At 39.6% G+C, this 72089-nt stretch overlaps 3 protein-coding genes and 2 long non-coding RNA genes across 5 annotated transcripts in view; 2 read left to right on the top strand and 3 right to left on the bottom strand.

Annotated features, from left to right (window-relative positions):
• The window catches only part of LOC124262335, a 19402-nt gene extending 17994 nt beyond the window's left edge, over positions 1–1408 (bottom strand). The window contains exons 1-2 of the long non-coding RNA XR_006894557.1: positions 1390–1408; positions 940–944 (exon numbers count right to left, since the gene is read on the bottom strand). This is a non-coding gene — a long non-coding RNA (uncharacterized LOC124262335). The remainder of the gene's footprint in view (positions 1–939; positions 945–1389) is intronic.
• Positions 1409–1638: 230 nt separating this feature from the next.
• Positions 1639–9715, top strand: LOC124262347 (zinc metalloproteinase nas-1-like). The gene is made up of 10 exons (XM_046696836.1): positions 1639–1717; positions 2166–2268; positions 2789–2892; positions 3756–3876; positions 4245–4311; positions 6110–6313; positions 6870–6999; positions 7524–7805; positions 8310–8345; positions 9604–9715. Exons 1-9 carry the CDS (start codon positions 1639–1641, stop codon positions 8333–8335), a joined length of 1116 nt encoding a protein of 371 aa, XP_046552792.1. The 3' UTR covers positions 8336–8345; positions 9604–9715.
• A 22146-nt stretch (positions 9716–31861) lies between these two features.
• Positions 31862–42574, top strand: LOC124262343. Its single transcript, XM_046696834.1, has 5 exons — positions 31862–31984; positions 32160–32278; positions 38958–39161; positions 40802–41035; positions 41634–42574. The coding sequence occupies exons 2-5, from the start codon at positions 32230–32232 to the stop codon at positions 41891–41893; spliced, it is 747 nt and encodes a 248-aa protein (XP_046552790.1). The 5' UTR covers positions 31862–31984; positions 32160–32229; the 3' UTR covers positions 41894–42574.
• Positions 41218–47136, bottom strand: LOC124262345. Its single transcript, XR_006894560.1, has 3 exons — positions 45770–47136; positions 44237–44243; positions 41218–41227 (listed from the first exon to the last, which is right to left on the bottom strand). It is a non-coding gene; the product is annotated as an uncharacterized LOC124262345 (long non-coding RNA).
• A 1163-nt stretch (positions 47137–48299) lies between these two features.
• Positions 48300–65315, bottom strand: LOC124262340. Its single transcript, XM_046696830.1, has 4 exons — positions 65231–65315; positions 53423–53635; positions 52909–53142; positions 48300–48797 (listed from the first exon to the last, which is right to left on the bottom strand). The coding sequence occupies exons 1-4, from the start codon at positions 65283–65285 to the stop codon at positions 48538–48540; spliced, it is 762 nt and encodes a 253-aa protein (XP_046552786.1). The 5' UTR covers positions 65286–65315; the 3' UTR covers positions 48300–48537.
• Positions 65316–72089: the final 6774 nt, after the last annotated feature.

The following is a 72089-nucleotide window of genomic DNA, read 5'->3' as shown; positions in this document are numbered from 1 at the left end:
TACAGTGTCTTTGTTGTCAACGCCGTGCTCGTGGGTTTCAAAAGCCTCTTTTACACGCACACATTTACTCCTGTAAGTATATTTACTTATGGAGTAAATTAACTTACAGGAGTAAAAGTATATTTACTTTCTGTTCACATGGATATTTAACCAACAGGAGTATATCTGATTTGCATACCACCAAGACTTCTGGTTTTGAAGAATTTTGGTCATTTAATCTTAAGACACAAAATGAGTAGTAGGCTGTTGATTTTAAAACGCACAGGAGATCTGCAGTATTCGTTAACTACAGGACTTGTCCTGGGTCTAACAAAGGACAAGAATGATTGGAAAAAGACCCGTTCAAAAACCTAGTGGACAGACATTGTGCAAGGCACCTTAGATGATGACCAGTGGGTAGAGAATTTTCGAATGACTAAAGAAACGTTTGCTGAACTGGGACCCTCATTAGTAAGGACTTGCAGCAGCGACCTGAATCAGTTCAATATCGGAACGTGTAAACCCCCTTGTCCTAACGATTTGAAGTAGCTTACGATGTGTCGAGACGATTTGAAACTCTTTACAACAGATCGTAGCATTTGAATCTGAGGTTGAGATAACGTTTGATGTGTCAATATGAAAATTAGAATTTCATACCCTATACAGATTGTGTCAAGCAAAGACTGAGGAGCGCATATGCTGCTTTACTTACTGCTTAACCACTTCAATTATGTTGTTTCCTTTGTCAATTACAGATCGTTGTTTACCATACACAGTATAAGGCACCCTTTATCATTGTATCAGTACAGGANTGGTAGATAACTTGTTTGAGTGGCATTTTAGAAGTTGAGACAGTGGTACTTGTTATGTTATGGCTATCATTGTCCTAGTAACATCTTCAACGCAATGGTGTAGTGGACACGGCATCTGTCTTGCACATCAAAGACCCGGGATTGACACCCCGGCTGGAACATCTGAGCGGTATCCATGAACAAGGTACCCCCGTCCACAATGTCCCAGTCCACCCAGCTGTAAATGGATACCCAAGAGACTGACAATGTGAGCCATTAGTTCTCTAAGCACCTAATACGCAGCGAGGCTGTATGGACCCTAAGGAGTTGATAAAGTATCGGAAGGTAAAAGGGTGTCCAATGACAGGGAAAGTAATGTACGTACCACCTTGTTCATGCATAAAGCAAGGATATGAAATATAAGCGACTACACGTACTGATGTGCGTAATTTTATGCATGACACTTGATAGATATGAATCATACTGGCTGACTGAGTTTAGTTTTACGCCGCTTTTAGCAATATTCCAGCAATATCACGGCGGGGGACACCAGAAATAGGCTTAACACATTGTGCCCATGTGGGGAATCGAACCCGGGTCTTCGGCGTGACGAGCCAACGCTTTAACCACTAGGCTACCCCACCGCCCCTATGAATCATAACCTCTTACGGCCCTTTTGAATTGTTTATAAACAACAGACTGTACAATCCGCATGGCTGTTACAAACTACATGTAGAAGAAATTACTAATCGCTCTATTTACAGGAAAGGAAAAGACAATTTGAACAATTGAGATAAAATGTCAAATCGTTAACTGAACTCCTGAAACTGACACTGCTGTCAAACTGACTTAATGCTAGGGTTACACCATGTTCCTGGTCGCCACGGCAGCCCCGTTTTGCCGAAACGTAGTGAAACGGGGACAAAACGGGATTGACGTGAGACAACGTAGGGAGACGTGCCAGGTTTTTCAAAAAAATGCCACGGCACTCACGGTACTAATGAGAAACCTAGTAGGCTGTAGTTAAACGGAGGGAACGCAACAAAACATGACAGCAAGTATGTATACTGTGTCTGAGCGGGGTATTCATGCTTAACTGTGGCATGGTATCTCAGTGAGCTAGCACTATAAAACCAGTTTAAGGCTGGGTTAGTACAAACGGCCACGCGTGCAAGTCGTCATATGAGCGAAATATTCTTATGTACAGTGATAAACGCCATTTCACCTCACCTGGGGCTTTCCTCACACATAAAGTTGCCAGATATACCAGAACTGCTCATCAACATCATGTCCCCTTACGTTTTAATATACCCGTTTTAATCAACCGTCACCAAGGCATGCCGTTTATTGAGTGCAGGTTGCTATGGTAACTGATCACTGCCTTCTCCTCCTCAGATCCACATCAACTCCATTACGACTCCAACAGCAGTGAGATACTCATGGAACTAGATATGAGAGTGACGTACGCCCAATACATGCACTACTACGAGAACCGAAGGTATGAGTTGTCTCCCTTCCCATACTGACATTTATGGGCATTGCCTGTGTGATAAAAATAACCCTGATCTCAGAGGACAGACGATCAGATATTATTTGAGACTGTAAATATTTCGAAAAAATATGTATATGTATATATATAGAGAGATTTATAGTTAAATAGATTTAGATAAAGTAAGGAAAAACTTTACTTTGCCTTAGAGTTTAGGACATATTTAAGAGTATTGTGAGTTGGGAAAACGACACCAGCTCCACAACGTATGTGTGTGTGCGTGTGTAACTGTGTGTGTGCAGCGCGGCCGTGTGTGTGAGAAAGAGAGGGAGACAACTGGCTGAGGAACTATTAAAGAACACTAGTTATTTCACCCGTATCCTCTTTTTATCCTTGAGAAACTGTCTATTGTTTACTTTACACGATCACCGCTTACACCATAATTGATTTTGTTCGTAAAATAAGAGTCAGCCGTCCTCAAACAGGTAATTAAGACACAGTCGCTTTATTTACCATCTCTTACCCGCAGGCTGGTTCCTAGACGTGGTAGACGAGTGAAGAGGAAAGCACTGAGATCCGAGTTTACCTACTGGCCAAACGGAATCATCCCCTTTACCATCGACGAAACATTCAGTACGTCAATATTTAAACCAACATTTAGACGTTACAGTTGAGATCTAATAGAAAAGAAGATACCCAAGTAGATATCAATAAGCTACACGCATTAAACCAACTGTAGGTTGCATCTACTTGGGCTGACAGTCCAGGCCATTATGCGATGATGTCATTCACACGTCAGTCTCTTTTGTTGTTAGAATGGATAAATTATTAAATGTATTGCATATTAGTAGAATGATTGAATAACTATTATTATTAGTGGCTGTACCTTCAAAGGGTGTTGAAGTAACGGAAAATAATTGACCTCCTGAGAGGGTACGTAAGTCCCATTTCACTGAAAGTATTTTTCATTCTCTGAATTGTAATAGTATTATATTTGTTCTTTTTAATGTATGGCTAGTTTGCTAAACAATCACTAAGGAGGGTATGATGCAAATCCAAGTAGAGTTCATGCAGATAGCAAAGGCACAGTAAGTACCCATGGTCCCTAGTATGGTGATCTACCTTCAGTTGTTTGCGATCTATAGCCCAATTTTATACTATATTGTCCTAATTTGAAATCCAATTTTAGAGAGAGATGCTGGTTTTATTTCTTGATGCTGTCATATATGTAGTTGGTTTTACTGCCCTTCGTTGACATTTTTTTATATATAAGTTACATGTATCTATGATGCACTTGAAACCTTTTTTAGTCACGACATGACTGAAATATTACCGATGTCACTGTAAATTTAACTCACTCACTCCCTTTTACTGCAAACAAGAAAGATGCATGCATGCATGCATGCATGCATACATACATACATACATACAGACACACACACACACTCAGCTCAAGCATTTCTATAACACAACGTTACTTGTCTTCACTTTCACAGCTGTAGAAGAGAAGCGCCTATTATATGCCTCACTGAAGGCGTGGATGGAAAATACATGTATCCAGTTTATACGTGCCCGCCCTTCTGATAAAGACGTTCTCAGCATCCAGAACGGCCAGGGGTAAGTCAAATCATCATAATCATCATCATTTTCATCGTCGTCGACGTCGTCATCGTCATCTTCATCATCATCATCAGCAGCGCCATCATGATCGTCATTGTTTAATCCATTTCATAATCATAATCACCGTCATCATTATAATTATCATATTCGTATGTTTTATTACATGAGACGTCATGGTCATTGCTGTTGTTGTTTGTTGCTATGGATATGGACTGGTATTTCTTATTTGCCTTATCTACAAAATATTGCATTCATTAAAATTGTTTCAAACACTCCTTGTGTACATAAATTATAATGACTGTTTCGTTATGGCTCCGGCTCCAACACTGCCCCATATTGTACCAAATATGGTGTCTCACCTGCAGATGCAACTCTTTCGTTGGTCGCGTTGGAGGAAAACAGAATCTGAACCTGGAGAAAGGTTGTCGTGTGGTGAGTGACTGCGGGAAGTGGGACATAGATATAGCGTACTCTTTCAACTTACTTTTCTCATAGCATTGTACATTTGAAATGAAGGGGAGTCAACTCTGTATGAGACAATTTGCAGAGTTGCCTCCCCCAGTCACATAGATCTCAGTGGCGAGACGAAAGAGCGCAAACATGAACGTGTATTGTACTTAAGGGAAAGAAGATGTTATGCTGTATGTAAGGTTGCCTGTATTTAACTGAATCTAGACACAAGAGATTCCTCGTTGTCTAATGGAAAGAAAGTCTGCATATGAGCGGGGTTGAGGTGAAATGGGGTTTAACGCCGTGCTTGAGAATATTTCGCTCATATGACGACGTGCATGCGTGTGTATGTGTATGTGCGGCTGCTTGTACTAGCCCAGACTTAAGCTGGTTTTATAGTGCTAGCCCACTGAGATACCATGCCGCAGTTAAGCAAGAGTACCCCACTCAGACACATTATACTGACTCCGAGCCGACCAGTCCTTGTTGTACCCATTAATGCCGAGCGCCAGGCAGGGACCAACAAGTACCATATTTTAACGTCTTTTGGTATGACGCGGTCGGGGATCGAACCCGCGACCTTCCGCAATTGAGCGGAATATAGGCGCTTATCGTGTCAAAAGATTATCGTAATATTGAAAGAGACGTCCAAGTTGGACTGACATATTTCATGGTGTACCAGTTAGTCCTGGGACATTCAAGCCATTATGTAATGTTACAGTGTTTACAAAACATTGCTTGTGTGGGACGGATTTGCGTGTTTGTCTCAACTTGGCCTCACTATTGCCAACACGTCAACCGAACGTGCAAACTCAGAAAAAAATACGTGCTATACACTTTGGTCAGTGAACATGCCTTTTTCACTTTTTGTTACTATTCTAAATATTCCTGTATTTACGCTGTCAAACATAAATTGATCGCAAAGTAGGTGTGAATCCAAGTGTGAATATATTTCTATGCCGCCTTTAGAAAGATATAGTTTGGCATGGAATGCATGTGGACCCGTTTTTTTAGTAAATATCTCTTCATCCAATGACCCAATCGATCTCAAACTGTGCAAGTGGATTTTTGTCAGACAACCTAATCACATTGTAAATCACCGCCGCTGTTACAGGTCATTGGCTCCCTCCCTCTGCAGGCATTCTGCGTTCTGCTGTTGATTTTGTTGACAGTTACATAGACAGATTCTTTAATACAAATGCATAAAATCATTGATTTACAATGTGATTAGGTTGTCTGAGAAAACATCCACTTGCACAGTTTGAGATCGATTGGGTCATAGGATGAAGAGATATTTACAAAAACCCGGGTCCACATGCATTTCATGCCAAACTATACCAGCAATGTCAAGATTGGGGACACCAGAAACGGTGTTCGCAATCAAACTCGGTTGGTTAGTTAGTTGGTTGGTTGTTTAACGCATCACTCAGCAATATTCCAGCTATGTGGCGGCGGTCTGTAAGTAATACAGCCTTGACCAGACAATTCAGTGATCAACAACATGAGCATCGATCTACGCAATTGAGATACGATGACATGTCAAGTCAGAAATCCTGACCACTCGAACTCGTTTGTCGCCTCTAACATCGACAAGCATGGGTTGCTGAAGACCAATTCTAACTCGGATAAATCACGTGTGAATCAAACTCGGAAATTCGGAGTGACACGCGAACGCATTAACCACCAGACTACCCAGGCTCCCCGAGACGATAGGTCTGTGTGATTTGAATGACTCGGACAGCCGATAGAAGTGACATTGGTGCTTCCTTCTCTTTTCCAGAAACACGTGATGACCCACGAGCTGGGTCACGTGATCGGACTCATCCATGAGCATCAGCGCCCAGACAGGGATGGCTACATTATTGTGGCCACGGAAAACGTAGGTGTGGGGCGCATGAAGAACTACCGGAAGTTCGACACCAGCCGGATCAGCCTGTTTGGGGTCGACTATGACTACACATCCATCATGCACTACGGGAAAACTGTGAGTGACCTTGACCTTGACTGAAAACGCTAGAAAACTGGATTTAAAGGTTACAGACGTTGTCAAAACCATACTTAGGCTGAAAACAAAATATGATACTCACGTGAAATGCCTCATCATCGACTAACCACTTCGTGTTTTTTTAAATCTCAGCAAGCAGAGACATGGGTATGCGTTTTTTCACCTGGCAGTTAAGTTCCCGTGTACGCTAATTTCGAGGTATTGCTTTGATGTGTGGTTATTGTGCCAAGTTGTAAAGCCATATTGTATTGGACCCAAACCTATACATGTAGCTATTCATCGGTTTGTTCTGTGTTCTACTGCATCTTTAGATGGAACTGTTCCCTAATGCATCTTCAGATGGCACTGTGGAATACTGCATCATCAGATGAGACTGTGTCCTACTGCATCATCAGATGATACAGTGTCCTACTTTATTATCAGATGGGATTGTACCCTACAGTATCATTAGATGGTACGCTATTTCACTACATCATCAGATGCTATCATTCCTTGCGTTATACCTAATGTGACACACTGTGTATATTATGGTCAGGCATTTTCGAAAGATGACGTCTCCACCACAATGGTAACAAGAAACCCGACGTTCCAGGAAATCATTGGGACGACCTCGAAGGTGTCATTCAAAGATGCAAAGATTGTCAATTCAATGTACAAGTGTGATAGTAAGTATTGCAGGATTTGTTGTTATCATTTGGCTGACCTTCATTTATGCATTACGTGTGATCTCTAGTAATGAGCGGGTCGTAAAAATACCCGTGAAGATCCGGGTAAGAATTGATCTCAGTAACCCATGCTTGCCGTAAGAGGCGACTAACGAGATCGGGTGGTCAGGCTCGCTGACTTGGTTAACAAATGTCATCGTAACCCAACTGCGTAGATCGATGCTCATGCTGTTGATCACAGTATTGTCTGGTCCAGACTCGATTATTAACAGACAGCCGCCATATAGCAGGAATATTGCTGAGTGCGTCATAAAACTAAACTCACTCACTCACTTACTTAAGAGGCGACTAATGGGGTCGGGTGGTCAGGCTCGCTGACTTGTTTGACACATGTCATCGAAACCCAATTGCGTAGATCGATGCTGATGCTTTCGATCATAGGATTGTCTGGTCCAGACTCGATTATTGCAGGAATATTGCTGAGTGCAGCGTAAATGTGAGATGGACATCAATTTCTTTTCAAGGCAAATGCCAGCGCAAGCCAAACTGCGGAGAGGGTTATGTGGACAAGCAGTGTCGTTGTGTGTGTCCCGGGGGCACACAAAGATGCGCCCAAAGACGCTGGCGGACGGTTCAATCAGTACCTAGAAGCACTCGATATCCTCCCACGATGCGGTTGCCTGGTTTCAGCAACACAGGGTGGGGACGCAGATACAGGCCACAGTATGAACCGCGGGCATTCCCGTCTAGGAATGTAGGATTTGGCCAATATTATCCTAGTTTCCCATATTACAGTTCCCACCATGGTAAGTTGGATAACCAAATGTCTGCTAGACAGGAATCATCACATCATATAATATAATAATAATGAGAATATTTATAACGCGCCTTTTCCAGGCTAGATATCCGGCTCAAGGCGCACTGATAATAGTCTCACGAATTATTTCACCGGGTACCCATTTTCTGCTGGATGAACAGAAGCAATGACAAAACCTTTTAATGTCTAGTTATCGTGTGTTTATTATTTGCTCAGATGAGTGTAATGTGTGTGCAGGACATTGGGGTAATATTGTGACGCAGTAAATGAATGATATCACGTCATATATTTTTCAATAATGTCCTCACTTTGATGCCAATTGAGCAAGGGGCATTTGGAATAGCAAACATGCAAATATGACGTGGTCATTCTATCCGTATGGGTACTATTGAATTGTAAGCGTGTTCCTGATTATCCGTGATATTCTGACTCGTATGCCAGTTGTTGATTTTACATGGTCAGTTAAATAATGCGTTAATATGTTATATTTCAGATGCCTACTATCCTCAATTCAAATGAAACCAAACATGTAAGTATTTACATGCAAAGGACAGTTAAGGCACAAACACAAACACACCACACCAAACACGGACCCCATACCACCCACCCACCCACACGCACGCACGCACCACGCACACACCTTAATACATATATACATATCCAGTTTACCAGAGCATAGATGTTATAATATACCCTGATCACGTCATAGGCATTGCTAATCATAATAACATGACGTCATAGGCATTGCTAAAATCATAATAACATGACGTCATAGGCATTGCTATCTGCAATCACTCATGGCCTGCAAAGATGCGTGACACCAAATAACACGAGGTGTTTGGATCAATATGATAATATGTCAAAACGTCCATGCGTTCCTTAGATACAGAATAGTGTGACTAATTCTTTGACACTGTATAGTACTAGTATAAGGCAAATAATCAGTCTGTCATTAACTTCGTGAACTGATTGTCATTGAAGGGCATTTCTTGTACATAACGAAAAATGATTTATTTCTAAAAATATTCTAATTTCCGTTTCTAAAGTTGTCGATACATTTCTTTAGCACCGTAAATTAAGTGAGTGAGTGAGTATGGTTTTACGCCGTTTTTAGCAATATTGCGGCTGGGGACACCAAAAATTGGCTTCACACATTGTACCTATGTGGGAAATCGAACCCGGGTCACTTTGACCACTAGGCTACCCTTAAAACACACACACACACACACACATTCACACACACACACACACACGTTAAGATCTCTCATCAGAAGCCCAGTTGTTCCTGAAACATTTTGAAGGCGGAAGTGAAACAGATACTTTCTGGTGTAGGTTATGAGAAATCAAAACTAGTGATTACAGTGTGTCAAGGACCTTTCTGCTTTCCCCCGCGATGTTATTTATGGAATGTTACAAAAGACGGCGTAAAACCATATTCGCTCTATATAATTAGTATAAACTGAAAAACAGTGATGAAAGTGACAATGTTCGTGCTAACTGCACATGGAAACAAACACGGAAAGAAAACTATATGTTATACAAACAAATGCCTCGTAATCAACTTCGTTTACACGTGAGTGATTACTGAGTAAGTTAGTTAGTCTCACGCCGCTTTTAGCAATATTCCAGCATCATCACAACGGGTGAGTGATAGCTTTGAATGCGTCATCCATAATCTATCACTGATAGTATCAGAACACAAAACTACAACTCCCGACATTCATATCGTTTCATTGTGTAATGAATTCAGTTTGGAAACAGTTATTCAAAACATTTCTGTGTTCCAGTGGATGTCCTTTTATCACACGACCGTGGGCATCTGGAATTCGGCGTTACTTGTTTGATTGTTGGTTTTACGGTGCAGTGTATCGATTTATGAGCAAAACCTCAAAACAGGAATATGAATAAAAAGGTTATTTATGGTTTTATTTGATTTCAAAGTTGTCTGTCGTGCTACTTGACGTACATCCTCCAGTGAAATTACTTGAACGTAATGCCCGTGAATATCCGGGTTAGAATTGGTCTTTCAACGCTTGCCGTAAGAGGTAACTAACGGGATCGGGTGGTCAGGCTCGCTGACTTGGTTGATACACGTGCTGTATCCCAATCTCGTAGATCGATGCTGATGCTGTTGATCACTGGCACATTGTTGAGTTCGGAGTTAAACAACCAGCCAATCACCTCAAAAGAAAACGTAAGTGTCATGTTAGTGCAGACGCGGATACCGGATTTTCGTTTGGGGGTGGGGGGGGATTGGGTGGGGTGCATCCCAATTCTCGGAACCCTGGGCATAAAACATGTAGTACATTTGGAACACTCTTTGGGGTGGGGGTGTGGGGTGGGGTGAGCACCTCTGGATCGGATCCACGCATGTAGTGAGTGGGCAGAGTGGGAGAGGTGAATGAGATTCGTTGAGTGAATGGAAGGGGGTAAGCAGCGTTCGAAATAATCGCCGGCCCGGAGGCCCAGCGCCAGTTGTTATTGTATCGGGCCGGCAGTTTCAAATATGTGTAGGCGATTGTGGCCTTCAGTAATTATGTCAGTTTGTTTTTCAACTGGAATCTTTCCCATAATTGTTCTCTTTATTAACGTTCGTGAATCCTCCATAATCCACCATGTTACGGTAACTTACAATTTCACTTCCTGGTGTTTCACCCTTTGCGCATAGGAATATCAACACCAGTCTTAAACAAATAATAACCTCTCTATGCGCCATAGGCCTGTCGTAACGGGATTTGGGTGTTAGTAAACCCTACTACCAGTTACCTATTAAAATGGCCGTTCCGCATTGTCAGGGGTGATGTAAGCTCAGGTTACATACTCGCTTGGTCCATGTGGAATGTTAAGTCTAGGGGCTTCTACGTCTAGGAGTTAGAGGTCTGACGACCGTGACTCCTGACTACAACATTACATTCATGTACTGGCACTCTGGGATTACAAGGAATAACTCAACTCTAGGTTCTATACTCACATAGGTTTACTCGATCCCTGTCTTCATTACAAGGTGACGTGGTCAGGACAGGATAGGGCAAGCTCTTCACCAGATATGGAACTGATCGATCGCGATGCGAACGTTCTGCTGACTTTTTAACCCGCAACACTTTCTAGTGCTAACCCATCTTTTAAGGTGTTCGAGCCTGCTCCACCCTTGTCACATGACCAGATACAATCCCTCTGATTCGTTTAAAGTTACATCATTCCATGGTCTCATGTCGTACCTCGTGATCAGAGAATTACTGTAAACTCATCGGTGACTCACCGTTAATTGCTTCTTTTAAGAGTCTTTTCTGTTCTGTTACTGACAGTTACCCTGTTCTTTATTCCTTAGTTTATTACCAAGCAGTAACAGCATTGATTCTATGACTAAATAATCGTAATTCTCAATAATGGATTTGTGATACGTTTCTTGAATAACGGATGCATTTTCGCCCTATAACAGGCCTCGCTAATTGATTTTGTAGAAACAGTGTGAAACTGTGTACAGTGTACGTAGTCTATTTTCATTTTATTGATTTGACTTTAACTAAATCGGCCTGCAGATTACACTCTGGGCCTGTAGATTTTATAGCCTGCAGGCGTCTGCAGGCCCTGATGGCCACCTGGAAAATTTAAGTATCGCAAACACTGGGGGTGAGTGGATGAAAAAGGGGAAGGAGGGAAATGAGTGTGTGGGGGAGGGTGGTGGTGTATGAGATGGAAGGGAGGTGACTGACGTGGATGTGTGGATGTATGAGTGGCGTGTTGGATAATCGAGTGAGAACCAAAACAATCTCACTACACACACATTTTGTACTATTTATTCACTTCTGTAGACGAAACCCAACTTAAGATTTATATCAACAATTTATAAATATCGTCGGATACTATTCTTTAAAATATCCAGTTTTAGAGAAAAAATGATTTCATTTGCTGATAATGATAAACAAGCTCAATGAAAAACATTAGAAATCTTAGAACTATTTTATAACCATCGCAGTTCAAAATAGAGTGGCAGTACAAATTCAACGGCAATATAATGCAAGAGCGGTGTTTTATAGGCCTATAAGGCCTTGCTTTCTCTCCCCGGGATATTCCTTGGGGACAACAACTCCATCGAAAGAGCATTGAGGTGTATAATTCAATAAAGGCGATGATTATGATATTCACTTCGAGGAACAGTAATCCAACTTGCAATTAGGCAGAATATCCAGAGTATAATGACCACACCATGGTCTTCTTGTAACCAGAGATGGAATGTGGGAAGAGAGGCAAGAATTAGCTCCCCTTATTCGCCTAACATAATACTCTCTGCGACAGATGGTTCTGGAATTGGCTCCATGCAGGACTTTTCAGATCTTTCAGTCTATGTCAAGTAGAAGTATATAGAGAACATCACTGTCCCCTTCTGAATGTCAACAATGCATTGTAATAGTAGCATTGTAACATTGTAACTATATGAATAACACTGTCGCATAACAATAGCAATAACAACAGCGATCTAACATTCACTTTGCTGGAACAGTGGTCCAGCTTCGTAATTAGGCCAAGGTTGAGTATCAAAGGGATGATCTTCCACAATTGCTGGTCTTTATTTTGTGTTCACATGTGTTGACAAAGAGCTCAGGTTTCAAATCAGTAGAAATCTAGCAACGTCCGTCGCGGAAAGTCCTTGCATGAGTGAGCATGTTTGGCAAGTTGAGCCCCGAGAGTTTTTATCGCTTCAGTCTTACCAAAAGGACATTTAGCACATGCTGTCTGACCTCAAGCACGAGACTCTGTCCAATCAGCAGTGGATGGGTACCTGGTGGGATGATTGGGTTATAATGCACTGTATCTATATATATACCTTGTGTATGAACGTTAGCGCAATACAAGTACACACATTCTTCTTCTTTGATATTATTCTTGTAGAGGTAATGGCTTCTGCAAGAACACGACCCTTTTACATCATACGTTGTTCACTTGTCACGAGGGTGACATGGGTTGATTTATCCTCTACGTTTAATTTGTTTATGTTTGTTAGGGGAACATAAACAAACATAGAAGGTACATCAACAGAACACCTCAATGTTAATTTTGAACTGTTTGAAGCACTGGTATTGGATCATAATAAGGAGTACCGGAGTTAGGCAACAGCCCATACACTACTAACACGAAGTACCAAACGAATTCCCACAGTTCGGCATTTCCACCGGGTTACACAGAGAATTTTTCTTGCTTGTAAGCGCTGTACATTGATTGGCTCAGCCAATCAGAATGCGACATTTATGTGTGAGATAAGATAAATTCATATATTCATGAATGTTCTCCAACTGTCAGACTCGGATTACACTGAAGTTCCCGAAGGCCCAGAAACATTGACATCAGTCTTGTCTCTCAGTCAGAATATAGTAACACATATACCATGACTCTGTACTGAATACTGAATACTGAATACTGAATACTGAATACTGAACACTGAACATACAGCTGCTACGTATAGTTAATAGTAATAGACATAATACACTATTTGTATAGGATGATACACAATGTTTATGATGATGCACCAGCGATAATGCTACTTGTAATATAGGTGATGACTAAATAGAATTCCTGCAAAGTGCATAAGCATTGGTATTTGCCCTCTACTTTATGACGGAATGTGAGTGGACTGTGATCAATCAGAACGAAAATAGCAAACAAATAGAACACAAAGTAGTTACTAAAATGTAACACGTTATATTTGGGATAACACATTCTAAATAAAGAACAGATTTTTAGTATGGTTACACAGTGCCATTTAGAAAGAGGTTAAATGCAACATATGTTATATTTGGCATTATAGTTTCTTAGGAAAGTATAAATTCTAGTACTTTTTTAGTTGAGCCCCATCCGGGATTCGAACTAACACAGAGTCAGGCGCCTAATCGTCAGCACGCAAAGCCAGCTGCTAATCCGCTCAGCCACTTCCACTAAATGGAAGTGGGGTCTCGACTCAACAAGTACTAGAATTTGTACTTTACTAAGAAAGTGTAATCCCAAATATAAGTTACATTTGAACACTTCGGCCGTGGGAGCCGTGCCAATTAACACTTATCAGAGGGGTACATGAAGTCCGCAGTCTAGACTACCAGTTGTCCGACTTCCATTTTGTGGAAGTCGGCGGCTGACTTTGTGTGCTGGCGATTAGGTGCCTGACTCTGAGCGTGTGAGATCGAATCACGGATGGGGCTCAACTCAAAAGTACAAGAATTTGTACTTTACTAAGAAAGTGTAATCCCAAATATAACATATGTTAGATTGTTAGTAATTTTGTTGAGTTGAGTCCCATCCGGGATTCGAACCCACACCCTCAGAGTCTGGCACCTAGCCGCCACCAGACAAAGTCATCCGTCTAACCCGTTCAGCCACTGCAGGTTCTACAAAATAGAAGTCGGACAACTGGTGGTCTTGATCACGGACTTTGTCTACACCTCTGATAAATGTAAATTGCCACTTTTTTGTTACATGTGACCATTTTCTACATGGCAATATGTTTCAAGTCAACTGACTCTTGGCAGAAACAATGTAACAAGAAACCAACGCTGTAATGTGTACAGACACTGCCAGCTAATACATCACTCAAAGTGATAAATATTGCATGTGATCCTCAAAAGCTGAAGGTCTCGTATTTGTCTTATACTCAAGAGACACTACAGAATATATTATTCTTTTAATGGAAGGTTTTGGTTACCAGAACTGTGGGGAAACGACATAAGAACATAGCTTTGCATGGTTGATCATTGGCGTCTTTAATCATCCTTAATTTATTGAAACGTTTTGATTCCAGCTGGAACACAGCTGGGTCTCTGATATTGGATCCTAATTTCTGTGTGGGATTCTGTTGTTCATAGCAAGCTGTTTTATTGAAGAGGGAGACAGTAGATAAGCCATCAAATTTCCAATTTTGTTGACCAATATTCCCTTAGCACCAGCCTTTGTTGCTACATTTCTTCTGTTTTGCGGTATAATAAATCCTACTACAATGATTTCAAAGAGCATCATCTTTTGATGTTTCATCATGTTTGTAAAATTCATAAAGTCCTTGCATGAGTGAGCATGTTTGGCAAGTTGAGCCCCGAGAGTTTTTATCGCTTCAGTCTTACCAAAAGGACATTTAGCACATGCTGTCTGACCTCAAGCACGAGACTCTGTCCAATCAGCAGTGGATGGGTACCTGGTGGGATGATTGGGTTATAATGCACTGTATCTATATATATACCTTGTGTATGAACGTTAGCGCAATACAAGTACACACATTCTTCTTCTTTGATATTATTCTTGTAGAGGTAATGGCTTCTGCAAGAACACGACCCTTTTACATCATACGTTGTTCACTTGTCACGAGGGTGACATGGGTTGATTTATCCTCTACGTTTAATTTGTTTATGTTTGTTAGGGAACATAAACAAACATAGAAGGTACATCAACAGAACACCTCAATGTTAATTTTGAACTGTTTGAAGCACTGGTATTGGATCATAATAAGGAGTACCGGAGTTAGGCAACAGCCCATACACTACTAACACGAAGTACCAAACGAATTCCCACAGTTCGGCATTTCCACCGGGTTACACAGAGAATTTTTCTTGCTTGTAAGCGCTGTACATTGATTGGCTCAGCCAATCAGAATGCGACATTTATGTGTGAGATAAGATAAATTCATATTTTCATGAATGTTCTCCAACTGTCAGACTCGGATTACACTGAAGTTCCCGAAGGCCCAGAAACACTGACATCAGTCTTGTCTCTCAGTCAGAATATAGTAACACATATACCATGACTCTGTATTGGCGCTAACACCAACCATATCTGAATACTGAATACATGAATTTACTTTGTAATACTGAACATAGTACAGCTGCTACGTATAGTTAATAGTAATAGACATAATACACTATTTGTATAGGATGATACACAATGTTTATGATGATGCACCAGCGATAATGCTACTTGTAATATAGGTGATGACTAAATACAATTCCTGCAAAGTGCATAAGCATTGGTATTTGCCCTCTACTGTATGACGGAATGTGAGTGGACTGTGATCAATCAGAACGTAAATAGCAAACAAATAGGACACAAAGTAGTAACTAAAATGTAACACGTTATATTTGGGATAACACATTCTAAGTAAAGAACAGATTTTTTGTATGTTTACACAGTGCCATTTAGAAAGAGGTCAAATGCAACATATGTTATATTTGGGATTACAGTTTCTTAGTAAAGTACAAATTCTAGTACTTTTTGAGTTGAGCCCCATCCGGGATTCGAACTAACATCCTCAGAGTCAGGCGCCAAATCGTCAGCACGCAAAGCCAGCTGCTAATCCGCTCAGCCACTTCCACTAAATTAAATTTGTACTACTAAGAAAGTGTAATCCCAAATATAACATAAGTTACATTTGAACACTTGGGCCGTGGGAGCCGTGCCAATTAACATTTATCAGAGGGGTACACGAAGTCCGCAGTCTAGACTACCAGTTGTCCGACTTCCATTTTGTGGAAGTCGGCGGCTGACTTTGTGTGCTGGCGATTAGGTGCCTGACTCTGAGCGTGTGAGTTCGAATCCCGGATGGGGCTCAACTCAAAAGTACAAGAATTTGTACTTTACTAAGAAAGTGTAATCCCAAATATAACATATGTTAGATTGTTAGTAACTTTGTTGAGTTGAGTCCCATCCGGGATTCGAACCCACACCCTCAGAGTCTGGCACCTAGCCACCAGCAGACAAAGACATCCGTCTAACCCGTTCAGCCACTGCAGGTTCTACAAAATAGAAGTCGGACAACTGGTGGTCTTGATCACGGACTTTGTCTACACCTCTGATAAATGTAAATTGGCACTTTTTTGTTACATGTGACCATTTTCTACATGGCAATATGTTTCAAGTCTACTGACTCTTGGCAGAAACAATGTAACAAGAAACCAACGCTGTAATGTGTACAGACAATGCCAACTAATACATCACTCAAAGTGATAAATATTGCATGTGATCCTCAAAAGCTGAAGGCCTCGTATTTGTCTTATACTCAAGAGACACTACAGAATATATTATTCTTTTAATGAAAGGTTTTGGTGACCAGAACTGTGGGGAAACGACATAAGAATATAGCTTTGCATGGTTGATCATTGGCGTCTTTAATCATCTTTAATTTATTGAAACGTCTTGATTCCAGCTGGAACACAGCTGGGTCTCTGATATTGGATCCTAATAATTTCTGTGTGGGATTCTGTTGTTTATAGCAAGCTGTTTTATTGAAGAGGGAGACAGTAGATAAGCCATCAAATTTCCAATTTTGTTGACCAATATTCCCTCAGTACCAGCCTTTGTTGCTACATTTCTTCAGTTTTGCAGTATAATAAATCATACTACAATGATTTCAAAGAGCATCATCTTTAGATGTTTCATCATGTTTGTAAAATTCATAAGCACAACAACAATGAAGCATAATTGATTATGATACCCGGGGGAGTGAATAGAAACTGCATAACGACGCCTCAGCAATTTTGCTGCTATTCACTGCGAACAATAACTCCCGAAGCAAAATCTAATATTGCAACTACTGAACAGTGATTCAAAAGGCGAATTTAAGTGATAGTCCCAATCGTGCCAAAGCAGATATATTTGATGAGAATGGAAACGTTCTTTTGTCGCTTTTCTAGATTTGTATGTCTCAGGCAAGGCAGCAAATTCATATTTTCTCAACTACATGGTGTAAACAGGTACGCTGGTGGATTCACCTGGTGAAGGAGCAAGAATTAGCTCTGAAACATCATATTAAGAAAAACAGTTGACATCCCTAACAACCTGTTATGTATTCACGTTCGGCCAACCTTTAAATGCCTTTCAAGAGCAGCTGAACAAATTGTTTGTTAACTCATCTTTAGAATGTTTGACAAAGATTGTTTGTTAACTCTTGTCGTAAGAGGCGACTAACGGGATCATTGGTCAGTTTCGCTGACTTTCGGTTCCCAGAATGTTTCACTGGATTGTATAGCTGGAAACAGATATATAACTGCAATATAGATTCCATCAATAGTTCATCAAGTTGCCTTCAATAGTTCATCAAGTTGCCTCTCCGGTACATATTACTTCCAAGCTTGGTATGCCATACTGCCTTTACTCTTCTGGTCTGTTGTTGTCAATTTTGGATGGTATCTTTGGTGAGGGAATACCAATATTTATGACTGATTCCAAGTGATCTTTTGATGTTGTCATATTCTGTCAATCCACAAAGGTTCAGGAGGATTCATATCAGGGGAATTTCCGGGCTAAACAAGCAGTTGTCAAATTTCTCTCATCACTGCTTGATACTTTGCACCCAAACACACAATATACTGAAAACCAAACAAAAACAGTGGTAAAGATCCAATTATATCATTCATAATAATGGTCTGTCGGATATGCAAAAACTTCACTTCACGCTTCTGTTCAGTACAATCAGCCTACCTACCAACCTACCCCCTCCCTGTATATATTCCATGTCACAATAGCAGTTCTAATTGTGTTGGATGGGTGTATTAAAGTGCAAGCGCATTTTAAAACAAAGTATGTATTCCATGAATTCCTTGTGTTGGAACGTATGCAACATACAATATTGGCATCCTGAAAACATAGAAACTTCATTAAAATGTACATTGAACTTTGTTGCATGAGTTGTATGAGTTGTAGGTTTCATGAATATGAATAATGTACATTTATATGGCGCTAAACTGTGACGTGCTCTTAGCGCATACAAGAGTCTAACAAAACTAAAAACTTGGTGGCAGTACAAGGTCATCTAAAAGTAGAAACGGAACAGATGAGTCTTTAAGAAAAAGAAAGCTGAACGTAAGATTCTTTACACATATTGTTCACTTCCTATTAGGACGCCTAGACAGGGAACATATCGATGCTTGTCAGGCTAATGAGCAGTTTGGCATTGAGACAACTTGGAAAGCATGGTCATAGGCCCAATAATTGGTGCTTACGTCCTCTCCCCATTTAGCTGAAGCATATTCAGAGCATTCCATTCTTTAACATCAGAGATGGAATGTTCCATTTTTGCCCATGTCTTGAGCCATACACCTGGGTGTCGTCAGCGTACAAGTGATTGTTCATTTTCTCTTCTGCAAGGTGCTGACCCAACTGCTTCGTGTAGAGGGTGAACAAGATGGGCACCAGGACAGACCCCTGGGGTACGCCACAGGAGAGGGGAACTCTTTGTGAGTGGACGGTCTTTACAACAACTGAGTGGCTGCTGTCTGACAGATATGAGGCAAGCCATGCCAGAGCTGTGTCATGCACTCCAAAATCAGTCTGCATTCTGCAAAAGAACCAACTAGCAATATTCTACAAATATCTGGTGGAAACATTTAATAGAGATAAAAAGTGAAATATGGATAGACCCAAAAGCGAATATCAATGATCTATTTTTTGAGAATCTGAATATCACAACAAGCAATTACAACTAACAGGAATTCTGTTTAACAAGGTCCTTGCTCAATTTGTTCATATATTCTCGTCCCCATCGAGTGGACATGATCACTCTGATTTACCAGACTCTGACTTACAATTTTAAATGACACACTGAAAAGACAAATACAAATGACCACTGTGATCAGGAAACATAAGAATAATGGATTGCGCGTGACAACCGTTAAGTCCTTTTCTGACGCACCAACAATATGTTTAAGAACGTAAGATTCTTTATGGTTAAGAACTTCTTTATTATATATACTGTCACGAAATAGAGACACGGACGAAATACTTCAAAATTTCAATACATATTTCTGCATACAATTATCACACAAAGAGGGCAGTATCAAAAATGAATTCTACAGTACGTATAGGTAATACTGTCAATGAGAAAGTATGTCTTTTGGGAATGATATCAAATTGTTCCCATGACCTTGAATACTGGCTTGATGATTTTATTCGGTTCTCAGGTCTAAATACACTTTATGTTTGATTATGATTGTGTATTTCGAGCTTGTTAATTTTGAAATACTTGCTCTTCTGAATCAATGTTAGTAGATCTTAACTATGCAAACACATGTTGGTTGTTTGGTCTCTTGTTCAGTTAAGGTTCCAGCGTCATAAGTCAAATGTCTGAATTTCAAAGTTCCTGTATCAGTTGGATGTGAAAAATAACTTACATACTTTCCAATGAAGGTGGGACATGTACTTTATTCTTTGCAATCAAAATAGTTGAATAAATTGTGATTCCACCTTTGTAACAATCATTACCTGTTTTGGCCATTACGTCTTATTATGTTTTTGACTTTCATCTCAAAGCTGATACGTTAGCCTTTAAGGCTGCGTCAATGATACGGCAACGGTTGCCGAATGTCACTGACAATGCGTATCAACAGATGTATATTAATTATCTCTTGAGGAATTATATGTTCCAATCATAATATATAATCAGTCCTACACCGCAATCCCAAAAGCATTGCTTTGAACTGAAATTTCTTTTTAGTAATGAAACACCACCCTAGTTTACCAACGGACACAAATGTGCAGTCATTCAATGCACATCTTATCAATTGTTAATTGGTGAACAAAAGCAGTAGCAACCGCCGTTGATTTGAAACGTGAATGTGGAAAGAAGATAATATTTTCATAGGACTAAAGGCTTGAAATCATGAATTATTGAAACTATATCTTGTATTCCCCCATGGGCTAGTTCCAAATGTTTACAACACTAGTCAAGTGAATGGATTTGTTTCTGTGATATCATGTCACAACGAGCAGGATGTGAGACGACGTTTGAGGCCCAAGAACTGAACAATACACCTCCCTGTCTGCAGACTCTATACTTCATATCAATCTTTTATAAGGCTGATATTCGGTTCCACACTGCAACACAAAGTGATATGGGTTATGTTTTGCTGTTTGAGCTTCAAAGAATAATTTCTTGAAACAGGTTTACCAGAAGAAGCCTAAGTGTGCAAACGTTGTCTCGTAAGGTTGTCCGTAACAAATACTCTACCAAGGAATACTAAACTATTTACACGTAAATTATATCTTATATATTATGAGCATAATATCCATAATTTTAGAAAAGATATTGTTAACATCGAACATTTACTTTTTGTCCGATCTAGCATTGGCAGAATATGGCGATCGAAAGTTATTATGTATCTATATAAGTTAGCTTATATTTGGCAAAAGACAAGCATACTAGGTTACTGAAGACCAGTTCTAACCTGGATCACAGGTCCATTTCTCCTGTGTCTAAAAGTGCTAATCTGTCGCAATAGATATGTCTTGCTCAGTTGTGCAACACTAAACTGTCTGAAGTGATCAACAGCATGAACATCAACCTACGCATTCGGATACGATGATACGTGTCAACCAAGTCAGCGAGCCTGACCACCCGATCCCGTTAGTATTTGGACAGAGTGTGCTACAAGTTTCGGTGCAAAAATTGTCAGCATCAAAATTTAACATATTTGAACAACTTTGAAAAAAATACTTTTCATGATCTGTTGATTTTGTGTTTTGTTTGCTTTGACTGAAGTCAATACTGGTGTATTACATTCCAGATGACTGAAAGACATTGCTCCTCTTGCCATTATTTCGTAGATAACAAAACTATTCTAGCAAAATTAATGATGTAGCTTATTGGATGGGAAAGTTGTCTGTGTTGTAAGGTTCATTATCAATAGTAGTTCATGTACTTATATGATGCGTCAGTCGGCATGTTTTACAAGCTCATGTAAGACCAATGAACGGCTGTACGGGCATCCTGAAAACCACGACTATGGGTTTTATGCTCACAAATTATGAATCATAAATAGGACGAGTGTAGACACAAACCCATCTGAAGGTCAGGGTACAAGGTCCCAGTCCAAACTCTACCGACCTATGTACCGGATATGGAAGCCATTTAATGGTTCTAAAGGAAACAGAGTCAACACAAACCAACATTCATTTCAATCAATAGGGAAAATATTTTGGAAGAAATATACATCAATATAGCTTCTATTGATCACCTTCCAGTGTCGTTATGAAAACAACCTTCCACGTTGGTGTTTGCCTTTTACCGCGGATATGAATATCTGCTATCCCGATGAAAATCAACAAGAATTAGCCTTACTTGGTATGATCATATATGAACTCTTTAGATGTTGAAAAGATACGATGTCAAGTTTGTTTCATAAATAGACCCATTAGTGACTGTATGTTGTTGGTCCTCTTAACAATGTTGTCCTCACACGTCGGTACAATTTGGGTATTTTCGGCTGAACAAAAAAGTCAAAGAGAACCAAACTGCCTCATACTGAAGTGGGGGCGGTGGGGTAGCGTAGTGGTTAAAGCGTTCGTTCGTCACGCCGAAGACCCGGGTTCGATTCCCCACATGGGTACAATATGTGAAGCCCATTTCTGGTGTCCCCCGCCGTGATATATCTGGAATATTGCTAAACAAGCGGCGTAAAACTAACCTCACTCACTCATACTGAAGTGTAAAATGGGAAATGGTCTCGATGCGCAGATCATCAGTCTGTTAGGGAACACAGACACAGATAGTTCTGTTTCCGTTTAATTTCATTCATTGTTTTACCGTAATAGCAAACACTGATTGATTGGTTTGTTGTTTCAATAGATCTAGTAATATATAACATATAGATCTCAACTAGTTTGGGATTAGCAGTCAAGCTTTGGATTACGCTAAGCAGATTCTTATCGATACAAAAATTGGATTATGTTTACAATCTGTACACGCCACAAAGGTATATCCGATCAGGACCATGTTTCAGTATTACCACTGCCTGAATGAGCAGCATTTATTTCAGTGAATATTCAACCATATTGACCATATTGGGATTCCCATGTGGTGTATGTAATGCAGTAGGTACGAGTAGCCTTGGTAGAACAAAGCCTGAAAGAAGAGTGTTTCTCTTTTGTCCTGATAAACAACCCTGATGATCTCTGTATTTGTTTTAGGGCACAGCAACGTACTCGAGTTCCACGAATAGCCGTATAGCCGTCCAAATAGTGAATACCTCGGGCAAAAGCTGTTTCCCTTTCCACTGAACGTCTTGCTCAGCCGTCTGTGCAAGTCAATAAATAACAGTATGAGTGGTTTGACAAGATTATGTTGATAAGCTTGTACTCAAAGTGACACTTTTGGCAAATATCATTTCGATCAGCAGCTTGTTTTGTACATGTAGGATTCCATTGATTTGTAATTTTACAATGAATCACTGCACTAGAAACCTTCCAGTAAAACGTCAGTGTAACAGACGCTAGTGTAACAGACGCTCCAAAATCACTCAGAGACAATCACGATGACATTAAGAAACTTGAATCTACTGGTCTTGCTATGTTATATATGTCTACAAGGTATGTAACCTATTGTGATCATATTTATTTCTGTGTGTTGATTAACTTCACAAACGCATCGTAACATACAGTGTCAGAGTACGGTTTATAGGATATCCTAGAGTTACGATTGTAGAAATGTAATGACAGTCCTTGGATGGGCGACCGTGTTTGGCAGCTTGACTCCTGAGAGTTTCTAAGACTTCAGACCTGCCCCACAACGAGGCACATGTGATACATGTCGTCTCACCTCAGGCAAGTGAGTTTGTTCAAAATTGCCTCTCTTCACCCAGCAGAAAATGGGTACCCGGTTGGATAAAGTCATGTGACTATAACCTTTCAGCGCCTAACAGACAGCTCGGGTTATCCGGGGTAATAAGAATCGGATTCTGATTCAGCACCGTGAGCAATCACTTGGTGTTTGGAGACTGTGCGCCATAGAAGATGACTTATTATTATTATATTAATGCGGATGTGTTTTACTAATTATAAGGGATGCTTGTCATATTAGAACTCTCACAAGGACGAGTCGATTGTTATTTTAAAAGACGACAGTTAGTCGGCTTGCTTTTTCTCAACTTTTATATATTTTTACTTAAAATTAGAAGACTTTTAATTGTTATTTGAAAATGTGCCCCACGATGAATTATACTCTTAAAAACGTAGGAGAACCTAAACTTTCAATTTGATTGTAAGAGGCGACTAGCAGGATCGTTTGGGTCAGGCTCGCTGACACATGTCATCGTATCCCAATTGCGTAGATTTATGCTCAGGATGTTGATCCCTGGGTTGTTTGATCCTGACTCAGTTATTTACAGACTGTCGCCAAAGAGCTGGAATATTGCTGCGTATGGCGTTAAACAATCCAGTGATTGCCACCAAGGGATACGAGGAGAGAGCATGTGTTTACGAATCACTCTTAAATAGTGATGATGTTAGTGGTACCAAATTCATTTCAATTTAATCATGCATAACTCCGTTTTATATATTCAAATTACGTAGAAAGGGCCGTATTTGTATAAAACGTAAAGAATCTGGATTTACACTCTAACCCACCCCACCCCCACCCCACCCAAAACACACAAAAAACCGCCATTCTTTTAAAGAATTTATTTCGTTAGTTTAACAGCAATTTTTTCATGTAAAGTCAATGATAAAGAAGTGAAAATTCACATGTCTATAGTCAAAGAGTTCTCAAACACAACAGCTGCCGTTATTGTTGTATTTCTGTTTACTTGAGTGCGCGAGATGGCAACAAAGTCAGTACTTTGCATGACCCCCCATTTGCAGCAATTACTGTTCGGCACCGTCTCCGCAATTAGAATGCAAGTAGAGGCAAACGTTAATTTCCCCGGCGGTAAACACGCTCCCTTCAATCTCGCCGGTGAAGAATAAGTCGTGATTCATCGCCTCCAGTTTCTGAGTTCCCAGTTCCGGTATCTACGACACCACCGAAAGCGATGGCGCCGAAGGAAGTCTCTCAAAACAGGGGCGACAACTGGCTTCCATGGTCGAATCCTTGTTTTATGCAATCGATTCCTGACAGTTTGGTCGGAAACTCTCTTTAAAACAGAGATTCTTTGTGGAGTCTGGACGTCCGTGGCAAGGCGATGACGCAAATGAACAACCCGGATGTAGCGGCCCTGGGCTTGGGACTCTTGGACGGCCGCTTCTCTGGCGATCTTGGGCGGAATTGAACGATAAACAATGCGCTTAGTGATTCTCAATACTGTCCATCATACAGGTGATATATTCAGCTGTCACGACGAAACAAATTTTCAGTTTTTCCTTAACGACTTTTACATGATGGATCATTATGGGATTCATCTATTTTCAGGTATCTCTGTAAATATTGCAGAGAACATTATGCAAGCAAAGCCTAGTAAATGGAGTGAAATGTCCGATGCTGACATGGAAGGTCACCAGGCGAATGATGGGTATATCAACCACTTGACTTCTGTTATCTACTCCGATAAGAACCCCTACTGGCAGGGAGATCTACGGGGGTTCTATACCGTTCATAATATCTCAGTTACAAGTGACCTCAGCAATAATTTTGGTGAGTCCCTTCGTTTCTGAGCTGAAATCGTGGAAATGTAAATACTATCAACGTATACACTTTACACTATTATTAAATCATGTGTACTTAAAGGGAGAGGCGGTGGGGTAGCCTAGTGGTTAAAGCGTTCGCTCGTCACGCCGAAAACCCGGGTTCAATTCCCCACATGGGCACAATGTGTGAAGCCCATTTGTGGTGTCCCCCGCCGTGATATTGCTGGAATATTGCTAAAATCGGCGTAAAACCAAAACTCACTCACTCCACTCACTTAAATGGTGACGTATTGATATTATTCGTAACGGATATACTGTTGTCTTTGTTTGACACCGCACGGAGCAATGTTCCAGCTATATGGCGGCAGTCTGTAAATAATTGAGTCTAGACCAGACCATCCAGTGATCAACCCCATAAGCACCGATCTACGCAATGGGACATGTGTCATGTCATGTGTCATGCCATGTGTCATGAGAGCATGACCAACCAATCCCGTTAGTCTTCTGTTAGTCGCAAGCATGGGTTGCTGAAAATCAATTCTAGCCCGGATGTTCGCGGTTAACGGACATACTTGACGATTTCGAGTCGAGTTGTAACATGATCAATCCTATAGTAAATCGTGTTTTACTCAGGACAATATCTTGGGAGCGCGTACGTGGGTGTGTCAACGGATGACAGCATCGACTGCCCAGGTGTGGAAATCTTTGTCTGCGGCCAGTGTCCAGAAATAGTTGGTCAAGGAGAAACCTTCACGTTTACCTGTTCGTATCCACGACCAGTGAGATTCGTGAAGGTCTGGCGAAACATCATTGGTGATTACATGGATATTTCAGAGGTTGAAGTTGAAGGCACGCCAATAAAACAAAATGGTAATGTATCCTTTCCTCCGACAACGTATGACAGGCATCTGTTTATAGGTACAGAAACACCATAAGTATATAGACTAATGTGAATGTAGCCACTTACTTCAGTCAACTGTTCTAAACTTGATTTTGGAAAATATTCCATTCAGTTTATAGGTACTGTTTACACACGAACTAATATATTGTAAAACTAATTCGTAGCGTTTGAAAGATTATTTTCATGAGTTCAGTAAATGATGAAAATCAGTAAAAATTGGCGAATTCTTAACAAAACATTACAGCAAAACGCAGCTGCTCACATGATTTGCACATGCTTTTTAGCAAGTTGATGCATGATCCTCGTACAATTCATCTGCATAAAGTTTGCCCTTGGTTCTCCCAACTTAGTGGCGAAATTCATTTTCGATGTAACCATATATATATACATAACATATAGTGAGTGCTTAAGGTGAGTCTAAATTTTTGATGGGTAGCGGTCATAAAATTTCCGAGTCCCGTGCTGGGATTCGAACCACGAACAGTCTATTGCGAAGTTGGACGCCTTGTCCACATGACCAAAGAGGTTAACCCCGTCAGCAAGCTGACAAGGTAAGGATGTCATCTGTTGGATGACTCCACGCCCTGCTACATACTCCCCTGTCAACAGAAGGCACGTCCTGAGTATATGGGTACGAAATTTCATATAGAATTCACAAACCACACAAACTATTCCGAAGTCAACCTTGTCTGACCAAAGTTGTAGTAAGCTGTTAGCGAAGAGTATGCTAATTCACAAACAGTACAACTGTCTGGTTGTAAAGCCTACCATATATCCCTAAAGCCACCTGTCCAATATTTTAGTAGAATAATGTCCGAATTTTATGTCTTGAAGTTGTAACCCGATTCGTTCAGAAATGAAAACTCCTTTCTGTAGATTATTTTGCACTTATAGCATGTTGATGGTCAGAGGTATTTAATTCTTTACCCACTGACATTTTGTTCTGATGTTAGGAATTAAGTACAATAAAGCGTTCAACTCTGTGGTTTCAACACCGAAGACGTCTCTCACGGCGCACTAAGCAATATTCCAGCTACATGGAGGCGGTCTGTAAAACATTTAGGAAGTAACAGGAAGGTTACAACACCGGTATCATTCATTATCATAGAGATGTTTCCCATACTGTATTGTTTACTAATAAGTGGCTATTGCTGATTCTTTGTTTCTAGGAGCAAAGTACCAGAAACTTCACAGCTATAAAGTGGCATCGCCGATGACGTCTCTCACGACTGCTTCCGCCAGCGACTGTGGTCTCCAGTGTCACTTGTCCCAGCCTTGCCTGAGTTTCAGTTACCACCCAACAGCTGCTCCCAACTGTCTCCTGACAACAAACCCAGAGGATGCAGCAACAACAGTGGGATGGACCAAGTACACCATCGAGAAGTGCTCGAGCAAGATCACCTGTGATCTTACTGATCATTTCAACTAGTACCAGATCCAATCTTATATTCTTGACACTGAAGAGTTTCAATTTTCTTTGACGTCTTCAATTAACAAATATAACCAGTGTTTTGTTCTGAGGGTTCAGGGGGAATAAGCCAACTTACAATCAATCCATGTAATTGTTTTGATATCAAATTGAATACTTGGGACACAATGCTATTTAAGCGTTTGTGTGGTTTGTGCTGTACTGTTCATGTGTACGCTTGGTCGGAGATAAATATTAGCCACATTATATGAATGAAGGTGTCAAATCACATAAGAATTTAGCATAATCATGATATTGGTATTTAAAACCTACATATTGTACTTGAGTGAGTGAGTGAGTGAGTTCAGTTTTACGCCGCTTTTAACAATATTCCAGCTATATCACGACGGGGGACACCAGAAATGGTGTACATTGTACCCATGTGGGGAATTGAACCCGGGTCTTCGGCGTGACCAGCGAACGCTTTAACCACTAGGCTACCCCACCGCCCTATTGTACTTGAAACCGTGGACTTAAACTCAATAAATAATCGCTATTAATTGTAGTTTTTCAAACGTGAAATATGGTTCTCTGTCGCTGTTACACCACAAGGCCAACCACAGTATCTGCTTTCTTGATAACATACCGGAAATGGGTTTATAGCACTAGTTCTTACAAGTGATGTATACCCGTGAAGATCCGGGTACGAATTGGTCTTCAACAAACCATGCTTGTCGTAAGAATTGACTTACTGATCCGGGTGGTCAGACTAGCTGACTTGATTGAGACAGGTCAGCGTATCCCCATTGTCTTGATCATCCTACTGATCACCGGCTTGTGTGGCCCAGACATGTTTATTTACAGACCGACATGTAGATGGAGTGCAAATGGTGTCTTGACTAATGTGATCGGTTGGCTTCATCTCGTATCTCGTATCGAGTCTTGACTGACATGCTTTCAGGAAGTAAGTATAATACAGTGTTCAACTATGTGGTTTCAAAACCGGCTGCCTCCGCCAATGACTGCCGTCTCCAGTGTCACTTGTCCCAGCCTTGCATGAGATTCAGTTACCACCCAACAGCTGCTCCCAACTGTTTCCTCACAACAAACCCAGAGGATGCTGGAACAGCAGTGGAATGGACCAAGTACACCATCGAGAAGTGTTCAAGCAACATAACCTGTCAAATTTAATTATGCACAGCCACAAATTGCTCTCATAAATTATGTTACTGGAACACTTTGTCGCGTGAATTTAAATGGACAGTAGCATTATTATAAAATCTCTCTTCTCAGTCTGAGGTGAGGTGAGGTGAAATTTGGTTTTACGTCGTTCATGAGAATATGTCGCTGATATGACGACGTGCATGCGTGTGAATGTGTATGTGCGGCTGCTTGAACTAGCCTAGACTGAAGCTGGTTTCATAGTGCTAGCCCACTGAGACACCATGCCGCAGTGAAGCATGAATACCCCACTCTGACACATTATACTGACTCCGAGTCGACCAGTCCTTGTTGTACCCATTAATGCCGAGTGCCAGGCAGGGACCAACAAGTACCATATTTTAACGTCTTTTGGTATGACGCGGTCGGGGATCGAACCCGCGACCTTCCGCTCTCCGGGCGGACGCTCTAACCACTACACCATAGAGGCGGTCCTTCTCAGTCTGAGAATAGAGTAGATTGCAAACATGATACGATAAAAGACTATCTTAAAATATCAATCCTGCAAATTTAGAATTAAATTGGTATTGGTCTGTGTTAGTCTTTTACAAATGGAAGCATGATTCACCAGTTATCATGGGGATGCCAGGTTTTGTTAGAAATGTTAATGTGTCCATTACCAACAGGTGTTTGCAAGTGCAGTGGTCCTTCCTGATTTCTTTATACTATTAGTTATATGTGTTCAGTTTGTCTTTTATTACATAGTTCTTGGTTACGACTTATCATCTTACCAGGGTGTTCACAACACATCTCCTCTATACCTACAAACTTGAACATCTGTCTACCAGCCTACGCGAAGCCTACGCGAAGCCCACGCTCTTCTGATTAGTTCCTCCTTTGTGTTAAAATCATTTGGTGCCAGAACCTTTCAGAATGCGCAAGCTGTACTTTGGAACTTTCTTCCCTATGAGTTGAGATGCTCTCCCTCACCTGACATATACTACCCATCAAAAGTTTAGACTCACTTATAGCACTCACTATATGTTATATATATACATATAGTTACATGGAAGATGAATCTCTCAAATAACTTGGGGGAACCAACTGCAAACCTTATGCAGATGAACAGTACGAGGATCATGCATTATATTTTGCAAAAATCTATTTTGAACAGTTGACTGAAGTAAGTGGCTACTTTTACACTAGTGAGTCTAAACTTTTGATGGGTAGTATATTTAAAGCTCATCATTGAGTTTGTTTATCAGTGAATGAATGTCAAAATCCTAAATATATCCTAGAATAAAATACAATAAAATAATGGCTACAGAAGTGTTGTAAAGAATGCATGGCAGGGGAAATGCGTGTATTAATGAATATTTCAAGAGAGTAGTTATTTAATGCGCATTCACAGTATATTAATAATTTAACCCTATTGCGATAATTAAATATTTTTCTGAAAGTGAAATTCTTTTTGAAACATATTTTTAATGCCTCATCATGTGTATATCCCTATTTGATCACTACTGGTATATATTTAAATTGCATAATCAAATCTACATTTATGGTTGAGAAAGAAACTTGATTTTGCACGTTTACTTGTATCTAATTGTAGATTACTTTAATGGTAAACTAAGACAAAATCATTCCATGTCCGAAAGAGAAATATCAGTATGTTGAGCTCTGCAATTGGGCATGACAGACTGTACAGGCAACGGCATATGCCAAGAGAAACCACTCCCATCTTGCGTATAAAGTAAAATTATCTGCTCTTGGGTTAATGAAAGGTCACGGCCATTGTTAATCGCACGCGGACACCATTCGCTATTATCCTTTCCTTGATTATCAAGAAGGTATGTTGTTTCAAACCTATTCCAACATTGAATCAGGTGGGAATAGTACTTTGTGATATCGACTCGATAGTTATGTGTTTCACTACAGTAAATAACAATTTTTAATGTATCCGACGTTAAATCGGTTGTGCATTCTCCGTGTTGTTGAAGTGTCGAGGCGAACAAAACGTAAAGCTGATTATTTGCGTGAAACAAACACTAATTTGAATGTCATTTCTAAAATGACTAATATGATCTTAGCTCCTTACAATGATGTTAGCCTACAATTGCTTTGTGCAAGTGGTGGGCGATTGGAACCGAAGCCTAAGATCGCGATCTGAATGATTTACAATAATTGTAGCGCTAAGATCGTTCTGTGCAAGTTTATTTATTTATTTATTTATTTATTTATTTATTTATTTATTTATTTATTTATTTATTTATTTATTTATTTATTTATTTATTTATTTATTGGTGTAGTTTATTTATTTATGTATTTATTTATGTATTTATGTATGTATTTATTTATTTATTTATTTTATTTATTTATTGCAACACATACAAGTATCTCTTTAATCCTCTGACACTTGTAACAGACCAGCATTTTACGTTGTACATACGTTGACGTGGACGTTGTACACACACTGACAACAGACAGAGAATGACAAATGAAATGGACAATCTATTAATTCGACCATTTTTTCACTTACAACTTGCAGGTTAGGAAGGATCTATGTCTTTCATGAAACATACCATACATGTATACTATTCAGCATGCGATATTAAGTCCAGGGTGGTGAATAATCAATAATCAACTGTACATGGAAGGTTTGCCAGGAATGTCATGCAAACATTGAAAAGAGGTCGAGAGATTTGAGATAATTTGTCACGTATAAAAGAGGACAAGTCCACTGTCCATGCTACCTTTGCACATTTGTGTACTTTAGGACATACTTAATGAGAACAACAACGGATTAACCAATTTAGTTTAAAGACTTCTCCGTTCTGGTGATCCTTTCGGCTTCCGCCTGGAATATATTAATCGCACTAGAACTCTGTTGTAGTCTACTCCGTGTCATAATTGTGAACATAATATATTGCGGGAACTGAGATATCTTCCATTGTCTACAGTTGGGACTAATCTTTCAAAGACATCCATTGTGTAGAATCGAACCGACAGTAGTAGTTGTTTATGGCACTGAAACTGGATTTGGACCACAAATGGATTTGGACCGTCACAGATGTTAATTGTTATTTAGACTATTCATGATGTGATAGTAAATGATCGTCTCACATACTGAACAATGCATGCAATGGTGTTACTGTTAATAGAAACAGATGCAATTCAAATTGCTCTTATTGATGCATGAGCCTCTTCTTCCCGTTTCTGTCCAATCCGTATAGCTGCTAAGCATCGAAAGATGATAGTGCATCTTTGCAGCAACCAAGCAAAATACGGCATCCTAGCTGCGACAGTTTTTGGCCACGCCCCAACAGAGTTGTTCTTTGTAAGCCAATTATAAATACGTCGCGTGTAATTTTAGTATTTCACTTGGATGTTTAATTGTTGGAGATTGCCATAATTTTTTCTGACGTAAGGCATCCTGTGAAACCGATATTGACAGCATCTGTTCTTTGTCTTTGCTTACCCTTGAACTGAGGCATTCGTTGCTGAATTCACAGAAGCTGAAGCTACATAAGGTGAAGACGTCAATCCACATCCACTCTAGGCCTTCTCTAAGTAAACCAAAGGATGCTGTTGAATCCCCTTCTTGCTGGAATTTGCTTCTTTCTTGTACCAGGTAAGTGAACGTGTGCGTGAGTATGGTTTTGCGCCAATATTCCAACTACATTGTACCAATGATTGTGGTGAATCAGGCCCAGACCTTTAGCATGAGGGGCGGACACTTTACCCATTAGGCTAACCAGCCGCTCCTCAGGATATGGTATATATGATTTTCATATTTCTTTATTTAACCATGTATCCTTTTTATACCTAATAAACACTGCTAAACACTACTATGTTAGTACGTTGTTTGATTCGTTTGCAAAGTTACCTGTTTGAAATAGTAAACAAAATGTTCACTGTTGTTAAACTTGAACTCAAATCTGAAAAGTCATAAAAATATGTTCTACACTGTTTCATCTAGTCATTTGTTACATACGTACCCCAGTATTATGTAGTAAAGTTGGCAACACCGGTAGTGCCCATCGGTTACAACTGTGTAGACTGAGTCAGTGATCGAGTGAGAGAGTGATCGAATGAGTGAGGGAGTATTGGGTGAGTGAGTGAGTTAAGATTTAGAGTCACATCGGCAATATTGCAGCCGTATTGTGACTATAACAATATATACTTTAATAAGGAATATAATTTGTATTGTAAAATCTGTCAACAAAGGACAGTAAAACAACTATTTATCACAGATAGAATGTTTAAACTAGCATGTAAGCATTACATTTTTTATTACAATACAAGACATATAGGCTATCACGCGAGTGTGTTTTGGGATGTATTTAGCGAGTGGCGATCTAAATACATAGTGTTTATTCCCAAAGCAGCATATTAACCATCCCAAAATACACGTGTTTGATAACCTAGTTATCATACAATGTCATTCTTACTTTACAATTTTTAAAAATGCGATTTCATTTGCCACAAATCATGAAAATAAACTTCGTGGAATGTGCCCTCATATCTATGACGTCACAAATATATGCGTAGTAATACGTGACGTCACAAGCTCGGTGACGCAATTTTCTACTGATCACTCATTTGATTGCGTTACGTCATATAGTTCCTAGTCAGTTTTTTATGTTAAAGCAGGTATATTGTTGCCGACAAATCTTAGCTTACGTTTGAAAAAAAAAAAAAAAAACTCGCGTGGAGCTTCAGAAACCTTCAGTTAACCTTTTGAACAGCAAATACACTTTAATGTTCGCGTAACGTTGTGCACCTGGATTCCTAGTGCTATTCTCTCGCTAACACTAACAATCGGTCGGGGAACTGATATTGGTATCTTCGTAAACCTATGAATTTCTATCTTCGCTTTGAAATCTACTCTATCAATCATAACCATGCATGACTTTTCTGGGATCAAAGCACTGTTACCACGGCCGTCAATCCCGACACGACCGCCGACCATTGACGCCATGTTTGTTTATACTATGAAAGTAGTCCCTAAAATTTGCATATGACCTCTCTAATTTGCATCGATATCCGTATATGACCCCAACAGATATCGAAAATATCCGTTGGCTTTATCCTCCTGTGAACACTATCCATTGCATGATAAATATAGGTTATCACGCGAGTGTGTTTTGGGATGGATAATATCCTGCATTAGGAATAATCATTGTATTTAGCGAGCCTTGGCGAGCTAAATACATAGTGTTTATTCCTAATGCAGGATATTAACCATCCCAAAACACACGAGTGTGATGATAACTATTTATCATACAATGTCATTTTTGCTTTATAATTTAAAAAAATGCGATTTGAAACGCTACAAATCATGAAACTAAACTTTGTGGAATGTATATGACGTCACAAATATGTGCGGAGAAATACGTTACGTCACAAGCCCGGTGACATAAATTTTTTCCTGATCACGCAGTTGACTGCGGTAGGTCATCTAGTTCCCAGTAAACTTTATGCTAAAGCACGTATTGTTGTCAACAAATCTTAGCTTACGTTTGAAAAATAACAACAAACTCGCGTGGAACTTCAGAAACCTTCAATTAACCTTTCGAACAACAAAATACACTTTAATGTTCGCGTGACATTGTGCACCTATGCCGTTCTCTTGCTAACACTGACAGTCGGCCGGGGAACTGATGTTGGTATCTTCGTAAGCCTATGAATTTCTATCTTCGCTTTATAATCTATTCCATCTATCATAACCAGGCATGAATTTTCTGGGATCAAAGCACTGACAGTACCGTAACCACGGCCGTCAATCCGGACACGACCGCCGACCCTTGACGCCATGTTTGTTTACACTGTGAAAGTAGTCCCTGAAATTTGCATATGACCTCTCTAATTTGCATCGATATCCGTATATGACCTCAACGGATACCGAAAATATCCGTTGGCTTTATCTTGCCGAGAACACTATCCATTGTATGATAAAATGCAATATCAAAACCGGGTTATAGTCACCAACAACGGAAGGTAGATTACCATACTAGGGACGAGTATTGGCTGAGTGAGTAAATACATGACGTCACATATTTCAGCACTATCGTGACGAGAAGAAATTTGACAGTGATGAGAATATACCTATTAGGCAATATATACTCACGTCCAAAAGAAACTTGACCCAGTTATTTTCGCTCTAAAGAAAGTGTGACCTTTCAAACATTGCAAAATACTATGTCCCGAGTTCTCCCGTGTTCATAGAGGCTTGAAATTGTATAGCGGGAACGCAACAGTTCCAAAGCATGGTTCACAGGCGCGGTTCTTGTAAAATCAGTTTTCTCGCAGTTGCACGAACCGCACGTGCAATTCTTGGTATAAAATGCCCCCATATTACCCTCTGTCTCATCAGTGTCATTTGAAAACCACAGCAAGAATGCCGAGACTGACAGCAGAACAGCATGAACGAGCCATCGGTACCATCCAAATGGGGGCTTCTCGTGGTCACGTTGCGAGAACCTTTGGTTGCCCTACCACGGCTATATCAACCTCATCCAGCGGTTCCAGCAGACTGGCCAGACGAGAGACCGGCCCAGACCAGGGAGACCCCGCATCACAACGGCACAGGAAAACCAATACATCCGTAATCTCCACCTACGTAACCGCTTCCTGACGGCAACGTCAACGGCATTGGGTCGCCACCTCAGTCGACATACAGTGGCCTGACGTGTCCGTGCCTACGGCATTAGGAACTACAGACCGTACAGAGGAACTTTCCTGACACCTTGACATCGCCAGCAAAGATTACAGTTGGCACGTCACGTACGACGCTGGCAGAGACGTGACTGGCAAAGGGTACTCTTTCAGATGAGAGCAGGTTTTCTCTGTTCAATGTTGACGGAAGGACTCGAGTTTACCGGAGACTGGGCGAACGAATGGCTCCTTGTTGCATTCAGGAGACGGAGCCTTTTTGCGCAGGGGGTGTAATGATCTGGGGATTATTTTTTGGAGACCGGACCAATAGACTTGTTGTGTTTGACGAGACACTGGCTGGTCAACGCCACATCAACCACGTTTTGAGGCAGATAGTTCTCCCGTTCCTGCAGCAACAGCAGCGAGGGACTCTCTTCCATCATGAAACAGAGCTTCTAGTATTCTGTTCCAAACGAAGTAAAAATTCTCTCTCCCTTCCAGAGTTCTGCATTGGTGATTGTGCGATCTCTGTAAGCAAGGAAGCCCGGAATCTGGGTGTGATATTCGACTCGTGCCTGAACATGGAAACGCATATCAATAGCGTCTGCAAGCGTGCGTACTTCCATATTCACAATATCAGCATGATCAGGAGGTATCTCGATGTCAAGACCACCTCAGCTCTTATCCAAGCCTTCATCACGTCGAAACTTGATTACTGCAACTCGCTGCTGTTTGGAACATCTGATCATCTACTTGGCAAGCTTCAGCGTGTGCAGAACACTGCAGCGAGGGTGATAACCCGTCACCAGAAATACGATCACATCACCCCTGTACTCCACCGTCTACACTGGTTGCCAGTCAGATACAGGATCCAGTACAAAATACTGTTGTTACTGTTCAAGTGTGTGGATGGACTTGGCCCCAGCTACCTTTCAAATCTTCTTAAAAGACACTACCCTCCCAGATCCTTACGGTCTGGTTCCCAGTATTTCTTGGAGGTACCAACCACACGAACAAAGACATTTGGCGACCGTTCATTCGCAAAAGCTGGTCCAGTAATGTGGAACAGTCTACCTATGCACCTGAGATCGCAAGAGAATCTACCAGCATTTAAGTTACAACTGAAAACTCATTTGTTCAGTGCTGCCTACCGAACTTGACCAATGTCGTTCCAGACTCATTTCCAGCGCTTTTGAGTGGCAGATGCCAGAAACTAGCGCTATATGTATGTATGTATGTATGTATGTATGTATGTATGTATGTATGTATGTATGTATGTATGTATGTATGTATGTATGTATGTATGTATGTATGTATGTAGGTGTATGTATGTATGTATGTATGTATGTATGTATGTATGTATGTATGTAGGTAGGTAGGTAGGTAGGTATGTAGGTAGGTAGGTAGGTAGGTAGGTAGGTAGGTAGGTAGGTACGTAGGTAGGTAGGTACGTACGTACGTATGTATGTATGACAACGCCAGGCCACATGTTGCCCGAGTTGTACAGGACTTTCTTAATCGCAACAACCTCAACGTTCTACCCTGGCCCCCAATGTCTCCTGATATGTCACCAATCGAACACCTCTGGTACCACCGTATCAGACAACAACAACCACCTCCACAACCACGTCGGCAGTTGATCCAAGCGCTGAGGGAGGAGTGGCAGAAAATACCCAACAACGTCATCAATGCGCAAGTGTGTGTTTGCATGCATCCAGGCCCAAGGAGGACACATCCGTTATTGGCAAAGCTTTTGGACCACTCTGAAAGTCTATGAAAGTGTAAAGTCTTTATCTTTTGGCTATGTAAATGTCAAATTTCACACCTTCTGTAAATTTTGTGATGTGCTTCTCAATAGATTTATGTTCATATTACAATAGGTTTTAGTGACATGGGACTGAAATTCTGCACACAGTCAGTACTTTGTCAGGTATCAAGTTTCTTTTGGACGGGAGTATATTAATCACTGATAGCGATCAAAATGGGAAATACAACCTATAAACAAGCTTTATGATATACCACCGATCATAGTGTTAAGGACCGCCTCCGTGGTGTAGTGGTTAGAGCGTCCGCCCGGAGAGCTGAAGGTTTCGGGTTCGATCCCCGACCGCGTCATAACAAAAGACGTTAAAATATGGTACTTGTTGGTCCCTGTCTGGCGCTCGGCATTAATGGGTACAACAAGGACTGGTCGGCTTGGAGTCAGTATAATGTGTGGGGTATTCATGCTTCACTGCGGCATGGTATATCAGTGGGCTAGCACTATAAAACCAGCTTAAGTCTGGTCTAGTACAAGCAGCCGCACATACACATACACACGCATGCACGTCGTCATAAAAGCGAAATATTCTCAAGCACGACGTAAAACGGAATTTCACCTCACCTCATAGTGTTAACCATATCAGTACACGTAGTCGTAGAGATGAGGATGTCTTAATACGTTGCCGATAGGCTATTTTCATTTTACCCATTCTTTCTTTAAAAGTGCGATGATGCTCCAATGTGTATTCTATGTTAGAGTCAGCCTACCAGGAAACATATACTGTTAGACTATGTGGCAACAACATTGTTAAAACAAACAATTTAATTTTTCTACTTTAAAACAACTTTTTCACAAACTCAAAGCCACAAGCTTTTATCATTTTCAAAAGATATTGATCTTATATCTTTTGGTGAATTTGCTGATGCAGCAATATTCATTCATTCATACATTTATACAATGGACAATGGGCGTTCTAATAATGATACCATTCAGGACAGAACAATATAATAACATGCTATATGCATAGACGATGGCTGGGTCAAGCAGGATGTGAATGTTCTGTTCAGTAGTCCTGTTCAACACACATGCTGGCATGGCGATATCATTTATTATGCGAATGCTATAAAGCACGCCCTACTACTGTGAAAGAAGGCGTTGATTGTAATTTAAACTTTCATTCATGACCCTACAAACAATACTACGTTTTATCAAGCATTAGTGAGTGAGTTTAGATTTACACCGCACTAAGCAATATTCCAGCTTTTAGGCGTTGATCTGTAAATAATCGGGTCTGGACAAGACAATCCAGCGATCAACAGCATGAGCATCGATCTGTGCGATACATTAGTACTTCCGGTGACAAACACGGTTTCATACCTTTTCGAATGGACTCATGGTTGTCAGTTGACAGAAAGGAACGATAATCCTTGCAGGAATAACAAATTGTCGGTCTAACCATCTTCAGCTAAAGCCAACTGTTGCGACTGTCAACAACTGTGACAGCCATTTGCATGGTTGCACGCTTGGTCCGGTCTAGTAAAGTCATATTTGGCGGTGGCGCAATTTGGGACCAGAACTGGTTCTTGAATGTACGCTCGCTTGTCAACGGATATCTGGTACCGGAAGTAAAATGGGCCACGTCTCGCATGCAAGTTGGCTAGCGCAAAGGAAGCTGGGAAGCAGCTTAGTACCGTACGTAGTGTCTCGCGAGACTTACAGGCCCTATACAACATTGTCGTCCCACTACTCCGCATTTCAAGGGGAAATTAGAAATACAATCTGTCCACACGGGTAAGCTCAACTGTCAAATCTTTGCAAAGCTGTTATCAACGTAAAGTGTTGACGATTTGTAGAAAGTTTTAACGAGTTACCATATTTTCTGCATTAACAGATATTACGGCAGAGAATATTATGTTGAGCAAGCCAAGTAAACTCAGTGACGGAAGTGGTTTGACAGTTTATGTGAATGATGGACATACTGCCAACCAGGACGCTTATACTGGACTTATGCCCTTCCCCTTCTGGCAAGGAGATCTTCTTGGATTCTATACAGTCCATAACATCTCAGTCACAAGCGACGTAGTCTACAGCACAGGTGGGTATTTTGTGATTACTAATGTTACGAGAGTGTTTTTTTGGTGGTTTGTAGTAGCATTGGTTGGGTGATGGTAGTTATGAGTCACAGTGTTTAAAGTTTTGAGTGTTGGTTGTGGGTCACATTTCGAGTCATATATGTTCAATGGCAACACTATTTTAGCGGCACGCCTTCATGATAGTGCTCAAGAGTTACCTCCCTTGACCGGATGTTTATGTGTTGACATCGTCATGTCGCATGTTCAACACGTTTCGAGAAAGATCTAAGTGGTTAATGATACAGCCATGCTTTGCTGGAAAGTTAGAGAATCTGTGTCAGTTTATATAAAGGCTGGCTGTTGTGTGGTGTGCACGCAAGGACTGACACACGGACTAACACACGGAGTTGCCCGTTGTTTGCCTTCGTCCTTTGTCACATCGCCATCGTCTGACCCTGACACTTCGTGCCTGACTGCTCTCATTTGTAAACAAGCTCCATTTAGAATATCTGATCTCACTGTGGTTACCACGACTCTGGTGAGTTAATATTTTATATGTGACCCATGAGTTTAGATTTGTGACTCAATTGCATTGTACTCTGTATTGTGATTCATTGCTCATTGTTTGCTCAATATATTATTGCATATTTTAGACTCGACTGTGTTATATTTTGCTGGTTCAAAGGAGATTTTTAAACCTTTTGTCATGGCAAGTTATTAACCGTAACACTAACATCATCTGGCCATCACATTAACATGGTGTAGTTGATACCTTGTGTAAGTCTGTAATTTATACCTTCTTGGAGAATCCATACCTTAGTAGTTGTAAGTCAGCAGTAAAAAGGCATGTATCTTAACGTAAATAACAACATACATGGCTTTCAACGTGGGTATCGCGCTGACCGAATCTGGTTGTCACAGCCGGACGACTAGTCCTTGGCCAGTCATGACTGTTGTCCTGTTCTCCAATAAGAGAATATTTTGTTTCTATGAACAGGAAAATGGCACCAGACAGACAGCATATAGATAGGTTTTATTTATTTCTCGTAATTTCTTTCATTGGAATTAGACTCAAGGTTATTCCTTCCTTTCGGAAACTGTAACCCAAACGATCTTGTTCGTGCCCTGGCAGAATCTTTTACAAATACGGAAACATTTACACGCATGCTTTACTGCGAAAGGATTACATATAGGTTGTTCACCCTTACAAGGTGGTTATTTAAATAAACTTTGCGAGGGCTTTAGCCCGAGCAGAATCTATTTACATGACTACAGCAGTGAGGGTGATTAAAGGGCTTACACCACGAGGGCATACATATTTAATACGAGTGTAATGTATTAGGCATGATAAAGATTATGAAAATGTCTACAATTTTATTCTTTTTAAATAGAAATAATTGCCCTAGGGCAGTTATTCAGTTATGCTGATAAAACACTTCCAAGAACAATGGACATGACTTTCCCTAGTGGTTTATTTAAGGTTAAAAATGGGTAGTTATGAGCATCTGATAGAAAAGCAAATAGGCCCTTTGCCAGTAATAAAAATGTAATTATTACATATAGTACTATAGTATCAGTTTTTATTGGAAATATTTGAAACAAGACAAGTTATTGATACTGAAAGAAATACCCTGTAAATATTGTATTATAATATTATAAACAGGGTATTACCTGAGGGGTGCCTTCGTGGGTGTTTCCATCGATGATAACAGCCAGTGTCCGGATGCGGAAATCTTTGTTTGCGGCCAGTGCCCAAAAGACATTGGAGCAGGAGAAACTGTCACGTTCAACTGTTCCCACCAACTACCAGTCAGATTCGTGAAGGTCTGGAGAAACATCACTGGATATTTAGCCTTAAATGAGGTAGCGGTTGAAGGAACTCCACAACACCGAAGCGGTAATTTAAGAACCTCCATTTAGGATGTTATTTTTTCATTGTTGTTGATTATTGTTTAACAATAAGGAATATCTAAGACTTGTGACAGAGTTTCAAGTTTGCACCAGACAAACCATAAATTGCTTTTATATATAGTGTCCTAGCTGTCCGAAGCCCTCTTAGCACTAAGATCGTCAATGTTAATGTATGGCACTTACGACAATATTAGCGCCAAGAGAGCTTCGAAAATCTAGGCCAGTGTCCGGAGTCGTTGTGGCACGATCACAAGAATCAAACAACTGACTGCCGAACTGCCTTATTCATTCATTTATTAAGATGATTTACATTTTTAGTACTTGTTTAATTATCCGTGTGTTGTAACATTTAAGCATATAAATGTAATTCAGTGATTAAGTAAACCCCTGTTCTAACTGGCAGAACATGTACATTCAGAAAGTTTGTTTAGCGCCGCACTCATCAATATTCCATCTACATGGAGGCGGTCTGTAAAGCAATCAGAAAGTAAAATGAAGGTTGCAATACCGATGTCATCGACCGAAACTGCTCACCCTTTTTGATTGTTCATTATTAAGTACCTTTTGTTGATTTTTTACCTTAGGAGCAAAGTACCGGAAACTACACAACTACCAAGCGGCATCATCGATGACGTCTCTCACGACTGCTTCCGCCAATGACTGTGGTCTCCGCTGTCACTTGTCCCAGCCTTGCCTGAGTTTCAGTTACCACCCAACAGCTGCTCCCAACTGCTTCCTCACAGCAAACCCAACTGGTGGAGTATCCGCGGTGGGATGGACCAAGTACACCATTGAGACGTGTTCGAGCAACATCACCTGTGACCTGACACACCATTTCAATTAGTACCAGAGCCACAATTGTGGCACATTGAGTTAACTAACGCGTCTAGGCGAAAACGTTTTGACTGTCTCAGAGGTATTTTGGTACCAGACTTTAGCACACCATTACCATCACGTGACAAATATGCTAAACAACATTTCGGTCACTGCTTTATTCAATTTCCGTCAAACTATGTGATGCACTAATTGTCAATTTAAGTGAACCGAACTTGCACTCAAAATTAAAGTTGCCAGTGTTGCTCATCGATGTACGCAACTGGGATACGATGACATGTGTCAACCAGGTCTCCGAGCCTGACCTCCCGATCCTGTTAGTCGCCTATTATGACAAGCATGTGTACTGAAGACAAATTCTAACCTGAATGTTCATGGGTTCAAGATCTTCTGTCACCACACTGTTGTAAATAGTCCCCGATCATATGTTTAACCTCAGAGTGCTATTGTTTTATGATTGTGCATAATCTGCAATAACAATATCGTGTTAACCAATGGCTAATCACAGGGTTAGAGTACCTGTCAACTCCTCACAGTGACTCACATTATATGAAGTGAGGCAGTGTCATCTGCTTCCTCTTTTGAAGTTTGGAATTCATGTATACGAGTATTGGGGCGGAGGGGTAGGCTAGTGGTTAAAGCGTTTGTTCACTACACTAAAGACCTGGGTTCGATTCCCCACAAGGGTACAATGTGTGAAGCCCATTTCTGGTGTCCCCCTCCATGATATCGCTGGGATATTGCTAAAATGCGGCGTAAAACTAAACTCACTTACTCATAAAAATATGTATCCTTCAGGGGATATTACTTCTTCTTGAATAAGCCATGAACAATGCATCATTAACGTCACCAAGAAATGTTTCGTTTCTTCTTTTTTGATAGTCCACTTAGTATGTATTTGTTGTAAATGTGTTGTTTTTTAGCAGTGATTTTTTATGTTACAAATTGGTGTTCTAACAGCTTGTCTTTTATATGCCTTAATACGTCTTTAGATTTTATATCAAGTCAGCTTCTCAAATGGTATACAGTGGAATCTGTCTATTACGGACTAGTCTGGGACCGACTCATTTGCCCGGATTGTAAAGCGATCCGGATAGGACAACTTTTGTGCGTTACCGTAGACACTGCCACAATGAGTTACCGTTCACTGCCGCTAATAGAAACATTCATTTTTAACATTTTGAGTGATAGTACCGTCTCATTGGCAGTTATCGTTATGATATAAAAAAGAACCAACACAGGTTCCAACGGTATCGGTCAGGGAAACGTAACTGCCAGGTGTCTTGATGTCTGAGTTGGCGGCGATTAGGACCCCAACAAGTAACGGAGATGTCTATTCAACGGACAGTTATTTTAGTAACCTAATTGAGAGAGTCTGGGTAATGAAGCAAGGTTTAATGATAAATTAAGAACAATGTATACTGTACAGTGAAACCTGTCTAAACCGGCACCCCGCGGGACCGAAATAAAATGCCGGTTTAGGCAGGATGCCGGATTAGACACTGACGATCATTTTCGAACATGGCTGCCATTTACACCCGCCAATCTCTTTATTCCTGATTATCTAGCGTGCCGAGAGGAGTTTATTGGATGAAGGGACCCTGATTGGACTGCTCCTACCCATGCCGGCTTAGAGCGTTTGATTCACCGCGCAATCACTACTTCCTGATTATCTAGCGTGACAAGAGGATTAATTAGTGTATTGGATTATGGGACCTTCATTGGACTGCTCATACCCATGCCCAGTTAAAATTGCTTGTTGGGACCGGAAAGTCGATAGACAGGTGCCGGATTAGACAATGTTTTAATGATCATAATATCGTTGTAAAATGGCGGGACCAAAATTTTATGCCTGTTTTGGCAGTGTTCCGGATTAGACAGGTGCCGGTATTGGCAGGTTTCACTGTATAAATTTATCCGTGGTTTGCAGTGAGTCATTCATCGCAAACATCTTCTCCTCTACTGTCACGTGTAAAGTCCTATCCAATCCTGCATCCACACATGTATCCTGAAATCTCTTTCTGATAACTAATTACCCAGTATTTTTCTTCAAAGTAAAGTTCAAAATTCAAAACAATTCACGTATAGTAGAGAACAACAAATGTGTCTTTCTTGATTTGATCAATGTGCTTGAACCCTACAGGGAGCTGGAGGTTTTTATGTCCATGACAAATAGGTTTTCCACCAAATTGCGGTGACAGTGTACACTGATGGCTGCTAAACTATACACATATTGCGTCTTTTTTACAAAACCTGAATTTGGGCTTCGGTCGTTTTATCATGCTAAGTTCTCTTAAAATACCTCCAATTGTAAACACCCTCTTCTTCTTCATTCATGAAGATGAAGCTTCACGTTTGTTCTGACCAATCCTGAAACTCTTTCCTACACGGACGCCAATTTAGACATATTATAAAACGCTGGATACGTTCAATGCCCTGGTTTTGCCAAAACGTAATCAGATTTCGTACTTGTGTTGGGCTCAACATATGTTTTCCAGTTTGAGGCAATATTTTAAAAGCTGGTCCTTTTTGACAGCTGCAAAGTATTTACATTCCCATACTAATCATAAGAGGGCTACGTATTGTATGTTTGTATTTTAAGGGAAATTCTATATTGTCCACATCATAAGACTTCAGTTTTTGGTTTTGGGACTTTGCAGCTACTATTTTGATATAGATATCTTGATGTGTTGAATATACCCATTTTTTATAATTATATTCACATGTGTATGTTATATATTTTGTATGTTTAATTTTACATGTATCTTTTGAGAACGTACTATTTTGTCAGTATTTAATATTAACTTCAACTTTAACTGTCTTGTGTAATTATAGAAAGCTTTCTCCCTCTAAAGTCAGGAAATTATGCTGAAGTTTGTATTGATCTGTCATAAACATATTGTTCATAATAGTTGGGCTAAATCGTTACATAGTGAATAAAAAAAAATGTTTGCGACTCTTTCGAACATTGGGATATTGTTACAAATTGTTTTGCGAATAATATTAGTGTATGGGCTTTTCTTGATGAACTTTGAAACGTATCACATTTGCAATAAACTCGACTTTGAACTCGACCTTGACTAGTTCCTGACAATTAAAGGGTGTTATTAGATATATTCTTTATGACTTCGAGTAAAAACGAAATGTTACAAACACACGGACACACACACACACACACACACACGCACGCACGCACGCACGCACGCACGCACGCACGCACGCACACACACACACACACACACACACAAAAAATGTCCTCTGCATTGTATATTTACATTTGTTACCCGGGTCGTTATAGGATAACAAGTTTAAATCCTTAAAATAGAATGTAGAATTCCTTAAGTCAATGATCAGTCAAGGAGATGTTTCAACATTTATTGTGAGGTCAGGTGTGTTATTCATAAATACATATACATAAAACATATTCAAACAATAATCTAATATACACAATTTGATTGGGAATTAGCATCTCAAACGGTAGAGCTTGTACATATAACAATTTTAACATTTCTATCTTTCAACCTAACATCATATAATAATCGTAATCGGTAATCATTCATACAAATCATTTAAACACAAATCACAATTATACCTCAGTTGTCGTCATAGAAAACATATATAAATGTAATATTTATAGCCGAAAACATCACTGATCAATGTTGGAATTCCTTGCGATTGGCCAAAACATATAATAGGGTAATTACGATTTTGGATGGTTGACATAGATCAGATATTTTTACAAACAGTTACTGATTGGACAAGCCGAAACGAGTTTTTGAGGGGTAGTCACGTGACCGTGACAGGATAACTGCATCAGCTTAATTACGGTTTGTTTTACAACCCTTGTCTGGATGTTAAATTAGTTTTTATAGCTGACGTCAATTACTTGACAGTTGTGGCCTGGACATCTGCACGGTGGTCATTAAGACATTTACTGGTGCAATAAACAATGGATTGAGTTTTAAGTTGACACTTTCAATGGTATATGGCTTATGTTAATTATCTTTGCGAAGTTCGATAAATCAGATGGAGCCATGATATGAAGTGACGTTTCAATATTACAACTCTTCAAAATGAAAGTGAAATTTGTGGCAAATATGTACAAAATACATTCATACAAAAAAATATACAAACATGAAGAATATAATGATAAATTGTGCACTGTCACACATTTATCCGCTTATATAATGCATGCTGCTTATTCAGAATTTCTTGAATGGTTGATGATGAAAAAGAACTGCTATATTTAGACAAAGTTCTGGAAGGTACTGCAATGCTTAACAACCCTATGGGCTCCTCTGACCAAGAGGATTGGAGAATCATCTGGTGTCTTATTCTGAGGTGTATAAAGGGAGAAAACTCACATGTGACATTGCATCTCAAATTACATAAAGAACAGCAGTTGTGTGGAGAATCGTCTTACCCTGGATAATCAGCCTAGGAAATGCTTCTTGCAAATTTTGACATTGAAGTAGTGAGGTGAATGTTGTCGTTATTGCTATAATCACACCTTTTTTGCATTATACAGCCTTTGAATTTGCACTGCCTCTGTAATACCTTTGAAGTGACTTGTATCAAGTTGTAAACCTCGTACATTTTAGAATACAATTGTTAACGTACGAACGTTTGATGGTTAAATTTTAGTTTCAATCCATATATACATAATTCTAAAGTGCCATTCGTATTAATACCTAGCATGCATGTGACTTAAAGCGCAATATTTCTTCATGCTTAACTTTATTCCGATATGATACTCATAGGTGTTCCCCATCCTGTAGCACATAGTACCAGTCAATTTCATTTTAATAGCAAATGATGGTTTATAATGGACTATACACTTTCCCATCAAATCCAAGACTCCAGCTACCGTATTGTCAGGCACACATCTTGTAATCATTCTCCATGTGACACAAAAAGAACACCCAGTGTCTCGGAACCACTGTTTAGTATTGGTTAAGTCACTGATGCCATCTCACGAAGCGCGTGACCCATGCAAGATAATGGTATGAAGCATTTTTATGTCTTTCTTACTTAAAATATAGAAACCAGTAAAGATCGATGCACAGGATGTTGATCCCTGGAATATTGCTGAGTAAGGTGTAAAACAACAAACCAACTACTTGAAAGATATTGTAAGTATAAAAATAAACAGCTCAGATCATCATGCAAAATAAAACAGGTCGTTTGTTTGTCTGTTGTTTAACGTCGCATTCGGCAATAATCCAGTGAGTTGAGTTTTACGTCGCACTCAGCAATATTCCAGCTATATGGCGGCGGTCTGTAAATAATCGAGTCTGGACCAGGCCATCCAGTGAGTAACAGCATGAGCATCGATCTAAGCAATTGGAAAACGATGACATGTGTCAACCAAGTCAGGGAGCCTCACCCACCCGATGCCGTTAGTCGCCTCTTACGACAAGCATGGGTTGCTGAAGAGCAATTCTAACCCGGATCTTCACGGGTTAAATACGAAAGTAGACGAATCTGCGTCCTCCTCATCCTCAGTTGACATTCATATATTGACAATTAGAAAATCATAAAAAAACAACTCAAGATAATTTAAGCAAATAAGGGCCATGAATATAACATCGCAATGTGTTCCGTGTGTGGTAAAACTCAATTCAGACGTCCTTGTTACAGCGTTGAACTGTGTGCCTGATTAATGATAAACACATCAAAAGTTGTGACACTTTTTATTGAATATTCCCCAATTTTTAAGAGTATCGTTCATTAAGCATGCTGGAAATATGAGTTTATTTAACTGCTGTTAATCACCCGAGGTCTTTACAGAGCAATTGTACTTATATAAATACCGAGAGTTCTTTAGTGTCCTTTTAGTTGTTCACAACATAAACCGAAAACGTTTTCTCTGAAAAATCGAAACCACATTTCGTCTCAACATTGAACTTGTGTTTTATATGGTATGTATATGGGTATAACTCTAAAGCTGGAAACTGAATTATTACAGTTTGGATTACTGTAGGTACTTATCCTAACTTGCATGCTATTTTTATCGGATGTGACTCCCCATTAACGTCACGTGGCTGCTTGACATTACCTACGCACGATTTGTCTTTTGTTTAACGTCGCATTCAACAATTTACCAGCTATATGATGTCAGTCTGCGAAATAATGCAGTCTGGGCCAGACAATCGAGTGATTGACCTCGTCAGCACCAATTTACGCAAGTAATAGTATAATCAGGTTATGGTTAAACTTTGGTACGAAAAGGTCTTAAAGAGGAAACAAATCAGTTCATTTACCCTACTGTTCGCCATTTCAAATTGTATAAACATATCGTGTGACGGAAGCTTGTGCCAAATGCTCACAACTTAAAAATGATCATATGTTGACTTCTAACAGATTGACAGATTTTTACAACTTGTACTATATGGCGGCGGTCTGTTAATGATAGCGTCTGGACCAGACAATTCAGTGATCAAGATCCCGGAACATCGATCTACGCAGTTGGGATACGATGAGGTGTGTCAAACAAGGCAGCGTCGCTTCTTGCGACAAGCATGGATTGCTTAAGATCAATTATAATCTGGATCTTGACGATAACGTACCATTTGTACATTCAACACATCACATAACATGGAAATAATGTATGCCAAGAGTAAAACGTCCACTGAAAAGGTATTAGATCTGGTACTACTTGAACTGGTCTGTCAGGTCACAGGTGATCTTGCTCGAACACTTCTCGATGGTGTACTTCGTCCATCCCACCGCTGTTCCAGCATCCTCTGGGTTTGTTGTCAGGAGACAGTTGGGAGCAGCTGTTGGGTGGTAGCTGAAACTCAGGCAAGGCTGGGACAAGTGACACTGGAGACCGCAGGCATTGGCGGAGGCAGCCGTGAGAGACGTCATCGGTTTTGTAACTTTAGTGTTGAGCTCCTTATTGTACTTGCTTCCTGAAAGCAAACAACATGTAAGTCAAAACTCAACTTAATACGAGATGACGCCATCCGGTTAGATTACAAGATAGGAACACTTCTAGAGGCAATCAACATCAAGGGACTCAACCCGACAATCAACAGAGATCAAGTTTGCTACATCCCTACAGCTTACGACCAACTATTCAAGGCCAATCAAGAATACCCCACCCTTTGTCCTTCTGGCTTTAATCATCTCTCTAATCACAACAGGCTTCATTATATCAACATACTGTTTATCAACCTCTTCAACTGTATAAACTTAAATACCCTTCAGGTATATATTTCTCCTCGTTGCATATGTTGAGCATCATTTAGAAGATAAATTTATCGATATTGTAAACCAATTTGTAGTGAGAAGCCTGTTTCCAAGGAGCTCTTTGAATGTAGCGCAATCGTGTGTCGCAATGTAGCGCAATCGTGTGTCGCAATGCGGTTAGCCTCTCGTGGTCAAGTTTGCTATTGCCCCAGATACGAGAAACGACAAAAGAAGGGTTATGCTATTACGTAATGGGGGAGATAGGTTACGCCATGTTCGAAATGAATAACTGTCATATATAATACACAAAACAAAATGTCATTTTTAAAATTAAATTTGATGAGTAACATTACAATCTCAATTACGGCAATACCACTGGAATTGCAATGACAATGAAAGAATTCCATTTTATGCTACCTTCTCCACCTCATGTAATTTACGTGGACTGGTCCAATCAAGGATGACCACAAGGATTTGATCGTGTAAAGTTAGGCCTACTGTCGATTAACGAAGCTGACAATTATTGTAGAAGTGTGTATGCCCTGAAACATTCCCATCACGGATACAATTGAAGAACTTTGCAAGTGTGAAAAGGGCCAAGATTATGAAAAAGTGGCAACGGCACGAGAATCGACGCGTTGGCGATCAGACCCCTGCAAAATGGCCGAGGACGACCTCTTCTGTACACTGCTGGATTCGGTGCCGTATGATTTTAAACTTTCAACTCGATTCCGGCATGGGATAGCAGAATGACGGCTGTTGCGCGAAGGCAGTGATTTGTGTATGTGTGTGGCAATTTGGCATTCTTGGAGATGTTTTTCATCATTTGTGACAGTGAATTTTTGCCAGCGCATCGTGACTGAAGTGAGGTGTACCCAACAGAATCGCGGATATCGATGACAGATTTCGGATGTTGAAAGAACGATTCATTATTGGGATTCATGTGGGATTTGTACAATTTGAAGGATGAAACCGGACACAAAAGGTAAGATTTCAACATTTTTAATTGTTTTGATATGCTTGGGCTTGTGTCAGTGGGATTTCCTAGATTAGTATCTTTTATCTTCTGCATTAGTATCTTTTTATTATTACCGATTAGTATTTATTTTTTGCTATTTTAGTATATCATGATATTATCATTCAGTGTTAGATCAGATGTAAATCTTGTTGAAAGCTGTTTTTGAGAAATAATAACTTTATTTGTTTTTATGCCTTTGATAATTCTGTTTAGAAGCCTTGTGACAGTCTAGCGAAAGGGAGGTAACTAACATGTAACTTCCTTTTGGTTTGTTTACAAAATGTTAAACGTTGTACACCTCTGAAGAAAATTGTATTTCTCTCAGTTGCTTTCGATAATGACCCATCAATTATTTTCCTCAGGTCATTCTCATCAACCTTAGCAAAGCGGGACTGTGGAGGGACGCTCGGTGTACAAGATGGAGCCGGGTCAGCGTTAGCGCTGGAATTTCGAAGTGGAAACGTCCGGAGTGCTGGGATTGGTGTATTTTGGAAGATCATTATCTAGAAACAAGTATCATTACCTTATTCTTTGGCTGAATAATAATCTTTAGACTTGGAATATTGTACCAAATTATATACTCGAATGCTTGAAATTTGCGGAGCAGTTCATTTGTGAATAAACATCATTGGAGGATATTATTTTATGGCTCTTCAATCACTTTACTATTATCTGATCACATATGATTATGTGCCATGTGATTGTATACACCATCATCTTTGAATAATTCTTCCAAGAATTTGTCGTCTACAAAGATTGTATCAAAATCCCAGAGAAAGAAATTGAGGTGGTAATGTTCCCCAACTATGCAATTTCATGCGTCGTCTACAAAGATTGTATCAAAATCCCAGAGAAAGAAATTGAGGTGGTAATGTTCCCCAACTATGCAATTTCATGCGTCGTCTACAAAGATTGTATCAAAATCCCAGAGAAAGAAATTGAGGTGGTAATGTTCCCCAACTATGCAATTTCATGCGTCGTCTACAAAGATTGTATCAAAATCCCAGAGAAAGAAATTGAGGTGGTAATGTTCCCCAACTATGCAATTTCATGCGTCGTCTACAAAGATTGTATCAAAATCCCAGAGAAAGAAATTGAGGTGGTAATGTTCCCCAACTATGCAATTTCATGCGTCGTCTACAAAGATTGTATCAAAATCCCAGAGAAAGAAATTGAGGTGGTAATGTTCCCCAACTATGCAATTTCATGCGTCGTCTACAAAGATTGTATCAAAATCCCAGAGAAAGAAATTGAGGTGGTAATGTTCCCCAACTATGCAATTTCATGCGTCGTCTACAAAGATTGTATCAAAATCCCAGAGAAAGAAATTGAGGTGGTAATGTTCCCCAACTATGCAATTTCATGCGTCGTCTACAAAGATTGTATCAAAATCCCAGAGAAAGAAATTGAGGTGGTAATGTTCCCCAACTATGCAATTTCATGCGTCGTCTACAAAGATTGTATCAAAATCCCAGAGAAAGAAATTGAGGTGGTAATGTTCCCAACTATGCAATTTCATGCGTCGTCTACAAAGATTGTATCAAAATCCCAGAGAAAGAAATTGAGGTGGTAATGTTCCCCAACTATGCAATTTCATGCGTCGTCTACAAAGATTGTATCAAAATCCCAGAGAAAGAAATTGAGGTGGTAATGTTCCTCAACTATGCAATTTCATGCGTCGTCTACAAAGATTGTATCAAAATCCCAGAGAAAGAAATTGAGGTGGTAATGTTCCCCAACTATGCAGCGAAAATAGTACGGTATTAGTGCCAACGTTTGGCCATCATTTTCAGGTATGTCGAACAATATTCGACAAGGGTAATTAACCAATCAGATTGCGGAAAGCACTCACTATTGGTTTACAATTGTTTAATAACGGTGTTGGGATCTACACCGATACATCTCATCTATTGCAATAAAGAAGTTGTCTATCCATAATAAGTGTCCCTCTTCATCATACCAGCTTCTAAATGCCATTTAAAGAAATGAATTATTCAGCCCAGAACGTGTATATATACTATCCAAAAAGGAAACGCAAATGCGTTTTGTATTTTAAATTAAATATCTATTAATTATCTATTGTGTTCAAACGTCCGTCTCAATATGTAACAGAAGTGTTGATAACATGGTTTTACCCAATTGCACTAGTAAAAAATCTACTTCACTTGAAAATGTTAATTTTGATGAGATTTCTTGCAAGGATTAAAAAGGCATCTTCACAACGCAACCGAAATCACCTTCTAGTTTCAATTGTCTGGCTATAAAAGTCCAGATTACTTTCGGAAATCGTTTTGAATGCGTTCCAAGGTCACTACGCTACGTCTTGACGCTACGACACGGAACATTGCCATTGAAAGAATGCACGCTGGAGATTACCAACGCTAGAGATTATCCACCCGTGAAGGTCCGGGTTAGAATATTGATCCCCAGCTTGTCGTAAGAGGGATCGGATGGTCAGGCTCGCTGATTTGTCTGACACATGTCATCGGTTCCCCATTGCGCAGATCGATGCCAATGCTATTGGTCACTGGATTGTCTGGTCCAGACTCACTCACTAAAATTATCCACTTTGTTGTATAGATATTTCCTTCTTCTAAACTGGTGTACAAATTCATGTACTAAAGTCTGCTTGTGGACGATTTATACATGTTTGAAAATACAACATTTTCGCAAGAGATTTCTATGCGTTTCTTATTTTGAATAGTATACTTACACACAAGGTTATTATTTTCAAGAAAGAAAAGCTGATTTGACTGATTAAGAAAGTTCGATCTCTTATGAAAATCATGCCCATAGATAAACACATGTATTACCACTTCTTTTCAGGGGCGTGCCTTCAACCTCAACTTCCGCAATGACTAAAATGCCAGTAAGGTTTCTCCAGACCTTCACGAATCTGACTGGTTGTGGGTGGGAACAAGTAAACGTGAAGGTGTCTCCTCTACCAACTACTTCTGGACATTGGCCGCAGATGAAGATGTCCGCGTTAGGGCAGTCGATGCTGTCATCCGTGGACACACCAACGTAAGAACTTCCCAGGTCTTGTCCTATTTGATGCACGATTAACACAATAAGTTGTCAAAACATCAGTGATTGGCAGCATGCAGTCAAAAACATAAAGAATTTCACAAGAGCATAAACTGTAAAGATGTGACTCTCCATGTCAAACAACGTTTGAAATTTCATGTAGGTCTAAATGGTTAATTTAACTCGGAGTACAGTGTGATATCAACTTTGTAATGCAGCATATACTTGCATCTGCACTATTTAAGACTGAACATACACTTTTAAGTGGACAATATTCAAGTAACTTTATTTACGACTCACCATAACTATAGACGACGTCACTCGTAACTGAGATGTTGTGGACAGTGAAGTATCCCTGTAGATCCCCCTGCCAGTAGGGATTCACAGTGGACCCGGTTCTAGCCGGTATGGACCCGGGGTTACCATCATTCGCATATTCGGCACTCCAGACAACACTGTTGAGTTTACTGGGCTTTGCCAGCATAACGTTCTCCGCCTTGTTTACGAAACCACCTGAAAGTATAGTAATGCAAACATGTTTTATTCAATATGAAATTAGATCAGACACTATATCAAAATTCGAATCTCCATATAAGCACAGATTTGTCGGTGGGTGCTCCGGACCTCAGCTGACTTTGATAGCCCATGTTGGTCGTAAAGGAATCGGGTGACCATGGTCGATGACTTTGTTATTGCATAAAATAAAATATTGTCACCATGCGATACGATGACAGAACATGTATTTAAGTCATCGTACCCAGCTTGCGAAAATCGACGATCCAACTGCTCCAAATTCTCTTGTGTACCTAACTCTGTCATAGAACAAAGAATGGTGAATAAGTGCGTGTATATGTGTATAGATGGACGGACGGACGGATGGATGGATGGATGGATGGATGGATGCCGTCATTGTAGAAATGTAAGTAGAAATGGAAGGAGTGGCGTACAGCATCTTGTAACATTCATGCTTGCTCACTGTCGTACCGTGGACTTTCCTGACACAAGAAAGGGACATTGCACATACGTTGATTCGTGGTTTTGAATGTATTGCGTCAAGAATGTCATTATGATTCATTTCTTCAGGCTTCAAAATGCCTGGTTATGTCAATGATACTAAAAAATATTTCAACATTACATGAGGAACAACAGTAGCAGCAACACTAATCCGAGGCATCAACGGAACAGAATGTCTTGTCGAAGAAAAGGGGTTCTGCTTACATCGCCAAATGATTGGCATAATGATATGGATTAGGTAGTGAAACCGTAAAATACGACAAAAATCATCGGTATGTTTTTAGGTGAACACACACTATCAAATTTAGTATGTGAATACTTTCTATATACCTATTATGTGATGTCCTCAAATCTAAGCTACGTAGCAAAGTATCGTAATATTATCAAATATTCTCATGTCATCCTCATAAATAGAGTCCGTTGGAAAAGGGTATATGTATCTTATTGATTTGTTCCCTTGAACTGTGAGTGAGTGAGTTTAGGTTTACGCCGCACAATATTAAAACTATATGGCAGCGGTCTGTGAATAATCGCACACTACCAGACCATCCAGCGATCAACGGCACGAACATCGATCTACGTAATTGGGATACGATGACATTTGTCAACCAAGGCAGAGAGCCTGGCCCCGATCTCGTTAGTTGCCCCTTACGACAAGCATGGGTTAATGAAGATCAATTTTAACCCGGATCTTCACGGGTCCCTTGAGCTGTGAGATACATGTAACTGAATGTGTGTTTTTCTGACAACTTGGGATGACGTATTCATTTGTTTCTGTTGAATCATTTGTGAAACAAGATGAAAGAACTGGAATGGTTTTGTAATCCCTTCCTGCATCATGTATCTATTTATCTTCAGACTGCAGAGCTCCGTTACCAACATTTGTTTTGTGTTGTGCATTCGAGTAGTTGACTTGCGTGTGACAACGGTGAGTACGTGAGTGAGTTTAGTTTTAAAACACGCTCAGCAATATTCCAGCTCTATGGCAGCGATCTGTAAATAATCGAGTCTGGACCAGACATTACAGTGATTAACAGCACACATGCCATCGTATCCCAATTGCATAAAATAAGCGTAAAAATAAACAGAAATTACATCATGCAAAATAGGACAGGTTGTTTGTTTGTTTGTTTGTTTGTTGTTGAACGCCGCACTCAGCAATAATCCAGTTATATGGCGGCGGTCTGTAAATAATCGAGTCTTGGCCTGACCATCCCGTGATCAACATCCTGAGCATAAATCTACGTATTTGGGATACAATGACATGTGTCAACCAAGACATCGAGCCTGACCATCCGATCCTGTTATCCGCCTCTAAGACAAGCATGGGTTACAGAAGATCAATTCTAACCAGGATCTTCATGGGTTGCTTTTGGACACGGGGTTGACGTGTAACACGAGGTTGAGCATCGATCTGCGCAATTGGGAACCGTTGACATGTGTCAACCAAGCTAGCGAGCCTGACCACCCGATCCCGTTAGTCGCCTCTTACGACAAGCACTGGTTACTGAAGGTTCATTCTAACACGGACCTTCACGGGTCTGAGTTGATGAAGAATGATGACAAATTTTATGGATATACAGCTTATTCTGTGAAGGTCGACGTTTCGACATAGATTCTAATGTGGCCCTTCGCAGAATAAAAGAACTTGTACATGTATATCCATAAAAATTGTCATCATTCTGTACCATGGATGTCATGGAGTATATACTACAACATGTGGTCATTCGTAAATGGGCTGACATATGTTAACAAGCCTTGTTACGACGTAAATTGTAATAAAAACGCAAATTGTAATACTTGCAGCAAATTGTAATAAACTTGACGTAAATTGTAATAAAAACGTAAATTGTAATAAAAATTGACGTAAATTGTAATACGCAAATTGTAATAGAAATTGACGTAAATTAATTAATAATTTTCGTTGCGGTAAAATGTAATAAATATTTACATAAATTGTAATAACAGTTTTAATCACTCGTAAATACGCGGCTGTTTGTTTTTCGTTGCATTTCATATATCAAATAAGCTTGTTAGGGCGATAACTCAAGAAAGAATGATAGATTTTGTTCAAATTTGGTACCAAGGTATATATTTGGTACCAAGCTTGGTAGCCGCGAACTCAGGAAAGTATTAATAGATTTTGATCCAATTTTGAGATAATTTTCAAGGTCACAATATAAAGATTGTTAGCGCGATAACCCAAGAATGAATTGACAAATCTTAGCTAAATGACGAAAATGATATTCGTCCTGATATATAATCGATATAAACTGTCCTCTGTATCATGTCTTTTCGCAAATATCTTTTGTATTGATATGTATACATATAAAGTGGGGGTGGGGTAGGGGTAGGGGTGGGTTTCTAACGGGTATATCTAACACACTTGCATGCATCTAGAGTCGGAGAGGTGGGTAGGTGTTCTAACGGGTATAACTACGAGGGACGTTCAAATAGTAGTCAGCCTCACCTAGACGATGATACAAATGCAGCTGTTTTTATGTTTTATTTTTCTAAATATTATCTGTCAGCCTCAAGCAAATTGGTTTTGCTATGTTGCAGCCTTACGATCCCCATTTTGTGAGACTTTGTATCGTGGCTTGGTACTCCCAAAAAACGTAAAATCTGCAATAAAATGCATCACAAACTTCAGGAAACTACAATCGCTTGTTCAAATGACTCCCCATTCCGTTTACTGAAAGAACTCGAGAAAGAAATGATGGATTTTGTTCAAATTTGGTACCAAGGTTTATTGACTGGAGATTGGAGATCTACCGACACCACTTGAATTTAGTGACCTTGAGGTCATTTTAAAGGTCACAGCGAAGGTGTAACAGTTTTGCACATGCCAAGCTTGGTAGCCGCAAACTCAGGAAAGTATTAAAGATTTTGATCCAATTTTATATCAAGGTGTATTGGCGGGATTCCCCCAACACCAATTGGTTGGGAAACTTGTGCTCATTTTAAGTTCACAGTGAAAAGTGTTTTGCATATGTCTAACTTTTTAGTGCGAAAATACAAGACAGAATTAATATGTTTTGCTTAAAGGTAGTACCAACATGCGTTGGGAGTATCGTCTAACGCCAGTCGAATTCAGTGACCTTCGGATTATTTTCAAGGTCACAGCGAGTATTCTTGCGATATCTCCAAACCTAATGGATGGAATTTGTTCGTATTTTGTATCATGGCATCAGATGACAGTTTCGGTAACGTTTACATAATTTTCAGGGTCAGACAGAGGATAATTGCGACATTCAGATATCGACATGTGGCGGGGGTAATAGCTATGTTTGTGACAAACGCTTTGTCATTACTAATTTTCAAATTTTTGTTAGCATATGGTTTCTATAATTTCATGTTAATTCTACCAGCTGTGAAATTATTCGTGACTCGTCTTAAAAAAGCCAGGGATTATTTGTGTATGTTTCGAAAATTAAAGTTAATTGTTTTTCATTATGGAGTTATTTTCGATGTTGACGCAAGGACATATTTTACGAGCAATAGCCTCCAATAATTTAATGTTATTTCTATTACATTTTGAAGTTCTTCATAGCATATCCCAAAGTAACAGGATATTGTTTGTTTACTCTTTGAAATGTACGTTTCTTTTTCTTCATTTTCGAATTATTTTCAATGTTGACGCAATGACATATTTGAAGTTAATTTAATGTTTTAATCATATGTGATTTATTATGATTTATGTTTCGATCATACATTCATATATTGCGTTGTCATAGTTTAACCTGGTTCGTATTATTTTCTTCATCATATTACTACATATTGTATTTTTATGAGAGGGAATTTTAAGTTACATTTACTAAGGATATCATAAATCGCTGGCGCTTGGTTATTCCTTGCCACATAGCAGTCAATCTGTCTAGACTCATTTGTTGTATTTGATTGATGCATTTAAAATAAAATGTAGAAATGATATTGAATTGTATCATTTGCTTCAAGGAATCGATCAGATGTGCTCGTTATCAAAGTAAAGTCAAAACTTCTTTCTGTAAGGTATACAGTGGAAGTTGACACCTTAATTGTTATGGGTAGACTATAGAAATCATTTATTTAGTTTCAACGCTCAAAATACCACAAAGAATTCAACGGGTGGCATTAACCTCAAAGAATGATCATAGCAATGCTTATAACCTACGAGGGCAAACATATCGGGGATAATTTGTTTTGATGTGATATGCACCGGGTAAAATATCACTTTGTCATGGTGACATGACATCATGAACAATGTTATGACGTCACGTTGCTTCTAAGAAGCCGCCTTCTAAATACAACGATGACGGGGAGCCTGCCTTTGTTGGAAAGTAGATTATCGCGTAATTTCCGTAATTAAAGACTTCGGTAATAAATAGAAAATTATATTCATGATCATAATATGCTAGGTTAACGACCTAAATATCGGCATATCCCTTCTCTGGTTCCGAAAATACCAAGATTTAGGCAGTTGTGTTGTAAACTGATATTTATCTTCTATAAAGCCGGCTATATTCAAACCATGAGAAATGTCGTCAAATAATGTGTGATGACAGTTACCAGCGTTCCAATAGTGTCCATATACATGTATTTCTCTGTCGAATCGTTGCAGCGTTCTATAATGCACTTATGAAATATAATATATGTTTTCCGACCGTGAAGTCATTAACAAGAATTATGCATTTTCTGCAGTCACTTGTGAATTGAACTAAATAAAGGTTCATCTGATTAATGAGCATCGAGGAAATTATGTTCATCTATAAATAAGACGCAGCTTCATGTTTTTCAAGACATCTTTCCGGAATATGCTTCTGTGAAGGCGTTCAGATAATGACGATATTGCACAGTATTATTCATGAGATTCCTGTCAAAAGTAAGGTCTGATAATACATCGACTTTATTCAGCAGTGTTGGCCCTGGGGCCTATAGTACGATTACAGTTTGATTACTTGCACGTGGTGCTAGTAACATTAAGTTTTTATTGGTATTGAATGCATATTTCAGATAAAAGCTATGGTATTAATTTCACAACATCTATATTGTTTGATGTTAAAAGATTTGGCAATGTGTGTTCATACATTACAATTTTTGACAGACATGGCAAATAATTAATAAATGATATTGATAGCATCTTCACGACTTGGCCATACAGTCATGACAATTTAAGGAGTGAAAAGTGAGCGATAGGTCTTGTGGAAATTCAAAGATTCATTAAGACTGTAGCCGTCTAAGCGTAACTCTGTGTGTTATATTTATACATTTTCTGTCCACGGACAACATGCTTCTAATATTAATATTATTTTCATGGATTCATCATATTTTATCTATAGCTGTGCTATAGTTTTTCATTAAAATGTCTTTTCTGTTGCTGGAATTGAAGTAAGTCCTACTCAGAGCTGGGATCATATAATGTCTTTGAAATATAAATTATGCAAACGGCTGGAACCTTGTGTTCCAATACAAAACGTTCGTAACGCTACGACATTTGCATGCCTATGATAAACTATAGAGTTGGCCTCAACCATTGACTGGATTACATTTTCTTCGTCAGCAGAGAAATTTCGACTTCTCTTTTTCCTTGGGGTGCAGCCGACATTTTGCGTTTCCATTTTTGGTAAACCGGAAGTAAACAGAAAACGGAACTATAGGATATATGGAAGCTAACCAGTGACGTTAACCACACTTAAACTTTGACGGCGACGTTAGCTAACGGCATGACTAACCATGTTTTGAACGACGCATATTTAACGTTCGGTTACCTAACGGCCGGTTAAGGATTTAACCGGCCGTTAGGAGTTAACCGGCGGTGAAGATAACCAAGTATTGAACAACCGGGCTCAGATAGATAGTTAGTTAACCAACTAAGTACGTTTCCACGAACACCATCATTTCTAATTTGTGCAATAAACCTTTTTGCCATGCCCTGTAAAAAGCTTTTAAAATATCACAAAACAGCATACAGTAAAGGTGGTGATTATCTAGGACTGAGCATATATTACGATAAATGTCTATGTTGAGATGTAGTAGAATGACTAGCAGTAAAACCTGACTGGAATTTACTTGAAATGTTATGTTCATGGAAATGGTCGTGCACATGCTTTACCATTAAGGACAGGTAATAAACTATTAGGTCTGTAATTAGTTGGGAGGGACGCATCTCCTTCTTTCAAAATAGGAGTAACATTACCCGTTTTCCACAATGTAGGAAATACAGTCACTCAGTGATATATTATACAACAAACAAAGAGGTTCAGCTATAGATGTACAAATTCTTTTTAACACTCTCATGCTAATGCCATCAGGTCCACTAGATTTGTTTGCTGGTAAGGTCTTATCAGATACCTCCTTTTCGGTTACAATGACATTTGTTATACTGTTAACACAGCGATGGCTAACAGGTGGCAAAGTCTTGCCGCCATCAGTAACATTTGAAACAGATACAAAATATTCATTTAATGTTTGAGCTTTAGCCAAATCTGTAAAAACTGAAGGTATCCCAGAAGCATCAGTGACAAGAAGGGGAATGGGTCCCGATGAAGTAGTAACCACCTGATTGAGTAGACTGAGGTGATAAATAGTTATCAAAAAATAGATTTAATCTATTCTTTTTAGATTATTTACTTTATTCCTTTGCTTTTTGTACTTAAATAGCTCAGAAGTATTCAGAGATCGAAATGCTTTTTTCCTTAAACGTTCTCTTTTCTTTTAAGGATTTTACGAGGGGCGTTGAAAAAGTAGTCAAACTAACTATATTCTCGATGTCCAATGTTTGAAAAAAAGCTTCCATTTTATTTTGAAAGAATCATTAGCAAAGTCATATCCAATATTTCATGTGGGTAATGTGGTTAACGAGATATTAGTCATCACAACATTTGGGTATTATGTTTCTTGCAAATTTGCAGCAAATGGAAAACGATCTCCCATTTGGTATCTAGTAATAGTAATAGTCCGCTTATATGGCGCTCACATCCAGGCACATTGCCTGCTCACGGCGCTACGTACATTACTATCCCCGATCATAGGACACTATCGTAGTTTCCGATACCTTTTCAACTCCCTGGGGACTGTACAGCCATGCTGCCTGTTTGGAGCAATGAACTAAACACTCACATTGCCAGCACATACTCACGGGTACCCATTTAACAGCTGGGTGAACTGAGACAGTGTAGATCTAAGTATCTTGTCCAAGGATACTACGCAAATGTGCCCATCTCGGGAACCGAACCTCGGTGCCTCCTCGAAACCGGGCCTTCAGCGTGATAGGCAGACGCCTTACAACTGCACTATTGCGCTATCTCTTGGATAATGGTATACCCTCAGATAATATCATATAAAATATGTTCAGCATAGTATTGGATGCCTTCCCGTCATCATCAACATTCAAAGATTTGGATTGCTTGATTTACATTTAGACGGGGACTGTTTTTTTTAGGACACCCTCATTTTCAAAAACATTGTGTCAAGATATACAACATATTGAGAGCTGACACTTGTGTGACCCTTCAGTATTTAGTTTGAACCCTTGACATCATGTATGAATAAGTGAAAACTTTAGGATGAGTTATATCTTTAAGATGACGTCAACTGAAAGGGGGTGGGTAGTGTCTCCAAAACAAGCCCTTTCAGTAAACATGAAGGGGGAATCACTTGAACAAGCGATTATAGTTTAAAATTGCTTTTTTGTGCAGTTTAATATCTAAGTTTGACTTTTACCAACATACAACATGTTTTTGCATATTTTGTTTCAATTGGTGTAGGGGGATTCCCGCCAATCCTCCTTGATATAAAATTGGATCAAAATCTATTAATTCTTTCCTAAGTTCGCGGCTACCAAGCTTGGCATGTGCAAAACTGTTACGCCTTCGCTGTGACCTTTAAAATGGCCTCAAGGTCACTAAATTCCAGTGGTGGCGGTAAATCACGTCAATAAACCTTTGTACCAAATTTGAACAAAATCCATCATTTCTTTCTCGAGTTCTTTCAGTAAACCGAAGGGGGAGTCATTTGAACAAGCGATTGTAGTTTCAAATTGCCTTTTTGTGCAGTTTAATATCTAAGTTGGATTCTAGCCGACCTCTACCAATCTCAAACATACAAAAATGTTTCTTGCATATTTTGTTTCCTGAAGTTTAATTTGTGATGCATTTTATTGCTAGTCAGCTAGGCTATTCCATTTGTCCGAACCACAACATACGGAGACAGATCATTTAGCAGACCGGGTGCTGTACTCTGGAATTGATTACCTGAAAATGTCAGAAAATCGGAAACTATCAACAGCTTCCGATCTTGTCGCAAAACCATCCTCTTCAAACGAGCATTCGACTAAGCGCACATGAGCAGGACTCTGGATATGTAGCGCTATACAAATGTCTAATTTGATTTGATTTGATATACCCGTTAGAAACCCACCCCTACCCCACCCCACTTTATATTTGTACATATCAAAACCTCAAGAGATATTTGCGAAAAGACATGATACAGAGGACAGTAGGATTATATACTCTCCCCAAAAAGAAACGCATATATGAATTTCAACTGTATTTTTATGTTTATTTTGAAACATCTTGTAGGATTTATTAGTCAATGAAATATAGCGAAATTGCACACTGTGAATGCAGACTTATCCGTCTTTGGCACCAACTCGAGGAAAGTCAGTTTGAGTGTCACATGGAGACGTGTGGTGGCGCTGAAGTCAATACCTCGTGTGACCACCGTGGGCATCCAGAACTGCACGGCATCGCCTCGGCATCGAACGAATAAGTCTCAGAATCTCGTGTTGCCCAATCGCAGCCCACTCTGCCTGTAGTGCCCGTGCGAGTTGCTGAAGTGTCTGGGGCTGAGGGTTACGGCGTCGCACCCGTCTGTCCAGGGTATCCCACAGATGTTCGATCGGGTTTAAGTCCGGTGATCTTGAGGGCCAGGGGAACACATTGATGTTGTGGTTCTGGAGGAAGTCTGTAGTGTGACGTGCTGTGTGGGGCCTGGCATTGTCCTGTTGAAACAACTCCCTCTGGCGATCAATGATTGGAAGGAGGTGTGGGCGTAAGGTTTTCGTCACAGTACCGTTGAGCTGTCAGGTTGCCCTGGATCATCACCAAATCACTTCTCCTACGGCAGGTGATCGCTCCCCACATCATAACACTGTCCCGGCCGAATCTGTCCACCTGGGGAACGCAAGCGTCGGGGAAACGTTCACGTCGACGTCTGTACACCCGCATTCTTCCATCGCGTCGTTCCAATAGAAATCGTGATTCATCACTGAACCAGATTCTACGCCAATTCGGTAGATTCCAGGCCTGAACGCTGGTGCACCATTGAAGTCGATGTCGACGATGTTGGTCTTCTGGCACGTAAACCAGCCTCTCTCAACCTGTTTCTGACGGCCTGTGCAGAAAGCCTCCTCAATCCGGGTATTTGTCGAGCGGTATTGGTCACCGTAGCTGTAAGATGACGCAGGGGATGTACCTGGATGTAGCGATCCTGCGCCGCAGTGGTCAATCGAGGTCGCCCACTACGGGGGGCATCTGCTACCGCATTCTGCGGCCATATCTCTCCCAGACCCGTGAAATGGTGCTTTGGTGAACATGCATGCGTCGGGCAACTGCCCGTTGAGACTGGCCAGCTTCAAGCAAACAAATGGCGATATGACGGTTGGCTTCACTTAGACGTGGCATTTTGCGTTCGTCAACAATATTCCAATACAGTGAATAATCGACAGACAGCGATCAACCTTTTATACCCATCATTGAGACTATCTGATCCCCACCTTTCACGTGCATTGCATGTGTATTCTGTGACACTACACGCCGAAATTGAAAATCATGCTGTTACATACGGGTATTTTACGGATGGTGCGTTTTGTTGTGATGTTTCAAAACATAAACACCATAGGACTCATAAACAGAGCAAAACCTTTTGTAAAATGAATCACGTTTTAATTCATTGCTACATGAAATTGCTATTTTCATGATGCGTTTCTTTTTTGGGAGAGTATATATCAGGACGAATATCATTTTCGTCATTTGGCTAAGATTTGTCAATTCTTTCTTGGGTTATCGCGCTAACAATCTTTATCTTGGCAAAACCCTCAGATTTTTGCTGTGACCTTGAAAATTATCTCAAGGTCACTCCATTTCACTTGTGTCGGTGAATCTCGCCAATATACCTTGGTACTAAATTTGAACAAAATCCATCATTCTTTCTTGTGTTATCGCCCTAACAAGCTTATTTGATATATGAAATGCAACGAAAAACAAACAGCCGCGTATTTACGAGTGATTAAAACTGTTATTACAATTTACGTAAATATTTATTACATTTTACCGCAACGAAAATTATTACAATATACGCCAATTTTTATTACAATTTGCGTATTACAATTTACGTCAATTTTTATTACAATTTACGCTTTTATTACAATTTACGTCAAGTTTATTACAATTTGCTGCAAGTATTACAATTTGCGTTTTTATTACAATTTACGTCGTAACAGGCCTAACTTGGATTGTTGTTTTTTACCAAATGAATTCTTTCAGGTTATAAAACATTTAAATCACTGTAAAACCAGGGTGTAATTGTAACATCTTGTTTCTGGTAATATTCAGTACATACATCTTGCTATATATTCGATTCCCTATATTGGATACAATGTGTGAAGCCCATTTCTACTGTCCCCGCCGCGATATTGCAAAAAGCAGTGTAAAACCATATTCACTCACTTACACACTCACTCAAGTTCATATTTTATTAGTCGCTCTTTTAGGTATGAAAATAAACAAGATTGCTAAGGATCTAAATGTCATTATTGGTGGATCAATATTTTCTGACTTTCAAATAGTGCTGATATGAAGTATTCGTGGAAAGGTAACCATCTCTTGCCCTATACGTGGTACCAGCAAAGAGCGTGCAAAACAAATCGTACATTCTGCTATAAAGACACCAATTATGGTAAGTCAAAGGGAGGGAACAAAATCGGACAAAATCGGACTGTATTCGCCCATACTTTGAATACACAATACCTTCGCTTTGACGTTTTTTCATTCAAATTGGGAAACAAGGAATCATAAATTCTGTCAGTGACCTTAAAAATTGTAATGGCAAACATACCTTGTAGGAAGATAGAGAAAACAGCGAGCACAAGGTTTCTCATTGTAAGCGTCATGTTGATTCAGTATCTCGAAGTAGTTTGAATGTTTACACCTCCCACTGATACGTATCTATGATTGAAATTGATCCAAGCTGTAATATTAATGAAGAAGACTATAATATCGCTAACACCAACTCTGATTATTGATTTTAGACATGTCATTACGTAATATTTGCCGTGAGAGTTGCTAAGGACTACATACAGGGTCATGCCATACTGCATTGTCATTTCATGAAATGAAAAATACTTGTATGGTGCACTCAACTATTACGAATGAATGTACTCAGCAGCCATTACTCTTGGTAGACTGCTAACCTTGCGTAACAATAATTAAAGTAAGCTGACGAAAATCAAATATTTTCTTGTGGTCCAGACGTAACACTACAGAAGATGGGATTCCTAAGGACAGGAAGGTGAGTTCGAAACAACCTGGAATTTGACATGTATACGCTCGCCAACAAAGTTCGGAGGCATTTGAAAAAAATATAATTTTGTTTGTTTGTTATTTATCTCCACACTCCGCCATAGTTCAGCTATATGGTCTGCAAGTAATCGAGTCTGGACCAGATATTCCAGTGACTGACATCATGGGCATCGATCTACACAATGGGGATACGATGACATGTGTCAACCACGTCAGAGAGTCTGATCACCCGATCCCGTCAGTTACCTCTTACCACAAGCATGGGGTACTGAAGATCAATTCTAAGCCGGATCTTTACGAGTTTTGAAAAAAAGATTTTTGAAATACTGCTTCATACAATATTTCAGCTAAATAGCCAATGGTAGGACACAGGTCTTAATGTCAATAGATAATGCTCTCATGCTTCAAGGTACAATTATTGATCATTTATATATTACCTGTGATGCATCTAATATATGAATGATCATCACATTTGCGGGAAGGGCATAGGGAATGAACATTGCAAGCATTATTGTTACGTTCCAAGAATATTTCCAGGTCATTTCTTCTAGATTAATTGTTCCCGGTGTCTGTGTCAGATTGATCAGTAAGGAAAAATACCACGGGAGGGAGCATAAGATAAGTGATAAGCGATACAAAATGGTCGTAAGAGGCGACTAACGGGATCGGGTGTCAGGCCTGCTGACTTGGTTGACACATGTCATCGGTTCCCAATTGCGCAGATCGATCCTCATACTGTTGATCACTGGATTGTCTGGTCCATTATTTACAGTTCGACACAATATAGCTGGTATATTCCTGAGGGCGGCGTAAAACTAAACTCACTCACTTAACTAAATATTCTACTCCAAAAAGCACTAAAGAAGTTAAACATCAACCACAAATCCAAACACATTGACAGGGCGATAACTAAATTACAAACAGGTCACACAAAATTCAAGTCCCATCTACATAAAAAACCTAAAAACCCACAAAAGACAAATGCACACACTGCAACGAAACAGAAACGTCCGAACACGTCTTACTACAATGCACACAATACAAAAATCAGTTACAAAACGTAACCATAAAAAGCAAAACCAAAAAAACTCATCCAATATCAACCTAGCCATTTTGTACTTCCGCTCCCTCTCCACCTGCGACTTCTGATAAATTCAATATTGCTGAGTGTGGCGTAAAACAAAACTCAATCACTGATAAATTCATAGAAAAATGAATTATGCAACCCTAACGACTTCTACATGTTGCCCTATCTTTCCGTCATTATCACCCCTCTGTCGATCTCACACTGAAAGACTTGACGGGCGAAATACGCATCATTTTGGAAAGCGCAAGTAAAAGCTCCAAATCTACAATCGATCAATATTGGCGTGTTCTGACACAGATTCTTTTTAGGAAAAGGGGGCGGTGGGGTAGCCAAATGGGTAAAGCGCTCGTTCGTCACGACGAATACCCGGGTTCGATGCCTCACATGGATACACAGTGTGCGAAGACCCTTTCTGGTGTCCCCCGCCTGATATTGCTGGAATACTTCAAAAAGCGGCATAAAACTAAACTCACATTCTGGAAAAATTCTAACCCTGTTATTGACTGTTAACAAAGTGAGAGAGGACATGACCCCTTTTGTAGTTTGCTGATGTTTCGATAGGCTTCATGACTGCCGACATTGTAATCACTCACGTTGATTCTTTTTCTTCCAAATCCATTCATTCGGTCTTATGCTCTTGGACTGTGTCTGTTACGAAACTGTGCTCTTGAGACAAGGTGTTCATATCCATAAATAAAGTAAAATAGACAAAGAAGTACAAATCTACTGTGTTAGTACTCATGGTTAGCTGGGTACAGTGAAAGAAACTAAGGTATCGAAAGAGTCTGAACTCAATTGCCATGCATATGTAAGCTTGTTTACCAATTCAGTTCAATATAAGCTATACTAGCTGTAACAAAGATTGATGCAGCAATAATCAGGCCTGACAATCAGCCAGACACACAGACAGCTAATTAGACGGTCTGTGTTCAATAAATAATCGGGAGTTCATTATCAACTGTACAGGAAACAATAACAAAATTATAGTTCAGTTCAACGTGTACGCGAGACGGATCCCGTTACTGTTGGCTGTGGGTTGGTTTGTTGTTTAACGCCGCACTCAGCATGTTCCAGCTATTTGACGACGGTTTGTAAATAATCGAGTCTTGACCAGACAATCCAGTGATCAACAGCATGAGCATCGGAATCATCTGGAATGCTCTCCTTTCCACAATGTTAGCAGAAAATCTATTAATAACTCTTAGCATGACGACTGACGCGCGCCACCGAGTATACTTTCAAGGAATACATCAAGTAGAATTTCGCTAATGCTGGAAAGGACTGATTGAAACTAGTCATGGTATGCTCGAGAACTCAACCAACTTTTGGAATTGTAGTAATTAACGATCACAATACATATTCATTTCCCGCCCTTTCCATTTTTGGACATAAAGAGTCATAATGTGGAGTTCCTAGCATATTAATTGCCATATCGCTGGGTAGAAAGATCTTGGCAATTTAATCAAGGATGCAATCTACGAGACTCAGTGTAGCCTTGTTGTATACGCGGTATTGAATGACGGCATGGGATCGATGTTGTGTGGGGAGAGTTTTGAATTCAAGATTATTACGTAAATACATTAACGTGGTTATTCGTGTACCACACATGACTTCTGTCAATTTTACAGTGCGAACCCCTTGAGATACCATACCACAGTTCATAACGAATACCCGGTTTAGAGAGTCATATTGCCTCCAAGCGGGACCAATCCCCAGGTTGCTCCCTCTCAACCGTTCGCCAGGCAGAGTAACACATTTGATCTAGATTAGTGAGAGCATGATACTTTCTCAAGGATTGTATGACAAGAAACGTATTACATATTTGTTCATTCAATATTTGCTGCCACATGCTTCTGATGAATCGACAAGTAGCTGCTTTAAATCACTGTATGGAAACGTGGTGGTCGACATTGACGTCCAATGTGCAGATTTATATCCGCCTAGTTTCCAGTTCGTTAATCATAAATTGACATCAGGTTGTTTTGACTGCTGCGGTGACACTTCAGGCAGTTTGAAATCAACAATTGTAGACATATTTGCTTTCTGTTATATGTTGTTGAATGCGGACTCAAATTAGAGTAAGTGACTTTGGTGTCTTATCATACAAGGTACAGAGGAGGTAAAATGCAGAGATTGGATGGACTGGATTGGAGTTTACTAATATATTGCAGAGCCAGTTTTACCCCTATGATTTCAAGACAATGGTCATCAGCTTCCACATGTAATCTTCTTCGACCTTAATGGTGAATGGAGTCAATTTCTTGAATATATAATATACTAGGTGAAGCATGTTTAAAACAGCCACAATGACGCTTAGATATAATCAATTTTCTCCAGTGATAGAGAAGTCTTTGTTGGTGTCCACGTCATTTAGCATCTGAAGCTACCTTCGGTATATCGGGAGTTTTAAGCATTACAATTTTAATGTCAGGAATAAACGTCCATTTGTTGTCAAAGATTATTCCTAAAACATTGGTCTCTTTGATCACTTTGATATGAATTATACCTAAGAATAACACTGGATGTATTTTTACTGTACTGCAAAAGTAAATACAACATTTGTGGGGTTTTCTGTTTTCCATTAACCATTTGTGCATTGTGTTCTCGCAAACTTGTTGAAGTTGCTGTCTGTTAAAACCGCTGGTCTTTGTACCAATCAATATTTTAGGTTTATTTATGTTTCACCCGTTGCATAAGATGACTGTATACAAAATAACACCTAGGCTTATGGTTGTTTGTTTGTTGTTTAACGCCGCATTTAGCAATATTCCAGCTATAAGGCGGAGGTCTGTAAATAATCGAGTCTGGACCAGACGTTGCAGTAATCAACGTCGTGAGCATCGATCTAAGCAACTGCAATATGATGACATGTGTCAACCAAGTCAACCAGAGTCCCGTTAGTCGCCTAACGACTAGCATGGGTTGCTGAATTCTAAACCGGTTCTTCACGGGTATCAAGACTTATTAAATTCATTTGGACAACATTATACAGTCATAAAGACATTGTTCGTATCCTGTGCAAAATATTAATATACATGGAAATACATATAGCTAAATAATGTGCATAAGCTAGTTAATTTTGTTCGTTTTATATATGCAACCATAACTGCTGAGACGACTGGTACATTTTCGGAGTGTAAGATACCTTGGGTTTTGTTTAAATTAGCAGAAAGGAGTGAGTGAGTGGGTTTAGTTTTACGCCACACTCAGCAATATTCCAGCTATATGGCGGCGGTCTGTAAAGAATCTAGTCTGGACCAGACAATCCAGTGATCAACAGCATGAGCATCGGGGATTGGGAATTCGAACCGATGACATGTGTCAACCAAGCCAGCGAGTCTGACCACCCGATCCCGTTAGTCGCCTCTTACGACAAGCATGGGTTACTGAAGGCTCATTCACGGGTCTAACAGAACGGAAGTAATGTATTAAACCTCATACAAAGGACAAAGTTTTACAACATGTAATTCATCTTCAATCTTAAGAGATTAAATGCCATTAAGATTATAATTACAGGCATTTTTCAGTTCTAATTATCCACGAATTTGTATAATTGTTGGAAATATTAAATATTTTATGCTCGAACCGTGACATATATCAGTATAATCACTAAGCTTTATGCAGAGTCTAACAACATAGGGTCTACAAGGTACTGAAATTAGTGTGATGTCCCTTCATTCTAATATCTTGCATATCTGTTCAAGTGATATGTTCCAAATTGACGGCATTTTACTCTTTTCAAAGCAGTTTTGTTTTTTCTGTAAAGTAGTCAAGAGAAGTTGTGTTTTAACACCTCTGCTGTACACCATCTATTCCAGTAGATTTACCAGTGTCTGTTTGGTTTAAAACAACCAATACGAGACCTCCAACACTGAATAGAGACGCTCATATTAAATGCACGTGCAGCTCGCTCCCCCAGCTGAACACATCAGGTACTGTTCGTCAACACAGCCACCGGCTTGAAAATACTTTCATATATACAAACATATGTATATTCAAACATAACATCATAGTCACAGTCGATTCAGGAAGGACTTACGAATGTTTCAATCCGAAAGTCTGTGCTTTGTACATGTTATTTTGGCTGTGTTGGTTGAGTTACTCGGGAGCCCATACACGACACGTCCTACCGGTGCGAACTCCACACACCGTCATTTCTTGTACAATATAACTAGTCCTACATGTGTTATCATTGTACGTATCCCACATTTTGAATTTACATGATTTTATGTGTTATATAAACTGAATTATCACTTCTTGTACAATATAACTATTTCCACATGTGTTTTCATTGTATTTATCCCATATTGTGCTGTGACATGATTTCATGTGTTTTATAAACTAAATTATCATTTCTTGTACACTATAACTATTTTCACATGTGTCATCGTTGTACTTATCCCATATTGTGCCGTAACATGATTTCATGTGTTATTTAAACTGACTTATCATTTCTTGTACACTATAACTATTTTCACATGTGTCATCGTTGTACTTATCCCATATTGTGCCGTAACATGATTTCAACTGTTATATAAACTGAATTATCATTTCTTGTACACTATAACTATTTTCACATGTGTCATCGTTGTACTTATCCCATATTGTGCCGTAACATGATTTCAACTGTTATATAAACTAAATTATCATTTCTTGTACACTATAACTATTTTCACATGTGTCATCGTTGTACTTATCCCATATTGTGCCGTAACATGATTTCAACTGTTATATAAACTGAATTATCATTTCTTATACACTATAACTATTTTCACATGTGTCATCGTTGTACTTATCCCATATTTTGCCGTAACATGATTTTATGTGTTTCATAAACTGAATTATCATTTCTTGTACAATTTAACTATTTCCACATGTGTTATCGTTGTACTTATCCCATATTGTGCCGTATCATGATTCCATGTGTTATATAAACTGAATTATGATTTCTTGTACAATATAACTATTTCCACATGTGTTATCGTTGTACATATCCCGTATTGTGCCGTAACATGATTTCGTGTGTTTTATAAACTGAATTATCATTTCTTGTACAATATAATTATTTCCACATGTGTTATTGTACTTATCAGAAATAACTTGTAAGCAGTAACATCATTCCAGCATTCCACACAGAAATTTGTATTTCAACAGTTTGTAATCTGGGCCATGAGGCCTCCAATACTGATTAAAGACTGAAAGACTAAAGATTTACCATTCTTTAACAAGAAAACTGCTCTCTGAATTTCAGATCGGGAAACGGGTTTTCACAACAGATGAGTTTACTTACAAATTATTTGCTGGTAAA

This window comes from Haliotis rubra, unplaced genomic scaffold (genome assembly GCF_003918875.1).
Source record: "Haliotis rubra isolate DU_JTF1 unplaced genomic scaffold, ASM391887v1 Scf831, whole genome shotgun sequence".
Lineage (NCBI taxonomy): Eukaryota > Metazoa > Mollusca > Gastropoda > Lepetellida > Haliotidae > Haliotis > Haliotis rubra.
Note: the sequence above shows the minus strand (reverse complement) of the source record. Positions and strands in the feature narration are given on the sequence as shown.

What these genes read in the sequence shown, in the direction of transcription:
- LOC124262347 (XM_046696836.1), top strand. Translation starts at nt 1,639, where the DNA reads ATGTTCCTGGTCGCCACGGCAGCCCCGTTTTGCCGAAACGTAGTGAAA. An exon ending in TACCATCGACGAAACATTCA is followed by an intron (nt 2,893 to 3,755) that starts GTACGTCAATAT and finishes TCACTTTCACAG; the next exon opens with CTGTAGAAGAGAAGCGCCTA. An exon ending in ATATTACAGTTCCCACCATG is followed by an intron (nt 7,806 to 8,309) that starts GTAAGTTGGATA and finishes GTTATATTTCAG; the next exon opens with ATGCCTACTATCCTCAATTC.
- LOC124262343 (XM_046696834.1), top strand. Translation starts at nt 32,230, where the DNA reads ATGCTGTTGAATCCCCTTCTTGCTGGAATTTGCTTCTTTCTTGTACCA. An exon ending in TTGCTTCTTTCTTGTACCAG is followed by an intron (nt 32,279 to 38,957) that starts GTAAGTGAACGT and finishes CTGCATTAACAG; the next exon opens with ATATTACGGCAGAGAATATT. An exon ending in CGACGTAGTCTACAGCACAG is followed by an intron (nt 39,162 to 40,801) that starts GTGGGTATTTTG and finishes TATTATAAACAG; the next exon opens with GGTATTACCTGAGGGGTGCC.
- LOC124262340 (XM_046696830.1), bottom strand. Translation starts at nt 65,285, where the DNA reads ATGACGCTTACAATGAGAAACCTTGTGCTCGCTGTTTTCTCTATCTTC. An exon ending in TTTCTCTATCTTCCTACAAG is followed by an intron (nt 53,636 to 65,230) that starts GTATGTTTGCCA and finishes CTATACTTTCAG; the next exon opens with GTGGTTTCGTAAACAAGGCG. An exon ending in TGACGTCGTCTATAGTTATG is followed by an intron (nt 53,143 to 53,422) that starts GTGAGTCGTAAA and finishes TGCATCAAATAG; the next exon opens with GACAAGACCTGGGAAGTTCT.